The sequence below is a fragment of the Tachypleus tridentatus genome, chromosome 12 (assembly GCF_004210375.1).
Source record: "Tachypleus tridentatus isolate NWPU-2018 chromosome 12, ASM421037v1, whole genome shotgun sequence".
Taxonomy (NCBI): Eukaryota; Metazoa; Arthropoda; class Merostomata; order Xiphosura; family Limulidae; genus Tachypleus; species Tachypleus tridentatus.
In genome coordinates, this window is record NC_134836.1 from 69,641,406 (window position 1) to 69,713,494 (window position 72,089).

Below are 72,089 nucleotides of genomic sequence, written 5' to 3' on the forward strand. Positions count from 1 at the left end.
GACTATATTACGTTTTGTATAGTCACATTAATTACTTCTGTTAATAATATTTGCAGTAATGGTTTCCATCTCTTTTCACGAACCCCTAGCAACTTGCTATATGGGTCGGTTTCACTATCACTCTCTTTCTGTTAGAAGCTGCGTTGCTATAACTACTTATAAAAGTTATAATGAAGCCAAAATATTTTGGGGGGATGTGATGAATAAAAAGGCTTTAGCAAAGTTGTGCATCACTGTCGAAACTGGTGGAAAGAGATCTAATGGAAAATAAAGAGCTGAATGAATGGACAACCTCCTGAGATAGCTTGTTTCACAAGGAAGTGATTATCTGGACAACACCTGGAGGTGAGCCGGCTCACCAAGACAGCTCGAAAGTAAGAGAAAGTGGTGAGTGATTGGACAACATCTAAGGTGAATAAGCAAAGACAGGACAAAAGTAAGACAAAAGGCTGAGTGTTTGGGTGATATATATTTTGAAGAGGTTTACTGCACCAAGACACACAAAGTGTTGGACGTTACAAGACAAAAGGGACTAGGAAATGTTTTAGATCTACAGTACTGTGAATTCCTGGATCAACAGTGACATACCATAATGATGGTTTTGTTTTATAAGTTGTGTTTTAATATTATTTAATTATTAAAAATAATACTTACGACACTTATTATAGCACATAATGTCTTACGCCAATAAATTAGTTTAACGGAGATCACTATTATAATATTGTTGCACAAGCAACCAATCTGATTTTCAATAGTGTCAACAGTATACGTTTCATCATTGTTATAAAGTTAAGCGTTGTCACGTAAAGAACTGTTCTAATTTTCACGACTGGTAACAAATGTAATAGTCGTCAATTGTTAAAATAATGAGCGCTACACTCTAACTTCTGTATTTCTACAGAGAAAGTACATTTTTAACATTATTTTAGTAATGGTATGTTGTAGTCAATTATATATGTTTCTTACATATTCATTGTTGTTAAACTTGGTTTCCACTTTCGGCTCAGTGTTTAAACAAATGACGTTTGTTTCATTGAACCACCTGAAACATTAATTCATATAATTGAATTGGTTTTATAATTCAATATAAAGAGTTATTAGAAAATCTAGGTGAAAGCTATAGAGTTACTGTTTTAGTGTTCGGATAAACTCTGTTTAGTTTCGCAGTCAACTTTAAAATATTGCTTTATCTGTTACTGATTCTACAACACAAAACTAAGTGCATAACTGGAATGTGCCCAGCAAATATAGTCTTTTCTGCTTAACTTCAAACAAACCAAAGCATATCTGGAAGAAGACTGAATTCTAAAGACGAGGTATGTTAAACATAACTTATAATCACGTTTCTGCTGAAATACGTAGATTTCGAGTCACAATTTAAATATCTGTATTTCACCAATAAATTAAAAATTTACGTGTACCAGTTATATTGTAAATACTGTGTTAGGAACAGGAGATAATTTTAGATAGTGAGAGTTAGGCTTAGACAGAAAGGTTACGTTTTCTATACTGAATTAGTGTTAATTAATTTTTAATATTTCTTTACTGTTATTATTGTGTCCACTTTTAAAGTTTCCTCTATTATGCTAATATTAAACTGCATGTTTAACACTGCAGTATATTTTAGCAGTTAAATTATTAGCATTATTTGAAAAGTTAAGCCATTATTCGTTTATTACTGTGTTAATATTAAGAGTTACGTGTTTACAGTAGCATTTGACTGAGAAGTTGCTTGTGTAGTAGCAATAACTTTATGCAATTATTTTATTTATATAGAAGTAGCGTGGTTCGTTATGGACATAAAGGTAGAAACAATTAACTTTGCCTTCGTTGTTTGGTAAGAATCTAAAACTGTCGTAGACCACATGAAACATTTTATTACATCATTAAAAGTACATTATGTTATTAATTGATCTGGGACTAATTTTGCTAACTTATATAATTTTTTTTGAAGTATCGTGTTTTGTTTTTCAAACAAGCTATAATTACACCTTCAACAACATATAGTTTAAACGTTTTTGAAGATTTAGAATCCGTAATAGTAAACCGGAATTTCTAAGAGTCATATTTAAATTTCAGAAATACATTTCACTACCACTCCTTCGCCAACTGCTATACACTCTATGATAAAACTACAGTTGACATTATAAAACACAAATTAAAGTGATTTATAGACTTTTGTATAGGACGTAATTTTGTAAGTTACAATACTGACAAGCATACAGTAGTAAGTTATATCTTATTCCATCAGTGTGTAAAAACTTACACGTCTCGATCGTTACGAAAGGGAATAGACACTACTGTTTTATATAATACCATCATGGAAAAGATAAACATTACCTGAAATAATGTAGATAGATAATTCATATAACTTACTAAATATAACTTATCAGCAACTCCGGAACTTCATTAAAAACAAAATTGTTCAGCACCCAACGATCTATATGAATCACTAAGTTTTAAATCGTTAATAAATACCGCTGATATAATGCTATTTACGTCAGTGAAGATAATTATATATGCCGGGTATATATATATGTAAGAAGTGGAAGACATTCAGATACTCTTCACTCGGCCATCAACAGTTCACACTCTGATACACACTTGAAGTTACTTAGAACTAGTGGTCAACAAAGCAGTTAGCATCATCAACGAGTTAATAAACACCACCATGTGAAACTAAATGAAAACAAATCTTCGACTGTAATGTCCACTGTGGCAGTACGACAAAATCTAGTACTACGTGATGTCTACAACTGCACATCCAATAGACCCGGTGTCACGTATTACGTCAGAGTTACACCTTCATAAAATCCAGAATCACGTGATGTCCATAGTGGCACCCTCACAAAACTCGGGTTCGGATTCAATTACTGCATCTGGTAGTTACAACCTGGTAGACATAGTGTAAGGTGACTTCTACAACTTACCATCTAGCTAACAGGTAAGTCTTCCACGTGGCTTACTTGATACTACCAACGGTGATCACTACTAGATACTTAAGTATAACAATAACAGTGTATTTAACACTTAGTAGTAGATTGGCTACGTAATGTTAGATAACTTAATCAGTAACCTAATGGACTACATGACAAACAAACTTGAAGCAGGTCAGTGACAAACGTTTTTACCACTAGCAACTGACACCATAACAAATATTACGCTCAGGGCATAGACCAATACCTAATAAATACAGCTTGACTATAAACTAATCTACGACTGAGTTAACATCGGAAAAAAAACACACACTCCCACGAAACCGTCTTCAAAATGTATACTAACATCCTGGATGTTGGTTATGATTGGACTGAGAAATATCATTTGTCTAACTTTGATATTATAATATTTTTGTTTCTTCAACTTAAAATACTTCTCTGACCAATCAAGCCAAATGATTTATAGATACCCGAAGATTCAGAAATATATGATGACCTGTCTTTGTGTTCTTTAAGCTTATGGACCATATTTTTCCCCTTCCTCTGCAGGGGGCACGTCAGCGGAAGATTCAGTGTAGTAAGTTTTGGAAACAAGTTACTCACATTACGAAAGACAATAAACGAAAACTCTGTATCAATTCCAAGATTATTAATATTTTAATGTGTTACAGAAACATAACAAAAAGAACAGAGATTAGTTAACACATATGAGGCTTTTTCTCCATATTTGGTAAAATACTGAAAGGTAGAAATTAACCATGTTAAAAATAACACATCTAATTTTATATTGCTACATTTTTGTATGTTACTGTAGGAATAATTAAAATGTTACTTTTTATAATCCACTCTTTAGTAAGTTGATTCTGACCAATTTATTGCCAGTATATTTAGGTTTTATTTGTTACCACGTCTTATTGGTGTTGCGATGAACCAAGTTATGGATATAATGTAGTTGTTCTTAGGTTACTGTTGCTCCCTTAGTGGGAGGCTACGCAAAGGGGCTATCTGCACTTTGCAACTACGAGGAATCGAACCCAGACTCTAGCATTGAAAGTTCGTATATTTATAGCCTTGTGCTCAGGCTTTGCTATGCATGTTTGGTAGTTATCAACAACTGTTTTAAATACTTTAAGATTTTTCACATGTTAAACCAAATAAACTTCGTAGTATTTGTAACATTATGGTGTTTATCTTCTAAGTCTCTGCAATATAGCAGCAATGTAATAATCTTAAAATACCTTTCAGGTTTTATGATTCCAGCGCTGTAATATTAAAGAAACAATAATAACAATAACAAAATAAAATATAAGCACGATAGTTTTTGTTCTTTATATCTATGCTTAAACAAGACGTACTGAGTGGGTAAATCAGTGAGACAGAAAAAAAAATCACTTCGATAACATTTATGCCGATCCTTTGGAACTTAACTTGCGACTCAGTTGAAGGTTTGATTTATTGAAGGTAGGTGACAGCACCATTACAGGTTATTAAAATGTAAAAATTATTTCACGATCAGACTTCTCTTCTGGCGCTTTAAGTTTTTTTCTCCCACAGTACTTCTCCGGTAGACATACGTCGTGTAGTGGCAGCATAATGTTTGTAGATGGCGACATCTTGTGATGAGTAGTGTCAGAAACAGTAGTGTCGTAGTTTGTTAAGTACGTGGCCGATGTATGTGATTGTCCTCGACCACGAATTAAACATCGATTGGGATTTCTCCGCAATACGGCGCGCAAGTAGGCGTTTCGCATGACAGTCTGCACCTGAAAAAAATATCCATTTGACTGTCAAATAAATAAAAAGCAGAGTTAATGCCTTTTGGTCATATGCAGATTCTGAAAACTCTCTCAATAAAAAGAAAAATGAAAAGATTAAAACATTTAGGAAAACATAAGTAAATACACAATATAATGTAAAGTAACTTACAAACAAGTTTAAATCTACACTAATGGACACTAATGGAAACTAGTTTCGACAATTCCCATGTTCCCTTCAATCCATAGCTAAATTATCTGATGTAGATAGCCTTCATGTAACTTTGCATGAAATATAAAACAAAAACTAAGCTTCGTTTTACAAGTGGCTCAATGGTAAGTTTGACGGCTTATAATGCTAAAACTCGCATTTCGATACCCGTGGTGGGCGCAGATATCCCATTGTACACTTTTGTGCTTAATTACAAACGACAACAACCTATTGCAAGTGATTTCTACCGGCGTTTTTTTTTTCTATGAACATATTATCTTCAAAAGTTGTTTTCATTATTTTATTTTTCGTGTATATAAGACACATTATAATGCTAGAAATAAACGAACTGATAACACCAAAATGTTGTGTTTTTCATTGTACGCTCAACGTTTCGCTTTAGAGTTTACTGTTTCGGTTTGTGTTTTAGTGAACTTTGTTGTAATGCGAAACGTTGATTGTCCAATTAAATAAAAACAACATTTCGGTGTTAAAAGGTCGTTTATTTTTGTATTGAAATTTCTTTTACCGAAAGTTAAACAATACCTTTCGCTTTGTCCACTGCGGGAATTGAGTCCCAAATTTTAAAGCAATACGCCCCCAAAACTTATCTATGGGAGCTACATATTAACTAACTATTAATGCATTACTGTGGAAAATCTTGATTTAATTAGAATTTTATAAAAAGTGCAAAACAAGTTGCTAGTGACATACTCTTTTCAAGAAATAATGTTACAATTGGTATTACAAGAAAACTACAGTAATTTGAATAACCTATGAAAAAAATTCTAACTATTTGACGATTTTGCTGTCACTCGAAAATTTTGAGAAGCATAATTCTCTCATCTTGTGCCATTCTATATTTGGAAACTGTGACCTAAGCCTAAGGCATTTAAGCTTATTGATATTATGCAACTTAAAATGACGTAAACTATATTAATTGATTTGGCCCGCCATGGCCAAGCGTGTTAAGGTGTGCGACTCGTAATCTGAGGATCGCGGGTTCCCATCCCCGTCGTGCCAAACATGCTCGCCCCTTTCAGCCGTGGGGGCGTTATAACGTGACGGTCAATCCCACTATTCGTTGGTAAAAGAGTAGCCCAAGAGTTGGCAGTGGGTGGTGATGACTAGTTGTCTTCCCTCAAGTCTTACACTACTAAATTAGGGACGGCTAGCATAGATATCCCTCGAGCAGCTTTGAACGAAATTAAAAAACAAAACTAATTGATTCAGGGTTAGCAACGGTCGCTCTTAGATATTAGAAACATAGGAGCTGAAACTTTGTAAGCGACTTGTAGGAATCTAAGTAACACAAAAGGAAAATAAACAACTAAATATAGAAAAATTTGGAATATTAAAATAATATATATCTAAATAACGTAAAATAACTCTTACCTCTGAATTCATAAAGCAGTAGAGAACTGCAACAAATATTCCCTGAAATTCAGTAAACAATAAAAATGTCACTTAACATTCAAAAAACGTATAATAGGCCTAGAAAAATTTGACAAAAAATATCGAATGAACGCAGAGATGGACCTGCTTATTTATTAAAACTTAACGAAAAATGCCTTAAGAACATTACAAATTACGTTTTTACGGTTTATTTCATCACATTTAATGATTATCCCAGATCTTAAGTAATAGAAAAAATAAAATTAGGCTTACAACTATAACTTACATAACAGCAACAGTACATTACATTCCTTGCGCAATGGTAGTTGATCTACATTTTATCAATAGGAGATAATAAGTTAGGGTAGGATTTCTCAACCTGTAGTTCACGACAGTATTTAATGGGGTGCACAGTAGTACATCAAATTTGTTAAATTACCATTTACTGAGAGAGTAACGAACAAAATAATACGCTACAACATTATAAAACTAATATAGTAATAAATATAAATCCCAAATTAATAATTGTAAATACCATAAATTGAATTATGTACATTTGTTGTGTGTCTTATACCATTGCCTGTGGATCGCCAAAAACAAGACAATTGATTTACAGTTAGATTGACGAATATAAAATGGAAGTATAGAAATAAGATAAATATGGATCCATTCTTCATTTAATAATTTAATAATTGACACAGAAATTCACACGATTGTTTCAATAAAGAAGTATCATACTTCACATTAAAATAAGTTGTAAAATATTTAAAAAATTTTCCATATTTAAATCTCTTTTCATTGCTATTTTCTTAAAAATAGAATGAAGCTGTAAAGGTGATAAAAGACATATATGATATACCAGTTACACATGATATAAACTATTTTCAACGAGAGGTGGCGCTACAATACAGTAAAGAAATTGAAGGGAGTTAGACAGTTTGGAAAGCTAGTTAACCCACGAGTTAGGGGATTAATTTATAACGAGTAGTTTGAAGAATGTAAAAATACAATTAAAATTATTTAAGCGAAGCTCTATTTTAAGTCCAAAGATTCATGTAGGAAACGAACTGTAAACAAATTAAACAAGTAATAAAATTAATCACAACAAAATTAATATTTTCAATTTTTAAACGGAAACAAGAAGTAAAACAACTGTTGTTGTATCTCCAAACCTATAAAGCAGTTCAGTAAACCACATTTATGCTTCCAGCGTCATTTTATGTTTAAAACTATACAACATCAACCAGGTGAAAAAAGGTCCAGGAGTGTGAAAATACATCACTTTGCAAAATGGAATTATTAATATTTGAATAAAATGTTTAGACGATAATGTTCGACATTAAGTTACATAAATCCGTGTTTGATCGTAATTCAGTCAGAGTTCACAGTCTTACGGATCAATAGTTTCTTCTGAGACAGAGAAATGTGAATTATACATTAGTGATTAGAAAGTAGAATGGAAAACATGTGTGTCTTGCTGGAAACTTGTTCAACGAACACATGTTTATAACAGTTGAAATAAACCTTTAACATTCCTGGTCGTCAACTGACATAGTTACTTCACATATTAGTATTATAACAGTTAAAACAAACCTTTAACATTCCTGGTCGTCAACTGACATAGTTATTTCTTGTTAGTGTGATATTTTAAATGCTACAATATAATGTGAAAATTCATTACTGTAACCTTGAAATTCTTGTATGATTGAAAATCATAGAAACAAGAAAAATGAAGAAATGTAAAAACAGAACTTAATTATAGATTAAAGAAAAATGTTAGTTGAACTTGATTACGCTAAATCTAGTTTTAGAAAATCAAATTTGGAGACAGTTTGAATGGGTAATTACATAGGGTTTCTCGAAACGTTGTATATTTGTTCTTTGTGACAATAATTTCTTTCGTTACTTATTCAAGCCGTCTCCCAACTTTACCCTGCTCTACGGTATGTCTTGTTACTGTGACCCCCACCTGGGAAGATTGGAGCACAGCGTTGGTGATCATGTACGCCCTCTCCAGATGAGAATCGTCACGAGGATTGATGCAGAAGAGAAGGTGTGTGATTCCAAGTAGAGGGAAAAGAAGAGCGGTAGCTTTGATGGCTTTCCTGGGAAATGAATGAGTGTGTTACAACAATATATAATTGTGTTACAATAAGGGATGATTGTGTTACAACAATAGATTATTGTGTTATTATAATGGATAATTGTGTTATAACAACAGATGGTTGTGTTACAATATATAATTGTGTTACAACAATAGATGGTTGTGTTACAATATATAATTGTGTTACAACAATGGATGATTGTGTTATAATAATGGATAATTGTGTTATAATAATGGATAATTATGTTACAACAAGGGATGACTGTGTTACAACAATATATGATTGTGTTACAACAATGAATAACCTACTATGTAAGAATATATCAAGTTCAAAAAATAAAGTAGCATAAAAATGGCGACAGTTAAAAACATTTTATGAACTTGTTTGATCAGAAGGTGACATTATCTAACCTATTATTTCTGGAAACTACGTGACGTGTTGAATATATTAGCTTTGACCAGTTCTTTTTTTTTTGTATTAAATTCTTGTAACCTTGTTCGAAAATGTTTACTTGATTTGGTTTTGAAAAAAAATATTAATTCACTTCTTTCGATAAAATGTTGGTGGATAAATATATACTTTCTGTGATATAGCTCTATCTGGATAAACACAAATATACCTAATGAGCTATTAATGTTGTGCCCGCTATTGTGATGTCACATAATAAAAAAATGGTGTATTGCAAGTAAATGAAAAAAACAGTACAATAACATTCGGTTTATTAATTAATTAAAAACAAAAGACTGTTTTTGCAATATTATTGACTGTAATATTTTAAATATATAGACAAATGTCATGTGAAACTGAGTTGTATTTTGATAAGACATCACTACGGGGACCTCATGATTAAAAACAAGACATATCAGCTTGTGTTATGCATACACAAGACACCAGGGGCTCTTTCATTGCACTGGTTAATTATTTTATATGGAACGTCTTTTTGTTTTAACCTCGGGAATATTTAAGATTAAATTTGATCGTGCTAGTTCTGAAAAACCGAAAGAATGACTGACTGTTTACCTGACTTGAGTCGTTTCTATAGAGACACTCATCCGGAGCTTGGTTACTAATATTCGTATAACATTGATCAGAAACACTGTATTGACCTGGATACGACAAACAAAAAAAAAAAAAACTTTTGTAACTAATGGAATAGTATATTCACAGTTTCAATTTAGCATATATATTAAACAAGTGCTTTAATGGAACTCAAAAGTTTCGTTAAAAATCCAGACATAATTATGTGTTAATTACTAATCAATCTCCTGATTTTTGTTCGACGTTCAAAAAACTGCATTGATTTAATATGAAACAACAGGAGATTTAGTTATTCTCTTGAAACTAACTAACGATATAAAAATAAAACTTATCAATTTTAAGGAAATAATATAGTTCATAAGTTTTAAAAATATAATAATATTTTCCAACAAAACTGCCGTTTTATTTGTTTTCGTCAGTTTAATCAAATTAACTTTAATTTGTTTTGTTTTGAATTACGCGCAAAGCTACACGAGAGCTATCTGCGCTAGTCATCCCTGATTTAGCAGTGTAAGACTAGAGGAAAGGCAGCTAGTCATCACCATCCACCGCCAACTCTTGGGCTACTATTTTACCAACGAATAGCAGGATTGACTGTAACATTATAACGTCCCCACGGCTGAAAGGGCAAGCATGTTTGGTGTGACGGGGATTCAAACCCGCGACCCTCAGATTACGAGTCGCACGCCTTAACCACCTGGTCACGCTGGGTTAACTTGAATTTATTCTAGTACTGTCATAGTTCTAAATAACTGCTAAATGCAAGCTTTATGTCAGAGAGAAGACACGGAACATAACAAACAATAATCAATTAATTGGGTGAGTGAAAGGTTACGTATTAAGATTGGGAAGGTAGTTAGCGTGTCGGGCTGCGGGTCTGAGAGTGCAGAGTTGAAGATGCGATGCTGCTTAACACGCACCGTACCTGTTGGTTCATTTTTTAAGCTTATTATTCAGTTCAAATAATTGGACAAGTCCCTTGGTGACAGCGGATGCTGCTGGCTCGCTGCGTTCCTTCTAGCTGCTGCTTTAGTATTAGGGATAGTAACACCTAGAGTTCTCCGACCTGGGTAATTTAGCCTGTACCGGTCGGGTTGAATAATTAAATTTTGAAATTTAATAAGAAAACTAATAATTTAAGCGTTTCTCTGGGAACTAAGTAGATTAAAGCCCTATTCGAATTTTCTATAACCGTATTAAAAGCCGTATTATACACCAGCTTATGGAAATCCGTTGACGATTTTCAAACCGATCGAGTGAATTCACGAACGTTTGTATTTCATAGACCTGTTAAAAAAAATATAATGAAATAAATTAATTATATAATACAGAAGGCTTTCGTTGTCTCAAAATAAAAAGTTGGAAATGCAGTTTTATCCAATAACGACTTTTAGGGAATACTTTAGCTCAATAAATAATATTTATGTTCCACAACACTTAGACCTAAAACCACTAGACAATGAAGTGGCTATTAACATGTATATCATCCATTTTATGCTCAGAAAATGATACGTAAAATCTTTACGAGAAAAATTATTATCTTTAAAGCAATGAAGGCTAACGTTTCTTCAGAAACAAAACGCTGACAAATTATGGGCATAAAGTGCAAGAAATGATCGATATTTTCAGACACAAAAACACTAAATCAGGACTTACCAAGAGCGCAGTTATCATGGGCCCTGTAATTAGCCATATGTATTTTGTATTTCCGTATCCTCTCCAACATGGCGAATCTAGAAACAGAGACATGCTTGCGGCCCAGGAAACTACACAAACTAGAGGAAAACCTAAGAAAAATAAAATTCCAGCTTGAGGGGTTTTGCAAAAACAGCACCACAAGGTGCTTGCATTTATTTGTGACGTGAGATATTATTAAGTACTAGTCCTGTAAATATTATACTGAAGTACTAGTCCTGCAATGATTATATTTACTTACTGGCTTTGTAAATATATCATAATACTATTTCTATAAAGATTATAATGGAGAACTATTCCTTCAAATATTATATTGTAGTACTAGTCCTTATATACTATAATGTAATACTAGTCCTGTAAGCTATTTTTATTAATTTTTTAAATAGGTTATCTTAGATATATCACTGTATTTTAAATATTTTCCAAAACTGCTAGATATGAGTGAAAATTACTTGTTGATAAGAAACATGGTGTTAGTTATTGGAATGTAGCCCTGATAAGAAACATAGTGTTAGTTATTGGAATGTAGCCCCGACGTGAAGAGAGTTAGATAAAACGCCCCCTCGCTCTCGATGTATAAAATGGTGGATGCCTATAAATATATACAAGTTTAACAGTCTTCCTACTGGTTTCTAGATAAGTAAGAATACGTATTACTCATTGACAGTACTCACCCCAACCAATGAAGTAATAGAGTTTAAAAGGAGCATCCTTATTGAATATGGAGATGGTGATCCGGCTGTGTAGAAGAAGTCCTTCCACAAACATCCAGTTAATGCTAGCCATGGCAGCGTACATCTTGAGAGTCAGTATTGACTTACAAAACCAGTCCTGTAAAAATCCACCAGGGATCGTAAAAATTATCAATAGTTATTCTAAAGGTCAGAAACCAATGTTCTTTGTTGTTGAATACAAGGCAGCACAATGAACTATATGTGCTGTATCCAATCAAGGATTCGAACATGACATTTTATGTTTTAAACCTTTAAGGTTATCGCTGAGCCAACGAGGACTCACTAAAACAAAATAAAGGATTTTTTTAAAAATACTGTGGTACATAGCAAGGAATAGAACTGGGATATTATGGTTTTCCTCAAAAGTAACAACTTACTGAGGCAGTTCTATAGCAGGACATGTGGTAGGAAACATTACATGTGCGAACACATTAATCATAACGACCAAGTGATCTATTTTAGACATATTTTTTTGCTTTCCTTAGGAACATTTTCAAAGTAAGATATTCTTTAAAATGTTTACAGATATATGTAACAATCTACTAGAATACGAGAAAGAGTCAAACTGTAGATGAACATTTTGGAAACACCAGTGCTACGTACAGCAGTTGTAGCGACTAAATAAAGAACTGGTTAGAGTAATAAACTTCGTATAAACACAATAAACATAAAACTATTTCGATAAGCTACTAACCTCTCTCCTTATATATAAGAAAATAGTAAACAAGCAGTATGTTTACAGACTTATACTGCTAGAAACCGGGTTTCGATACCCGTGGTGGGCAGAGCACAGATGCCCTTTGTGTAGCTGCATTATTTATACCAACAACAATATATATAATGCATTTGAAGATAAGTAAAAGTTATGTCAGAAAAATATTTCGTTTACTCGGCTCTCTATTGGCACAGCGGTATGTCTGTATACTTACAACGCTAAAAATCGAGTTTCGATACTCGTCGTGAGATGGCCTAGCATGGCCAGGTGGGTTAAGGCGTGCGACTCGTAATCTGAGGGTCGCGGGTTCGAATCTCCGTCACGTCAAACATGCTCGCCCTTCCAGCCGTGGGGGCGTTATAATGTGACGGTCAATCCCACTATTTGTTGGTAAAAGAGTAACCCAAGAGTTGGCGGTGGGTGGTGACGACTAGCTGCCTTCCCTCTAGTCTTACACTGCTAAATTAGGGACGCTAGGCTAGCGTAGACAGCTCTCGAGTAGCTTTGCGCGAAATTCAAAAAAACAAACTCGTCGTGAACAGAGCACAGATAGCCCATTGTGTAGCTCTGTGGTTAGTTACAAAGAAATAATTGTTCTTTATTTTCATAAGTGGGTACGGCAAAAAAAGTTTGGAAAGTTAGGCTAAAAGTAAATTCTAATTTAGGAGTAAAAGCAAACTGGTTATTTTATTAGTTTAATTTGCACGCGTTTAAGATATAATTAAAATAATCTCTTGTCATTCAATGTGGTTCAGCGGTGAGTCATATGGCTTATAACGCTAAACACTAGGTTTCGATGCCCACTTTAAGCAATGCACAGACAGCCAATTCTGTGTCTTTTTGCGATGTAGCAAACAATGCAACTGTTTTAGTTAAGAATTCTAGTTCAGGTTTTTTTTTGAAATATTTTAATTCCATGTCAGATATTCAAAAACAAGTGTAAATAGTTTTAATCTTAGAAGAAGCAGTCTACTTACGACATCGACGTATGATAACTGCTGTGACTGCAGAACTCTTGGGAACGAGATTATGACAAGTAAAATTGAGTGAAGAATGAGAGCTACCACCAGGTTTCGGTGAACCCGAAGTCTTGAACACTGAAGTGACCTGGATGTTTGTAACAACTCTGTTATACACGTAGTTATCGAATGGTTTTATTTCAAGTAATTTCTTGATGCAGAATTTTTAAAAAAACAACAACAACAAATGGAAGACTGGTCAAGATATCAGTTTCACATACTAACACAAATTCAAAAAGAAAAAATGACACTTGAAAATAAAACTTTTTCGATAGTTCCAGGGTTTCCATATTTGTTTCTAATGTGTCTTTTATGAACAGATTATTACTATTTACAGTACTGTTATTTCCTTCCATGGAAAATATCTGGCCAATTGTAAGTTAACTATGTTGAAGATCCCTCTGGTGGCAAAATGTACAAACAAAACTTCCATCTAGTATTTCAGTAAAAGTTAATACCAATTCATTTTCTTTAAATATTGTACCTGAATAACTCTACTGACATGAAAAAAACTCAAATAAAAGTAAACAAACGATAAATAAAATAAATAAATAAACAAACAAGAAGTAAAACAGTTATGCAGTGTTCTATAATACATTAATCAATAAAACATACAAGGAAAGATTAATGGATCCAATTTATTATTTTACTTCATAGTTTGTATTAGATTCAAATACATTTTCGTGTAATGAGTTATTTATTTAAGTTTTTATGGTGGTGAAGGTGACCAACTTTAACCAAAATGTATCCACATGTGTATGTGTGATAGGTGAAAGTGTCAATCCTAAATTCATTGTATCCTCACAAGTCATTCGAAGGTAAAAAGACAGCATTAATAACAATTTATATATATATGTGAAGATACTCCAGATGTCGTGTATTTCTCAAACTTATTCTTCATTGTCGATCGGGTTCTATGATTAGGCCCAACAACACAGTTTATATCAAAGTCAGTTAATGTAAATAAATACGAGGTAAATATCTTTGTAAAGTTCCCAGTATTGTTAAAACAGACCAAATGACACCAGTTTCTTATTTTATTCTTCTCGTGAGAAGTACCACTGCTTTACCAGCTATGAATAGAGGCTTTTGAGGTTTGCCAACGCAAACGTCTTTTTTTAATTAACGTGTAACAGAACTAAGATGCCCAGCTTCACCGTAATGGCTTTTTGGATTAAAGGGTTCTCTTTCGTAATTACAGCTTTCATATTGTTGTTGAGATCATAGCCTTCAATTGGGCTGAGGCATGGTTAGGAATCTCAAGTTTCTTTCTCTTGTACAGAAAACTTCATGCTCTTTTCGCGTCGTTTAACAATCTCGCTATAATAAAAATGGTGGCGCTGTGTAATTATTCAGCCGTAAGCTTATGTTAGTGGTCTTGCACTGTCGAAGAGTTTGAAATTTTCCGTGAAAATAGATACCTACTGTTCATATTACCCATTTTTCCACCGACCTCACGTTCTGCGATACACACACACACACCTTGCATCAGCATGCGCATTGATTCTTAAATATTGATTAAATATCTGTAAAAGTGCAGGTTGACGAGATGCTGAGAAACACGTGAAAAGATAAACACACATTTAATTTGATTGTTCAACGATATTTAAAGTGTCTGATAAGTTATATACACGACTCGACCAAATTCAAATGTATCTCTTTATGTTGTCTTAAGTATAATAAAAGCTACACGAATGTTCTGTGTACCAACTTACTTGAAATAGTAGAATATAAACAAAGCCAGGAAGAGAGACACAAGCGACATCAAGGAGCACGAGAACAGAATGTACGTTACAGCCATTCGGCTGAAGGAGAAATTCTCGTCTTCCTGCAAGAAAACAAATATTTTAATTATTTAAATATATCACATGTGAAACAGCATAATAAAACTGACAAGAGATGGTGCCACTAGCACATTTTAATTGGTGGTTGATAATTCACTGCACAACAAAGTTTTTGCTTCTTGAACATTGTCGGGTGTTCCTTACAGATTTGTGGTTGCTGATCACGAAAATCACATCAAAATTTGCCCATCACGTACCGTTTCATCGAAATCTTCAGTTTCACCAGGACATTGCTACAATGGAAAACGATATTAGGGCAACTGGAATCCGTCAATGCTTGCTGACTACTGTTGGACACTGCAACGTGATGCACCGGACATTAAATACAAACAAAAATCAGGAGCAAAACACTTTTAATTATGTTGAAGTTAATAGCGTATTAGAAACATAAACGCAATTAAATACGTTATTGCCGGTAAACAGTTAACTGTCTATTTCTCAGAGTTCCTACGTGATGAAGCAAAACCAAAACTATATTTGTGCATACCCACAAGGTACCTGTCACAATCAGCAAAAACTTTTCAGGAAGCAACACTTTTCAAAAAAATTGTTGTGCAGTGTTATGGTTGTGTGTTTGCAGGAAGCAAAGCCACATCGGGCTATCTGCTGAGTCCATCGAGAGGATTCGAACCCCTGATTTTAGCGTTGTAAATATGTAGATTTATGGTTGTACCAGAGGGAAACAAATATTTGTGGCAAGAATTGTTAGAAACTGAGAATTAGAAACAGAAGGTTGTTGTCATAGTCACTAACGGTCAGTTAGGTTAGTTGAAACTGACTGGACCCCTTTTTAGGCCAGACTAGGCATTTAGGCTTAAATCCAATCCTGGTCATATAGTATTGAGTGGTTAGCGCATATTTCTGTTGGTTTTTTTTTTAATTTCGTGCAAAGCTACACGAGGGATATCTGCGCTACTAATTTAGTAGCGTAAGACTAAAGAGAAGGCAGCTAGTCATCACCGCTTACTGCCAACTCTTAGATTAATCTTTTACCAACGAATAGTGGGATTGACTATCACATTATAACGCGCCCACAGCTGAAAGGGCGAGCATGTTTGGTGCGACGGGGATTCGAACCCGCGAGCCTCAGATTACGAATCGAACACCTTAACCCATCTGGCTATGCCGGGCTATTTCTGTTGGAGGTGTAAGTTTATAAGTCAAAGAAAGTTCTGTTTTTTGATTGAATTAGAATATACACAAGTTGAGCTACATACACTCTGCCCACCGCGAGGATCAAACCCTAAATTTTGTCATGTAATGTTTTAAAGTTATTGTTAAGTTATCAGGATTACTAATACAACAGAAATTCAACAGTGTAAGTGTGATAATCTGTGCTGATACAAAGATTATTTTAACAAAAAGTTAGACTACTGCGCACTTGTTATAATAAAACAGTTTAGGTTTTGTTTTTGAAGCAAGGTCACATGAATCATCTCATTGTTTTACTTACTCGGTGTAAAGCCACAAATGGGTTTAAAATAGGGCTATAAATTTCTAACCTTCATAATTTTCACCAAAATAAACGTTCGAAAGTTTGATATATCATTTGAATATAAATAATGATAAATGATTTACCTTATTGTTGCCTCTTATGATAGTCAGAACCAACTAGGCACATGGTTGAGAGTGTTTTTATTCGAAATATGAAATAAATCATATCTTCGCTACGTGTAGTTTCCGATTACGTTCTATATGAAGTTGAGCTACATCTACGATTGTTGTTCTTTCTCAAATTACTCTGGAAATTGACAAAAATACTGATACTTCGTTACCACCAGGGGGCATGACGATAATAGTTTCTTTATCTCCTGGGCCCGGCATGATTAGGGCGCTCGAATCGTAATCTAAGGGTCGCAGGTTCGAATTCCTGATGCATCAAACATGCTCGCCCTTTCAGCCGGGGGGTGCGTTATATTGTGACTGTCAGTCCCACTATTCGTTGGTAAAAGTTACCCAAGAGTTGGCGGTGGGTGGTGATGACTAGTTTCCTTCCCTCTAGTCTTACACTGCTAAATTAAGGACGGCTAGCGCAGATAGCCCTCGTGTAGCTTTGCACAAAATTTAAAAACAAACAAATCTATGTCTCCATAGATGCTTTTTATGATCATAAATGAGTGTTTTGTTATTAAACATAAAACTGCACAATATCGAAGACAGAGTTTTAGCCATATAACCCGTGAGACTTTCCGCTGAGCTAACGGGAGAGGGGTGAGGGCATAAGTAAGCAAGAAAAATGAAGTGAGTATAACTAATGTTTTCTGGGGGGGGGAGATAAAAATGGTATAATATGTTTGTTATGACAATTTTAAAGATATTATTTGGCAGCTGGTATTATTACAAATAAAGCATTTTGAAGTTCGTTAATTTTGTTTGTTTGAGATTAATTTGAGTTTCGTAGAAATAATTAATTTTAAAATCTAACTCATTACTCTTTCATATTGAAGCTGAATGAATCAGAATGAACATTCCGAGAGTACTATAGCATTTTAAACACGTAAAATTCATAATTTGAAAGCTCTGAAAGTCTCTTTCGAAGTTAAACTGTGGCCACCAGAGGGGCCACTAATGTATTATCATAATATGATGATTTATTGTTCCTCTAGAAATAATAGACCAGTATTCGTAATGGGTGGAACATTTGCATGTCTATATTTTTTTTAATTACAGTTTTTTTCCACTTGAGGCTGAACCTTGGAATGTTAAACATATAAGAGCATAATGGAAGAGTAAAAAATTACCCACTCTTAATTTTGGAATCCTGATCATAAAGAAACAAAGCTTTATCTGGCTTTGTAACAAAGACCAGGAGTAACTGTTACTCTTATGATGCTCTCACCCCACCCACAGGTGAGAGAGTGAGCGTTTTCTATTGCACAATCCGGTGTGCTAATTTTTTCTCACTCAGGACAAAATGGCGCACAGCTGCATGTGTGAAAATAAAAAATGTCTGCCATACACTCGAATTATTTTCAACAGGGGATCCAAGGACAGAATGTTTGTTTGTTTTTTTAATTTCGCGCAAAGCTACTCGAGGGCTATCTGCGCTAGCCATCCATAATTTAGCAGTGTAAGACAAGAGGAAAGGCATCTAGTCATCACCAATCACCACCAATTCTTGGGCTATTCTTTTACTAACGAATAGTGGGATTGACCGTCACATTATAACGTCCACAAGGTTGAAAGGGCGAGCATGTTTGGTACGACCGGGATTTGAACCCGCGAACTTCAGATTAAAAGTCGAACGCCTTAACCCACCTGGCCAAACCGGGCCGTCCAAGGAAAGAACATTCCTTAGAAATTTCTTTGACACTGATTGAGCCCAATGACATGAAAATTAGTAAATTAATATAAAAATATAAAACATTTGCTTCTTGTAAAATAAACAAGTTCATGTTCAGGCTTTTAAAAATATGTGACTAAGAAAGTTCTATATCATATATAACTTGTTAGAGATTTAAAAAGATAAGAACTTTGAAATATACTTATTTGCTTTTTACTTAGGCATAATATACCAAATAAAGTTGTCAAACGCAGGGAGACATAAACAATATATATTAACCCTTTATAGTGAAATGAAAAGGGAGCTTTTGTAATACTTTCAATTGTTAAAAAAACACCTGATTAATAAGTGTTAAGAGGTTTGCAATTTAGCTTAGTTGGTAGGGCACTTACCTGGTACTTAAAAAGCTCCAGATTCGATTCTGAGATAATAAAGTATATCGTGACAAAATAATAGTGTTCGTCTTACTATGAAGTTAAGACTCGAGGATGGGTCTTGTTTGTGAGAGAGGATGAATGCATTAGTTGATAGAGCAGTAGCCTGGCATGTATCAGGTCCGAGAGGATGAATACATTAGTTGATAGAGCAGTAGCCTGGCATGTATCAGGTCCGAGAGGATGAATACATTAGTTGATAGAGCAGTAGCCTGGCATGTATCAGGTCCGAGATGATGCATACATTAGTTGATAGAGCAGTAGCCTGGCATGTATCAGGTCCGAGAGGATGAATACATTAGTTGATAGAGCAGTAGCCTGGCATGTATCAGGTCCGAGAGGATGAATACATTAGTTGATAGAGCAGTAGCCTGGCATGTACCAGGTCCGAGATGATGAAATAAATTTTGTAAAAAAATAAAATTCTTTCTCATTTGATAAGCAAGGTCTATGTATTCACTTTTCGGTTCCAAGACCGCTGAGGAATGTTTCTGTGACATTGTTCAGATAGCTCAACACAGCACTTGTACATTGATAATTACCGAAGTTCATGTACCTTCCAAGCATATACACCAACAAGAGAAGATGATGTGTACCATCTACATCCTGTTTCACAAAAATGGTTCGAATATTGAAAAACATTTTAATTTCCACCACAAATTTTGTTTATGTTTTCTTTAAAGCTACATAAGAACTCTGTGTGACAGGTGTCCATAATTCCGAAGTCATAATATAGAAGGAAGACAGCTAGTTACTATAATCTAATGCTAGATCTTGGGCTGTTCTTGTCAGATTTAATTGTAAGATTTGAATGTCACTCTTATAATGTACACATGTGTGGAGCACTCTTTGTATTCTGTGATAAACTGATGTGAAACATGGAAAATCAGCTTCACAGTCTTGCACATTAATCATTGGACCAGGGTTAACTGCAAAGGTGCCTTATGTGACACATGGTCTATGCTGCCTGGTTAGAGACCTCAAACATTAAGCATAGTTATTAATTTATGGTTAAGTTTCAATACTACTTCTATAACACACTCTGAAATTTGGATTTCCGAAGTGTGTTGAACATGACACATCTCGAGCTTGATGCTGGGTAGTTAGCTCGCCACTTTGGCTTCTAAAACATGCAGTTAAAAGGTAGAATAATGATTAAGATCAAACAGAATTTTTCCATATAATTGAAAAGAAGTACATAACAGAAGCAATTAGAATGTGCAATCACATCTGTAACAATCATCTCCTGGTGGTCACATTTGCAGTTACCCTCTCAGCTTGTTATCAAGTACAAACTACACAAATGTTTGATGTTTCACATGAAATATTTTGTGATATATTAGATTGCTCATTTGGTGAATTTTAAATTTGGAAATATTTACTTATGTTTGTTTAAATACGGCATAAGCAGTTTCAACATCTTACAAAATAACATTAATTTATCACGAATATAGATTCTGATCAATAATCCAAATATCCCGCTTTCCTGAAAAATAACAAAGATATTTGATTCCTTTATTTCATTCTGTCTTTAATATGAGAAAACAACACAAAATATGAAACCATAGATTCTTCTGTACATACTATTTTTTTCTGATTTTGTTTGCATTACAAAGTAAAAAGTGTTAAATGTACATGTATGTGATAGCTGAAGTAAAGCCATGTTTATTATTTCACTAGTTCAATCACATAAATGTTGTTTTGGTTCCCGTAGCTGACAGTGATATCGAAACAAGACGGGTTCACAACTAAGTAGGAGGAAATAAGATGATAAGTAAACTTCCTGAACAGGAATTGAAAAATAACAATACGGAAATTATTTGGTAGAAACATCACTCAACGCAGCGATCCTCTCGTGTCGGTTATCAACGCCCTATTCCCCGTTGAAAAAGTCTCTTGACTGTTTCTCGGATAGGAAACAGTAGGTGTGAGAGATCCAGTTTCTCCACACAATAATGGATAAGTTGCAGTGACTTAAAGGTTATTAAACATCAGTCTGTTTTTTTTTTCTACGTTATCTTATGTCACGTTAACTCCATGGTAAGGGCATTTCTATGCTTCGAGATTTTTGACGACGTGGAAACATTAGGAGAATGTGAGTAAACTTCAATAACAGCTCATTTGTATTAGGTGAACACAGTTGATTATCACAGAGAAACTAATCTATCAGCCTTAGCTCAGGTAACAAGACCTTGTTACTTTTGTATAGTTAATATTACACTTTTAAGGTTTACTTTATTAGGCTTAACTCATGTACTAAGTTTATTTTGTGTAAGACTAGAGAGAAAGCAGCTAGTCATCACCACCCACCGCCAACCCTTGGACTACTCTTTTACCAACGAATAGTGGGATTTCTCATCACTTTATAACAACTCCACGGCTGAAAGGGCGAGCATGTTCGGTGTGACGGGGATTCGAACCCACGATCCTCAGATTACGAGTCAAGTGCCTTAACCACCTGGCCATGCCAGGCGCATGTAGTAAGACCTTGTTACTTTTGTATGGTTAATATTACACTTCTAAGGTTTACCTTATTAGGCTTAATTCCTGTAGCAAGACCTTGTTACTTTTGCATAGTTATTATTACGCTTTGAAGACGGCCCGGCATGGCCAAGCGTGTTAAGGCGTGAGACTCGTAATCTGAGGGTCGCGGGTTCGCATCCCCGTCGCACCAAACATGCTCGCCCTTTCAGCCGTGGGGGCGTTATAACGTGACGGTCAATCCCACTATTCGTTGGTAAAAGAGTAGTCCAAGGGTTGGCGGTGGGTGGTGATGACTAGCTGCCTTCCATCTAGTCTTACACTGCTAAATTAGGGACGGCTAGCACAGATAGCCCTCGAGTAGCTTTGTACGAAATTAAAAAAACAACAACAAACATAAAGCTTTAAAGAATTAGCTCATTAGGCTTACCTTGTGTAGCAAGAGTTTGTTTCTTTTGTATAATTCAGTAAATAAAGAAACACACATATGATCTTTATGAGGCACAAAACTGAACACAGTTTATATTCTGTGTTACAATAAAAGCTATTCGCCGAATAAAATATTTCTTCGAAGTTAGATGTTTGCTTCAGTTCTTTCACTTTTTAAGTTAAAAATTTTTGAACAAACATGAAAACAAAAGCAACAACAATACACAATTTTAATGTATCTGCTACTTTTTCCTTTTTTTAAATAAAACAAATGACAGACTATAGAAATAATGCATTTTCTGTTTCCTGAAACCACCACTGGTACTATTGATCCATGTAATCACAAGTGATATGTTTTTTTACAACCAATAATGTCAGGAGTTTCTTAGAATGTTTGTTATTGTGCCTTTTTCAGTTAAACTTTATTTTTTCTAATTTAATAATTTCATCGTGTTAGAGTTTAATTTAATGAACTCTAGATGTTTGTTTTCTCTTAATGAAATCTTGTAAACAACCATTCAAGCCTTTTGATTTGTGTTGACTGTTTCTCAATCATTTATTGATCGAGCTTTTGATTTGTTCATCTAGTTTTCTCTGTAACCAATAAGTAAATGCATTTCTTAAAGCATTTTACTCTAGCAACGCGATTTGTAAAAGTAACGGACAACGTTTTATGGTCTGTATTGATCAAAGAAATGTCTTTTGTGTCCTTATAGATTCGTAGGTTATCTATTCTCCACTGAAAGTTAGATATACTTGGTAATACAATAACATAAAGCTGGTATTACAGCAAAACTTCCTGAAAATGTAGGCTTTTATGTGGCTCAGTTATAATGATCTGTTATATACGTATGTAAAGTTACTTACTACGAAATAAAGTATGGATTTCTATTGAATTTACTCTATGTCAAAGAGAACATTTAAGTACGAGAAATGACTACCCCTGACAAACGATTGCAAAGCTATGCAAGTTTATCCACAGTTTTGTAGTTTGTTTTAGTGGTTAACTGTTTGTGATATAAAAACAGGAGAAGTAACATTATTAATACCAACTTTGCATGATCTGGATGAATAAGGATGTATTGATTGTGTTTATTTTAACATATCTAAACAAAAAGTTTGTTTACTTTAGAATAAGCGCTAAATGCTCCATTCAGAAGTGATAAATAGGATTACCGTTCAAACGAGGCCTAGAAATCCCCAAACTGGCAGTTAGGGTTAGCTTTATTCTTCATTTGTGTTTTTCTAAGCACAAAGCACGGAAAACATCGCAGGATCAATTAAAAATACACACACACAAACACCAAGAAACTAATAAAAAGAATTCATAAGTTTTCTGTAAATAAACTTTATTATAATAGGACGTTATTATGACTAGAAAGAAGTGCATAGTTGGTGTACCTAATTGTTTTTGAATTTCGTGCAAAGCTACACGAGAGCTATCTGCGCTAGTCGTCCCTAATTCAGCAGTGTAAGACTAGAGGTAGGGCAGCTAGTCATCACCACCCACCGCCAACTCTTGGGCTACTCTTTTACTAACGAATAGTATGATTGACCGTCACGTTATAACGTCCCCACGGCTGAAAGGGCGAGCATGTTTAGTGCGACGGGGATTCGAACACGCGACTCTCAGATTACTAGTCAAACGCCTTAACCCACCAGACCATTCTGGGCCTGATGTACTTAAAATGTATTTTAACGTCAAACTACCTAAGCTGAACTTTTTGTCAGCAATAGAGAAAATGAAAAAAACAAACAAACAAATAAAAAATAACGTACTTGATATTAAATATCTTAATACTTAAGTTAACAAACCGTATATTGGTAAAAAGTGTTTCAATTTAGTTTTTTTAAAGTGGATTAAACGTGACGTAGTTTAGTAATTTGTGTTCATAGCGAACCAAAGGGACCTGAAAATTGCATCTTGTTGCCACTAGGCGCCACTTCGGTTATGCAAAAAAACAAAAAAAAAAGCTCAATATTATGTGTTTTTATACTATCACAGTAGTACTGTGCAATTTTTTGTAAGGTTAAATGTTAAGTACCATGAAGGATAAAAACGATTTAAACTGAAAAAAAACTTTCTTATAAAACATATTTTTTTATTAAAAACTCTGTAATTATATTTACAAAAAACTTTAAGCTAGCGACAATAAACTGAAAAACAGTGCGGAGAAAATTTTTACCAAGATCGTCCATTAAATAGGATTAATATAAACTGTGACCACCCTTTAAAATTCAAATTAGATAGTAATCCTAGCGTTATCAAATTATCGCTAAAACTAGTAGATAGCCATGGTACTGTCCAGTGTGGCCCGGCATAGTCAGGTGGTTAAGGCACTCGACTCGTAATCTGAAGGTCGCGGATTCGAATCTCCGTCACACCAAACATGCTCGCTCTTTCAGTTTTGGGGGCGTTATAATTTGACGGTCAATCCCACTATTCATTGGTAAAAGAGTAGCCCAACTGTTGGTGGTGGGTGATGATGACTAGCTGCCTTCCCTCAGGTCTTACACTGCTAACTTAGAGACGGCTAGCGCAGATAGCCCTCGTGTAGCTTTGCGCGAAATTCAACACAAATCAAATTAAACCGTCCAGTGTAGTCCGGTGTCTAGCTGTTCGATATCCAACTGCCACCCTTAATTATATCCTACAAGAATTATAACTACGTTTGTATTATAACACACTCAACTGCTACCCATTTATGTCAGTATACCAGCACAATACTCTTGAGCATATTTATGACAACCCTAATTGATGTAGGTTTAGCGTGACTGACATTTAAGGAAGAATTTCGTGAACAGATCCTCGTTACAAATGTTAAGTCTTATATAGATCTTAAATATGTTCACATTACATCACAGGCGTGATGGGAAGTCTGGTTTAAAATTATCTGAATTTAAACTGAGGAAGCCCAAAAACATTTCTTCTCTTTTGTGTATGAAAGATTTTTATTGTAGGATTTTTACAGTACTTGGAAGCGCGGTCTTGATGGAGAGCTCACCAATTTTTGGATTATATAAAGTGTTTATAAGGTCTTTTAACAGATTATACTAAGGTGGCCTGGTGAATATAAGTAATATTAAAATGTTGCAAACTATACAAAATCAGGTGTTAAGGTTGAAGACCAGGCCTCCCATCTCTAATCCTATTAAAATTTTGAGAAAAACAATCTTTCTGTCCACTATTCTTGAAATATTAAAAAATATCACTACTGAATATATAAAAAGATATTTGTTTTGGATTTCGCACAACGCTACATGAGGGCTATCTGCGCTAGCCGTTTTTAATTTAGCAGTGTAAGACTAGAGGGAAGGCAGTTAGTCATCACCATCCACCGCCAACTCTTGGGCTACTATTTTACAAAGGAATAGTGCGATTGACTATGACATTATAACCCCACCACGGCTAAAAGGGCGAGCATGTTTATGATTGATTGATTTGGTGTTGCGTTAATCCTGTTCGTGTCGAGAATATCTTAACTTTTGCCCGGGTTTTCAGTGTTTTTACTTGTCTAAACTTTAGTATTTCTTCCATTCATTCTTTTGTAACATTGTTTGTCAGTGGCTAATTTTCCTAGTTACATAATCTTCCTTGTATCTGTATGCTATTTGATTCTTTGTTGGATAGTTCTACCAGTTTTGTCGATGTGAGCTTGATTTAGAATGTTACTCTCGAGTTAAACTGTTTGCAAATCATCCTGTTTAAATTTGGTACAAACTGAAAAGAAAGAAAGATACTCGTTCGTCCTGTGTTGTCTGAGTTGTGTTTTTTCTTTCAGTTATTCTTAAATGACTTTTTGTGGTAGCTGTTTGCAATCTGTGTGTATTTTCTTATAGCAAAACCAGATCGAGCTATTTACTGTGCCCACCGAGTGGAATCGAACACCTGATTTTAGCGTTGTAAATCCGAAGATTTACCACCGTCCAGTGGGTGACAGCTGTTTGTAAATCATTTATTTGTTTATAAATCTGGTTGTTAAACATGTAAAAACCTACAGTCTTCTGTGTAAAACGAGGAAATGAACAAATAATATTAAATGAGGTAACAAAATTAACAAAAGATATTCTAGTATAAGGAGTAGCGAAACCTAAAGAAGCAGTTGTGTAAACTAAACATTTTAAAACATGACTATTATCGTTAATATACCCCCAAAAACCTTTTTTTGTGTGTCCCATCGTAATTTTTTAAATATTATTAAAGAGAAAATCAAAGTGTTTCGTCAATAGTGTAACTAGTGATTTTATAACAGTTTGTAGAGAACTAGTATGACATCTAAACCAGAAGCTTCAAGATTTTACTTTAATATAAATCCTAAATTTAAGACATATTATTATATTTTATCGACTCATTCATCTTTGACAAAATATTCTTCATTTTGTAGGTTTCACATCTGATACAGTTTTTGTTCATGTTATTTAATGCATCGAATTTTTAAAAATATGTATTTTTTGTGGAAGAGACATTAAAAAATAGACCTTGAAATTAGCAAAACCTTTCCCTCTCGTGTTAGACTTATGATGCTAATAATAGGATTTCGACACCTCTGGCGAACACAGCAGAAATAACCCATAGTGTAATTTTGTGTGTAACAACAAACACATTTCGTGTTGCAGGTCTTATCAGTACGCTCCCTTCTGCAGCAACTATTAGTCGAGGTTTTTAAAGTGTTTTATTTTAGTGTTCAGATCAAGAAAATCATGTTTTTCAAGTGCTGATGTATTGATTTTGCCTAGATTTTACCCTGGTGGGATGTGCAAAACCGTGATCTTAGGATTTCTCTAACTTCAATCTTTTAACATTTAATTATTTGATTTTGAGGTTTGCTGTTACTCCGTTTGTTTTTCGTTTTTAAGATTCTAATTACTCTAGCAAACAAATTATACAGCGAATCTTGCAATGACATAATAATCGAAGATTGGACATAAGGCTAAAAAATATTGATAACAAATGTTAGAAGTAAGTACGGTACATCAGTGTTACGTTTAACGAAATTACTGTAGAGTAATTAATATATATTATTGATACGACATTAGATATGGGAAATATAATGTGGTTGGTACTGAAATTATACACTATTCCATTTCTTGAAAATTCCCAAGGGACTAGATGAGGAAAGTAGTTTAAAAAAATATAATAGGCCTAGCACTAATGTCTTACGACAATTATAACCAGTTACATCATTGGTAGGTACGTTGCACGAGATTTGCACAACAATTAAAGCATGGTATTGTTACATTTTACAATAATGTTATGCCTCATTGTTGATAATTGTTTTTAACCGTATTTCTCATCAATAAGAAACAAAAGACACTAGAATGAAACATTAGCTCTGTGTGAATGCTGGAATTGTTCTTACTTGGCGCAGTAGCTGCAGACATTCAGTGTAGTTGGTCCAGTTTCCCCACAGCCAATCTCCGCTTTCGTTACAAATCCTGTAGGCGTGGGCTGAAAATAAACATTTCATGAGCTAATAACGTAATCCAAATACAGAACATAAAACTTAGCTATCGTCATGTGTAAACTTTAGAATAACTTCCTCTTTGTTTAAACAAGATTTTGAAGGAAAGGTTTCCAAAGACATCATGTAATTTTACTAGAATAAAGAAATGTAATAAAAGAGAAGGCAGACTTCATCCCGAACGTACGCTATGAACATATTAAGAAATTAGCCTCTACACTTCTTACAAAATTCCCGAACATAAAAGTTCGTATTTCTTTTGTTACCGTATGGGATTATGCCAACATCAATAATTCCTCATTATTTAGATGTATTCCAGAGCGACAATAAGAGATTTCTAAACTAAATCAGTTTCTATTTTAATCTTGAAGAAAATACGATGAGACCTTACTAAAATAAATGTGCACTTTCTGACATTTTATAAGTCACTTTGACGTCAATACCAAGTTTGTTTTTAAACGTATAACAATAAAAATAAGTTCTTTATTACTTTTACTATTGTTATTACTCAGAGAGTTATTTAACAATTCATTCATGGTATATTTTAGCTTTAGCCGTTTTTGGGGTCTTAGGAAAATGGGCGAGAGAATGCCACACCTCTACACCCCAATATTCTATTCTTCAGCACGAACCCAATTTCCTGTGAATTTTATATGCAAAAGTTTTGTGTCTTGCTGAAAAATTTGAGGAGAAAAATAAATAATTTATATTTGTGTCGCACTTTTAGGCACGTAAAAAGAAATATATATATATTTAACCGGTCAGGTGACGAATATATAAAAATTAAATAATAGGTTTCGCCCAGTTTCTTTTAGTATTTTTATTTAAAGAAGAATGACGTTTCGGAATAACTAGTTAACAACTGTACGAACAGCGATAACTCGGAATGTCATCCTCTTCAAATAATAATATGAAAAAATGCTTGGTGATTGTTTAACCTATTTTTTTAATTTCGTTATTTTAGACAAAGAAAAAAACGGAGAAAAAATTCAGCACATCTTCGACTGGATCACCTACACTATTTTCGATAGTTTGGGCTACTTATCTTTATCTGGATTTTCCCAGTTCTAGGAATATCCGGAAATGCCGATTATACGTGCATTCAGGTGGCAATATTTAACCCTATTCAAAATGTGCATGTCACAACCTTCTACAGTGTTACGTTCAGCACTTATTAAATAACGTTATTATTGATCTATTCCAGTAAACTCATTTTGCCGATAAACAGAATTCAGTCATCCCCCCAGCTCTAGTGTAGGACCTTCTTGTAGTTAAAGATTGTCTTTCAAGTCGTTCTCTGGATAAGTAAAAAATCAGATTTCGCGCCGTTTATTTGCAAAAGTATCTAAAACACGTTTTTTTCTTCGGAAATTAGAACCAAAGTTCCGTTATTGTATTGTCCAACACTAGAACAGCGGTAAGTCTACGGATTTACACCGCTAAAATTAGGGGTTCGATAGATAGTCCAATGTGGTTTTGCTACGAGGAAACACACATACTCACACCGTTGTTATATCTAGTTTACCAATTTTAGCAGGTTATCGCAGAACATTGGTTTCATTACAAATACGTTTGTTTTATATTAATATCTTATTCTAATTACAGTCGTGGAAACAAATAAAATTATATGACTTTATGGTTATAGAGAAGAGGTTAAACAATACATCACAAATGACATGTTGATTTAAGAAACACAGCAGCGTAAACTAGTTCACCTTCTCTCATAGATTTTGTATCGACTGGAACTTTGTTTTGATCGAAGATTTGAGAACAAGTTCTAGAGATAGTCTGGCCGCCAGACGTCGCTGGCCAACAATAGAAGCTGTCCCAGATTGGTGGGCAGATGGGCCCTGGTGAGAAACAAGAGACACAAGATTATTTTATATTCGTTATTATAAAAAGAACTACGTAAATTCGGACATTCCATTTATTAACCTCTGAAAAAAAAGAGTTGAAAAAGGTTTGATTAACTCGAGGAATTTACCATCACAAAACATTTTAAATATGGTATTACTGAAACAAATATACGGCTTTAAATAACATTTGATGTATATATATTTTTTTTCTTTCAAAAGCCAGAATTCATATTGAAGTGTTGTATTCCAGCAATGACAGAAGATTGGACTTTGAGGAGAGATAATCAAATTATTTAAAAACATTTGTTTTCATATAAAACAATTATTTGCCATTAATGTTAGTTTAAAGTTTGTTAGAAATACCATAAGTTCATTTAGATGAAATCAGGGGTTCTGTGCTGAGCAGATAGTTTGTGGCTTTGGACTCATAGATGAAACTGTGCTATGAAGTTTGTTGGAATAAAAGTCTAAAGTTCGAGGTCGTGAAAACAAAACAAAACCTAGTGTAAAAAACAAACAACAACTTCATCTTTCATTCCTATTTTCGCGACTTCATAATGCTTTTAATTCATGAAATATCAAGAATGTTCAGAGTCAAACGTACCAAGTGGTTTTTAAAACTGGAACGATAGAAATTAATACTTTTATAATACGTGTAGAGTCATTTTTTTTAGTTATGAATCCGACAGTTTTCTGGTGAATTGACAGTAATTGAACAAAAGGACTACAAGAGAAAAGTTAAAAAGGTTTAGTTCTTTAAAAATATATATTAATTCAAATAAATATCCAGAAAGTTTATTTTTAGACCAAAACTAGTTCTAATTGGTTCATCTTGTGGCGTTAAATATTCATCTCGGTTCTGATTGGCTCATTTTGTGATTGCATTTCGGGAATCTACGAACACATATCATACCAAAACACACACAAAAAAAGGATCAGCAAAGGCTAAGTAAGTTGTGAACGACCGGGAGATATCAACGTTTAAACACTTGCAATTAGTGAAAACATATTAGTGTGATTAACAAATACAACTAGTAAAGAATACCTAAGTACAAGACATTAAATTACTAGCTAGAGTACCCGTCCCCTGGACAGAAGTCATGCAATTTCATGATTAACGAAAGGTTATCTCAGGTGACGAAAAGTTGCTTCTCTAATATGTAATTAAAAAAAAAAACCTCCATAAAAACTGCAACACATAAAATGTGAAACCGCAAAGTTGTATGTATCTCTCCACGGCACCAACAAACCTTCACCCCAAATTTAAAGATCCATCTATATCTATCTACGGGGGGGGTGGGGTGAAGTAGTGGTATAAATGCAAAAACGCCCATAAAACTGCAAAAGTGTGAATGTATCTCTCCATGGATTTAACGAACCTTCGTACTAATTTTGGTGAAGATCCATCCACACCCTGCAAAGTAGTTACATGGACGTACAACAAACAGTAGTATTATATCAAGTCACCCCATAAGTAATGTCCGAAAATTTAATACAGAAAGTGCATCATCATTTCTGTCTTTGTAGAAGACTTTAATGACTAAAATATATAGTAGGACGTGTACAAAAATGTTCAGACAAATAACAGAAACTAACCCAACTCCACTTTTTTAAAGATCATTAATCAAATAAACCCTTATGAAGATGGATGTATCCGAGGAGCACATTAGGCATATAATGCTTTACGAGTTTTAAAAAGGCAATAGTGTAGCAGAAATTACATTAAACATTCAAGGTGTTTATGGTGTGGAGTCTCTCAATGAAAGAAAATGTCGAAGGTGGTTTCAGAAGTTCAGGTCAGGTGACTACAGCTTAAGTGATGTGCCACGTTCAGGTCGTCCTGTTGAGTTTAATGATGTGCTGTTGGTTCTACTTGAAGAAGATTGTGCTTTAACAGTTGAAGCACAGAAGTTTAATTCAACCCATTCAACAGTCCACTGTCATTTGCAACAGCTTGGAAAGGTGTCAAAACTTGGAAAATGGGTCCCCTATGATTTGATAGAAGCCAACCTTAGAGAAAGAATGCACATTTGCACTTTTCTGCACTCTCGTGAAAGTAACTCACCTTTTTTGGACAGGTTAGTGACTGAAGATGAAAAATGGATATATTATAAATATATTTAGCGCCGCAGACAATGGTTCAGTGTAGGTAAACTGGCTAAAGCACAGCCCAAAATGGACCTCCATTCTAGCAAAGTCTTGTTAAGCGTTTGGTGGGATACTGTTGGTGTAATCCACTTTGAGTTGCTGCCACTCAACCAGAACCATAACTTGTGTCTACAATTGTGATAAAAATAAACAATGTTGAACGGGTATGAGCCACCAGAACCATAACTTATGTCTACAATTGTGATAAAAATAAACAATGTTGAACGGTATGTACCACCAGAACCATAACTTATATCTACAATGATAAAGAATGGTGAAACTGTGAGATAACAAAATAAGGCCAGATAATGTAAAATAGTAACTTTGCAAAATATTTCTATATTAATCCAAACAAACTATTCTAAATATCTAAAGTTATAGAAAATGTGTAGAGTTAGGGTTTAGACTAAAACGAATGTACAATGAAAACAAAGTAGGCAGCTATTACGTTAGCAGAGTAAAATGGTTTTAGGACTGATTCATCATTTTAGTTTGTTCTACTGAAAACATCACTTTAACTTCAAAGTGGTAATTTCCTCTTTTCTTTTGCCAGAAAAAAGTTAATTTTTTATGTAATATAAAGCGAAACTCTTAAAAGAGGGAACTCATTTCTCTTATCCCTGAGAAACTGGTTTCAAAAGTAATTAGAATACCTGTAATGAAACAACTGAAGGCAATAAAAACTATGTTTTGATTTTATCGTTTAGTATTCTTGTTTACCTAATGAATGTTTACCGGAGTGAAGTCGGGTGTAGCGACAAGACGCAAAACTCTGTGAAGTTGGCGAATTGATCTCCTGCACAGAAAATTCAGACTTGTAGAACATATGCATTCGATTAGACTCAACTTTCATCTGAATAAATACAGCTGAGAAGTTTTTCGTGATTTATATAGAGGTGAAGTGTGTAGTATATTATATCATGTTTTAATAACCATATACATATGCCGTGTTTCTCATAGCCATCGTTTGTTTATTTGTTTTTAATTTTTTGGGCAAAACTACTCAGGCACTTTCTGTGCTAGCTGTCCCTAAGTTTGAGCAGAAGGTAAACCAGGCAACAGCACCAGTTACTAACTAGTGATGACGAGAAAACCCACTTGTAGAGAAAAAATATATGTAAAAACGGCTGGTTTGGGTTGAGAACATTTTTTGTAGAGGAGCGAACAACGTTTCGACTTTCTTCGGTCATCGTCAGGTTCACAAAGAAAGAAAGAGTTAACTGACCGATAGCTGACCACATGCTTGAAGGGGGTTGTGTAACTGAGTGTAGGAATGTAGAGGGCGTGCTTAGATGTTCGATTATATTTATTAATATAGGTACAAAGGTGTTCCTTTGTGTTGGTTTATTTTGGGCTTGAGTTGTTGTATAAGTAAGGCTTCCTTAATTTGGCGTTTGTTTATGTTTGTTTGTTTATTTAGTATTTGGGTGTTTCTATGGTTATGTTGTGTTTATTTGATTTGCAGTGTTCGAAAACGTGTGAAGGTGACTTTTTTGTATTCTTTGAATCTGGTTTCCATTTTCTACTTGTTTCTCCATTATAGAAGTCGTGGGACTTATCACATTGTATTTTATAAATAATGTTGGTGTGGTGTTTGTCAGTGTAATTTTTACATAGTATAGACCTCAGTTTTGTGCCTGGTTTTTGAATAAATTTGGTATTAGCTGGAATGTCATATTTTGTTACTAGTTTTTGCCAAATATTGGTTATTTTTCTGCTGATGTCGAGGATATATGGTATGCAGCAGTGTATGGTTTCGTGATTTTTTAATTCATGGGATATATTTACTTTTGTTAGTTGATTTTGTAGTTATCATCACTCACCGCCAACTCTTGGGTTACTCTTTTACCAACGAATAGTGGAATTGCCCATCACAGTATAACGTCTCCACGGTTGAAAGGGCGAGCATGTTTAGTGTGACGGGATTCGAACCCGCGACCTTCATATTAAGAGTAGAAGGCCCTGGCTATGTCGGGCCGCATAAGAAAAACACTCTTCTTGTTTCAGTTCTTTTTAACCAAAAGTATTCGAAACTGACAAAATGATGACGTAGAATTTTTGCTTACAAATCATATATGTTCGATATAAACTCACTATATTACAAATATAAGATATTTATATTACATGTAGCAAAGAGTTATGTTAATTTGTTCTCAAGAATCGTGATGAATCGTGGAATTTTTCTCAATTTAAGAAACTTCGGCGTGTTTTTCTAAAAGCAAAACCACATCGGGCAATCTGCTGTGTTATCGATAGAAATCGAACCGTTGGTTTTAGCGTTGTAAATCTGTAGACTTCTAGAGGGACTAGAAGCTTCGGAAATATCAAAACTGTCTGCCGCATTTATGTTAAAAATGGCAATTGATCCAGTCCACTTAATAGAGCTATCACTCTTAGGATAAAAGAAAACATCACTAGTTCTAAAAATAAGGGTTAAGATAGTTCATTATATATGGCTTTAACCTCAAACACAAAGAAACAGAACTAAACGACCCAGCTTACGTCAAGAGAAGCCGAGTTCATTAAAGGTCCACTTATTTCCAAGACAACAAGATTATAAACACCAGTCACTGTAACAGATGCACAGCCAAGCTAAGCTCTGCAAAGGACTTCGGGATTGTTGTTTCCACACCAAATGTTAACATTTAGTTTTTATTCATTTGTCACTTGACTTTCTCCAAAAAAAAAATATGAAGGATTGACTGAGCTGAAAGAACGTTCAAGTCTTCAATATCTAATATGTCTTACAGTAGGCTGTAAAATACAGAGCCCAGAGTGACCTCCTGGTGGGATTGGATATATGGGACAGTGGTCCGTGGGTGCACTGTGAAAGTAATGGTTTAATTTATTATACGGTCTGAAGAAAGTGGCTCAAGTGGCCGAATTAAAGACGGCTGGTGCAGTTAGCTCATGTGTACCTTTGTGTGAAATTTAATAAGTAACGAGATATATGACAACGTTAGACATTTATTTGAAACTAACTTTTCAAACAAATGATTCAGTAAGAATATCCCCTTCCAACTGTCAAAGATGAATAACAATTTGGGAAAGTCAAAGTGATAAATTTTTGTAAGGTTTGTAAAGTTTATTTGTTTCTTTTTCAATTTCGCGCAAAGCTACACGAGGGCTATCTGCGCTAGACGTACCACATGTAGCAGTGTTCGACTAGAGAGAAAGCAGCTAATCATCACCACCCACAGCCAACTCTTGGGCTACTATTTTACCCACGAATAGTGGGATTGACCGTCACATTATAACGACCCCACAGCTGAAAGGGCGAGCATGTTTGGTGCGAGGGGATTCAAACCCGTGACTCTCAGGTTTATAAAGACAAGTATGGATCGATATATTTGTAACGTAGCTAGTCGTAGCAATATAGAAAGTTTGAAGGCTACAAAAATTATTGAAACAATAAAGTCAAAACCAGAAAAACAGAGGTACATAAAATAAAAAGTCCCTATTTTGCCCAATCACTGTATATATGTCAGACTAAATTAAAGAAGGGATAAAATTTTAGCCGCTACACGGCGGCTCATAAAAATGCTCTGAGTTTTTTTTTTCCAAGCACAAACTTTTAGCTCAAAGTTCAGTCATCTCTTGATCGATTTGAGATACAATTACAATTTCGAATTCAGGAGGTCAAATCCTTTCGACTGATATATTTGATTAATTTACTCTAATCTTGCACAAATTAATTTCAGTTTGAGGGTAGGTTTGTAGGAATCCTGATGAGTAATAAAATTGGATCAGGTATATGCACGCCTCACTGACATACGCATGTATAATTAGTAATCACGAACAAAATCTTAGACTGATTTATTATAATTCTGCCTAAAAGAATTTAAAGTGTCGCGGTTATTGAAGATTCCCTTCTGTTTAAATTATAAGTAATTCAATTTTGTATTTTTTACCTTCTTGTTTCAGTAGGTTTTGTAGCATTAAAACTTTCTCTATTACTATGACTAGCAAGATTACACATGTAACGATCTTTACTTGTATGGATAAAATTTAATTTTTTTTATTGTACTTGTTTGCTTCCTGTTTATTAGATACATTTTTGTGCGCCAAAAATACCAAACGTGGGGCGCGCATATACCTGACAGGATTTTATTGCTCATTAAGAACTCTACCATCTTACCCTCAAATCTAATTATACGCCCAAAATAGCGCATCGTCTGTTATATATAAATACATACATATACTATTATTCCTTACGGTATATGAAAGGAATGATCTGGACTTCAGACGAAAAAGTTTTGTGAAAGCATCAGGGCGTTAAGATTCGTCATTTTCTACTGTGTGCTTGTCTGGAAAAGTCACTTACTTAAATGAAAATTTGTTGAAATAGTGCAATTTCGCTTCACTCCAAAAACTCGTATATAGTGATTTAAGTGGCTTTATAATTACAGTAAGCTTTAGTTTTGTTCAGTCAACACAGTGAAACAGCCAATAGCAATATTAAGATATTTTAAAGGTGGTATTAAACGTGCGATTACTATGGCCGCCATTTTGGTTCATCACGAACTCCCTACTATTAAGCATTACTATAATTAATGATAGATATATATATGTCTTTAAAATTTCGCTAACAACTTTCCACAAAAAATCCTAATTATTGATAATGTTCTCCGGTTGGTCAGCGGAAAGTTTACAAACTTACAACCCTAAAATCTGTGGTTCGATTCCACGTGGTGAAATTATTGAATATAGCCGAATGTGGCTTTGGTCTAAAATAAAACAAAAGCAATTAATAATCAGTTACACAACGCGTTTAAACTTGGAGTTATTTTATCATATAAACTTATCTTTATTACATACCATTCTATCACAAACCAATCCTTTTTTAGAACTTTCACACTTTTTTTTTATGACAGACTAACCATTTTCCGTACCTTCCACACATTGGCTTGTTCATTATTTTCTTCTGTAATCTTCTCATAATTATTTGTGTGTCTATCTCTAATTTTATCAGGTTTCTCTCTCCATCTATTAAGCATTCCAACTCACTTCTATATCCTGTTTAGTATCTTTTAGGCTATCCAATTTTAATTTCCACCACAAAAGCTAATAATTTTGATATATTACAAAAGTGGGTGATATATCGTTAAAACGTGTTTCATATTAGGTGGAATCCTCTTCAGAAGGCTCATCGCAGATTTCTAGTGTTACAAGCTCTTCTTATCGCTATCCTTTCGGTTTGAGACTTTGGTTGTAGCTAATCACAAAATTACATAATGGGCTATCTGTACTGTGGTCACTACATTAGATTTCAACCTATTAGCAGCACCAACATACATTTTTATATCTAATGTTTACCCCACTAAGTTTACGATTATCCTTTAACTTTTTTCCTTTACGACAGGGGTTCAACATTTTTTTTTATTCACGCTTCATCATAAACATTTTTTGGCACTTGTTATCCCTCCACCTCCACAAAAAAAGAAACACAACTTGTCTCTAATTGGTTCTCTACTTAAAAGCGCGGTTAAAAATTAAAATTTTAATATATTATGTTTATCAAATTAATATTGGCCCCGACATGGCCAGGTGGTTAGGGCACTCAACTCGCAATCTGAAAGTCGCGGGTTCGAATCCCCGTCATACCAAACATGTTCGCCCTTTCAGTCGTGGGGCGGTGGGTAGTGATGACTGGCTGCCTTCCCTCTAGTCTCACACTGCTAAATTAGGGACGTCTAGCACAGATAGGCTCTTTAGAGATTTTCAGCAAGTCAGTTTTTCAGTTAAAGCTGTAAAAAATTAATTTGCATCCTTCCATGTCTCTGTTTGTTACAAGAAACAACCCTTCTAGATCTGTAACATTTTACGTTCTGAGAAAGGAAAACTGATAGCTGAGAAGAGAAATATGACATATGTGGAACATATCATAGAATTCAACTCATTTACAAACTAGAAAGTTGAAGCAACTGACGAAAATTAGACAACAGGTTGAGAAAGTACGGAATAATAACCAAGAGAAATTATCAATGGTACACTAGAAAAAAACATTCAACTGAAATAACAATGGTGCATTAGAGATAAGTAATCGATTGATCATTACCTCTACCTGTCTTGTTATAAAATGACTGAAACACGAAAAAAAAAATCAAGGGGTATTATGAATAAATATATATATATATCACAATCATTAAGACTTGTGTCTCTTATGCATGAGTATAAAAATTGTCTGATTCTATTTTTATTTCCGACTTAAAGTGATTTATAAAGTGTGGAGAAGCTCTGGTCGAACACAACTTATTACAACTTCTACAATACAAGCTTAGCGGGGTCCAAGGTTAGAGTGGTAGGTGAAATGTTCTCAAGGTTATAAAGTACAACAAACTGAAAAAGTAATTTGTTTCTGGTGCTGTAAACAGTATAAACAAAGAAACTGAACTTGTTTCAGAATTCACACGTTATGGTACAACAAAACATTATATAATTAGTGATGACGAGAAATCCCACTGGTAGAGAAAATTATATATTTAAAAACGGCTGGAATGGGTAGATAAAGCACTAGTAGAGGAGAAGCGAACAACGTTTCGACCCTCTTCGGTCATCGTCAGGTTCACAAACTTGATGATCGAAGAAGGTCGAAACGTTGTTCGTTCCTTTACTAGTGCTTTCTCTATCCATACCAGCCGTTTTTAAATATATAAAACATTATATATTTCCATTATTTCATAAAAAACCTGCCCAGACATGTTAGTGTTACTTATCATTATTGACGCTATATGAACATTTTGCTGAGTTGTTAAGCACTAAGATACACAGTGAGATATCTGTGCTACGCCCAACACGGTTATCAAAACAAGCCTTTTAACGCCATAAATTTTCAAATTTGTCATTGAGCCACTGAGGGGACGACCATACGACATTGTAGTCGCAAAACTCCAGTTGCAACAAATATAGGAAAAATAAAATTACAACACTGTGTAAAGCAATTAACAATAAAGATTAAATCCATACCAACGTAATAATAGTAAATTTTAATAGAAACTAATTTCGAAATTTCGCATGTTTTTTTGTTTGTTTGGGATTAAGCACAAAGCTACATAATGGGCCACCAAGGGTGTCGAAACCCGATTTCTAGCAGTGTGAGTCCGCAGACATCCAGCTGTTCCACTGAAGGAAAATTTCGCATGTCACAGTTGTATTGCATAGGACAAGCGAAATGTAGGTCTAGTTTCAACTTAAGTTCGCTATTGTTCCGTCAGTGTGGATATAAACTTTACTGTAAATATAGGAAATAAAAGGAAGTGCTGACAGAGATGACGAGTCAAAATGGCCTACCTTCCATAGACGCATCATTCTCAAAGTTCAGCTGGCAGAGAACTAATGATGTTTGTTCAGAGGAAAGTTCTTTTAAACCGTCCATTCTTCCCGAGTCATTAACATTTAATGTTCTGTAGTCTCCCAAAATCTGAAGAGTTGGGTCTCCTCCGAGTTTTAGAGACATTATTTATGCTGATTGCACATTTATAATTTTGAAGGTTTAAACACCTATATGTTACGAAAATGAAAGGGGGTTAGACCTTCCAATGGTTGTTGTACTCATAGGGAGAAACTTTCAACAACTTCTACAAGCCACAAGTAACAAGTACAGCTTTCGTTCGTTGTCCACGAGAAATACTTTTCGCACGAGTTTATGACGTCATTGCTGAAACAGCCAATCGATTGCAGCTTTCAGGACTGTGGAGCACGTTTTAGATGCTTCATATAAAGTAAAACTCAAAAGATTTGTTGAGTGAGTCAATGAGGCAGATAACAAAACCCATAATTATAATTACAGATCAAAACCCAAAGGATTCATTGGGTGAGTAAATCAGTCAGGTAGGCCCGGCATTATCAAATGGTTAGCGCACTTGACTCGTAATTTGAGGGTCGCGGATTCGAATCCCTGTTACACCAAATATGTTCGCTCTTTCAGTCGTGGGGAGTGTTATAATGTTACAGTCAATCCTGCTATTCGTTGGTAAAATAGTAGCCCAAGAGTTGGCGGTGGATGGTGATGACTAGCTGCCTTTCCTCTAGTCTTACACTGCTAATTAGGGACGACTAACTCAGATATTCTTCGTGTAGCTTTGCGCGAAATTCAAAACAAACAAGTTTGTCTAAATACTGGGCCTCATTTGATGTGGTTGTTGAAACAAACTGTTGCCTTTTTAAGACACAATAAGATTATAACACATTATTATTTACTGGTTCATTACGGATATTCAACAATACTATGTGGTACATCCAACGAACATCAAACCAACTGGGTGGATGTGAAATCAAACATCTTACATGGAATGATGAAATTATAAGGATTCATCAGGTTAGTTTTCTACTTATACCTACGGTCTCAGAAAATCATGGAAGTTTCTGACGTTTAACAGCAGATGTGTGTGTGTGGGTGTTTTTTTTTTCTTGTAGCAAAGCCACATCGGGCTATCTGCTGAGTCCATTGAGGGGAATCGAACCCCTCATTTTAGCGTTGTAAATCCATAAACTTATCACTATACCAGCGTGGAACAACAGCAAAAGTCCATAGTATAGACTAAATAAATTTATATTAATACAATATTAATTTTCAAAAATTACAATCACAAGTTCCGGTATTTAACTTAATAAAAAACATCGTCACTATAGAAACACTGCCCTGTTAGAGAGAAAAGTGGAAGCATAATTTGCTCATAACTTAGTTTGTATACCAGAAAGTTGTTATCGATACCTTATATAAAAGCTAAAAGAGAAGCCGGAGATTTTTTTGGAAATTGAAAAGAATGTTGGATTTTCCTTTTACTCAGAAAGGCCATTCATTTACATACATAGAAAACTAAAATGCTGACAGTCTTAAGCCTATTTCATATGCAAATACCCTAAACAACCAGGTTTTAAGAGAAGGCGTACCGCCCTTTCAACTGAGTAGTATTTGTTATTTATCTGAGATTGCGCGCCCTCTTAGCATTTTGAAAGAATATATCATTTCATGTCACAAACACAGATGGATTTCAAGTCGACGAACGAAAATATAATGCACAGTCCGCCAGAAAGAAGATTTAAAAATCGTATTTTCATACGTATAAGAGTATTTTTATATAAAAATATATACATCGCCATTTTTCTTTCTCTTCACTTCTCTGAAAAACACTATCAATCTTTTTTAACCGAAGAGAAACTTCGGAAATTAGAAGATTGTTTAATGCGTTAGATTCTCAACATTTTTTGTTGTTTTGTACTAATGGTAGCAAAAAAACTTTTAAAAGTGTATACCAACTACCATAAATCACCAACCTGGTGAACAACAAAGAAGTTTTTAAACAATGGGATATTTTGTACTTATGGCAAAACAAGTAACCTTATCCGTAGTCGTCCCTAGTTTTCAACAACTAACCCTAGCTGCAGCTGTTCCTAGTTTTGAACAACTAACCATAGCTGCAGCTGTCCCTAGTTTTGAACAACTAATCTTATCGTCCCTCGGTAGTACAGCGGTAAGTCTACGAAGTTACAACGCTAAAATCAGGGTTCGATTACCCTTGGTGGGCTCAGCAGATAGCCCGATGTGGCTTTGCTATAAGAAAACACAAACACAAACTAATCCTATCTGTAGCTGTCCCTGGTCATGAACAACTAATCCTATCTGTAGCTGTCCATAGTTTTGAACAACTAACCCTATCTTTAGTTGTTCCCCAGACAGAATGCAGAACATTAGTAGCACTCTAACACCCATCATGCTTGCTAAGATATTGGCTGTCACTCCTATAACGTACTGACACTTCTAAATGACTGGAATATTTTGTGAGATTGCACAAATTCGTACTCGGCTATTTAGTTCTGTAGTCCAGAGTCTACCACAGGATCTCTCTCCCTCACGTTTCCTTATAGATATTTAGGTTTAATAACGAAGAACCAGTTTTGAAACAATAAAGTTGAAATAAGGTTTCAATGGAAAATAATATATGCAAAATGTTGCCAAAACTTCTAATAAACTTTTTTAACTGCCAACTAAATCCATCTTCAAACTTAATTATAGACAAAAGTTTGCTTTGTTAACTTATTACATCGATTCAGGGTTAGCGTAATTTCCTAAGTGACGCAATCTTGTTACATTCTATTTATTGGGTTTACGACCAAAAATGCTTTAACAGAGAGGGCACTCGACGTAACGATCACTTCTACTCTTTGAAGGAAAGGGCATAAAAAGTATATTTAATTACTTGTACCTATGAATGGGTAGCCAATTCTGATCGGAAACTGATATTATTAAAATATCAAATAAAATTGAAGAATAATACACAACGTTGTGTAATATAAAATAGTAATGAAAATTACGTCATGTTAATAGTAAACCTTTTGGAGCACTTAATGTTGAATCATTAACAAATTAGATAAATATATATTCATAAATCACGGTTTTGTCACTGTTAATAGTTTTTACCTATTAATACTCTCAAATACAGTAGTAACCTTTACTTTTTAAATGTTTATGACAAATGCATTTTAAGTTTTTTTCATAAATAGATCAGTTGTACGTAGTCTCTCTATTCCTCTTGGTAACAAATAAACCCTTATCAAATGTCAAAATTATTTCAAACATACATCCATGCAGAGTTTAGGGGTGTGTAAAGATGAACGAACGATTTCTATGTATAAGGTTTAACCAGATTATGTCATTCCTAAACAAAAGGACTTTACAGAACTCAGTGGTGAATTAACACCTGGTCTTCAGCAAGCAGCAAAATTATTTCAAACATACATCCATGCAGAGTTTAGGGGTTTGTAATGATGAACGAACGATTTCTATGTATAAGGTTTAACCAGATTATGTCATTCCTAAACAAGAATGTTTTGTAAAGAGAAACGATGCAACAATACACTGTGAATATGGTAGTGTTGTCATGATTACGGTCCAGATATTTGTTATGTACTAAGCGTTTGAATGTTTTTCTGATACTGTAAATACCTAATCATGTCTTTTTTTGTTTATCCAAACCAAAAGATACGTTTTATAGAAACTATGGACAGAGATGGCTAGTGTATCCCTGACCTGGGTATCGAAATCCGTCCTCGAACTTGCTCGCTATTTCAGCCGTGGGTACGTTATAATGTGACGGTCATCTCATGATTCGTTGGTAAAGAATAGCCCAAGATGCGGCAGTACGTGCTCTTTATTAGTTACCTTCATTCCTATCTAGCACTCTTACATTAGAGACGCTAACACAGACAGCCCTCTAGTAGCTTTACTCGAAAGTTCGACAACAAAACAAACATATATTTGAAACTTAAGAATGTGAAGTCCCTGTATGTTTGGAAAATTAAATAATTTACTTGTTACGAAACGTTTTTTAAAATTATTATTATTCGTTTGTGTTTGAATTTCGCACAAAGCTACTCGAGGGCTGTCTGCGCTAGCCGTCCCTAATTTAGCAGTGTAAGACCAGAGAGAAGACAGCTAGTCATCACCACCCACCGCCAGCTCTTGGGCTACTCTTTTACCAACGAATAGTGGGATTGACCGACACATTATAACGCCCCCACGGCTGAAAGGGCGAGCATGTTTGGGGTGACGGGGATTCGAACCCGCGACCCTCAGATTCCGAGTCGAACGATCCACCTGACCATGCCGGGCCTATTATTATTATTCGTATATATATATATTTTCCTCTACATTAAAGTGTATTCGTCTACTTTTTATCGGTAAACAGCAGCAGTAATTAATTCTTATCTTCGCCACCAGCTGTTCTTTTCGGTTTTATGTCTATTTCATTTACTGAGAAGAACTGGACAGATTTACTACGTGCTGGTCGTGGAGCAATAAAAATCTTGAAACAGCGCAGCAAATCTGAAAAAATGGATACGTCGTTGTAAGGAACTGAATGTATTGCTTCATAATTGCTGTCTACCTCAATATTTTATCCTAAGAAAAACGGTCATTATTATCATAGAATAAGTCTTAGTAATAAAAAAAATGTTCTATGTATCTTCGTTGGTATTAACTGAAACTTTCAAGATAAGCTCGAGTTAAGCCTGACTAATGTTAACGTGAATGAAGAAGACAGTTTTTAACTCTATCTCACACGACTATCCACTGATGCTCTGAACGTGTAAAAACCAAGGGTTTGTTGACAACACGACCCATTTATTTTTTATTTTTCCCAGTATGGGGCAAAGTTTACTATCTTAAATCAGGATTATAATGGACAATTTTCTAAAACCGTACACGTAAGTAAATGAATTGAAGGAAGTATAGTTAGGTAAGACATGGGTTGCAAACTTTTTCAGCACAAGCTCCTCCCCCAAATTCGATTAACCTATAGATACTGAATACCTTACTGAATACACTTTCCTGAAGCCACCTGTTGGGAAACCCTTGAACTAATTTTTTTTTTCATTATAAAATACCATATTCAACATATGTTGTACTTTCGTCAACAGGTTAAACTACCATAGATTACCGTTTGTACTTAAACATATCAACAGGTTAAATTACCGTAGATTATCGTTTGTCCTTAAACATATTAAGAGGTTAAACTACCATAGATTATAGTCTGTCCTTAAAAATATTAACAGGTTACTACTACCATAGATTATCGTTTGTACTTAAAAATATTAACAGGTCAAAGATTACAGTTTGTCCTCAAACATATCAACAGGTTAAACTACCAGAAATTATAGTTTGTCCTTAAACATATTAACAGGTTAAACTACTATAGATTACCGTTTGTCCTTAAACATATTAACAGGTTAAACTACCATAGATTATCGTTTGTTTTTCTTATTATGAGGCCATTAGCATTTCCTTAACAGCTAAAGATTTAGAAACTTTATAACGAGTATGCTGTCAAAATATTTTCAAAACTAACTAGATAATTTCAACCTACACAAGTCCTTTCACTGTTGTTGGCCCGGCATGGCCAGGTGGTTAAAGCACTGGAGTCGTAATGGGGATCGCGGATTCGAATCCCTATCGCACCAAACATGCTCACCCTTTCATTCGTAAGGACGTTATAATGTGACGGTCAATCCCATTATTCGTTGGTAAAAGAGTAGCCTAAGAGTTGGCGGTGGGTGGTGATGACTAGCTGCCCTCCCTATAGTCTTACACTGCTAAATGAGGGACGGCTAGCGCAGATAGCCCTCGTGTAGCTTTGCGCGAAATTAAAAAACAATAAACCACTATTGTTATTAGTTAAAGGTAAGATAGAAGATTAAGAAAAGATTGAAAAATAAGATACATAAATCTTTGTATAACGATTCTTAGAATTATGGTTTTAACATTATTTGTTTACTGGTTAATGTAATGATCCTTTAGACAATTCCACATTGGTCTCTTCGTTGAAAGTCAATTTAGTGAACGGTTTGAAGATAATATATTTATTAAATAATATAATGACCCTACAGATGGTGTTAATGTGGTCAGTTTATTTGATGAACATAATGTTTTTCAGGACACTTTCAATTGTAAATTATATCATTATATTAATTTTCAGAGCAACATGTCCCCACACATCACCCTAGATTGAGCTGCCTTTAGCAACACGGGAACTACTATAAGCAGTTCCTTATATTTCTAATCTTCACATGTAACCAAGCATCCACATTTTGAAACTCCTTCCTATATTACTGAGACGTGCGATTATAATTATTGAATGATGTATTTCATATAACAAAAGTCTTTCTTACGATTTCAGTCATACTTCTGTTCAAACAAGATTCAATCTGACAAACTATTTAAAAATGATACTTAACCACGATACATTAGATCACAAGTAAGTTGATATGAAGGTCGAATATAAAATATTTTGAAAATAAAAGGCTGCCACTAAAAAAATTATCCATAATAAGCCATTACCTGAACAGTACCTCTCACAGTTACATCTCGTAATATTAAACTATAAGATGATATGCCCTCTTTTAATGTATTTTGTATAGAGCAAGTTATGTTTATTGTATTTACTGCTCTGTTACTGTTTTACTTTGTTCTCGGTAGTTTCAGTAAAGCTGCACACTCGCTAAAACAGCTACCAAAACTAAATGAATAGTTTCAACTCACAACCAACCTCGTTTCGGTACTTGCGAAATTAAAATTAAAAAACACCCATTACCACTACCATTTAAGGCTTAATCGGCTGTCAATAATTATTCTTATTTAAAAATTAAAGAAATTTCATGAAATATTTTAGTTATATTAATAAAGATTTAAAGTGCTTACCTTATTTCAAAGATTTTCAAAAAAGGGAAAATTATGCGGTGATCTAATCATTCATATTCGTATTTATCTACTGGTATGTTGATGCATCAGATCGTGCGAAATATAGTTACATATAACTCTTCTAGATGGCAGCACGACAAAAGTATTAATATAAAGTATGCAAATACGATGATTGAATATCAGTTATTGACACAGGTCACCGATAAATATCACTAACTTTACTTATTAACCAGTTACTTTTGTAACTAGGTGATCTTTTCCAACTGGATTTTATTATCATATTCAAATGATAATACGCTACTGTTTTCAGGAAAGTCATGAAAAGGACTATATTATTTGTCGTTAACAGCCTTGGGTTGATCCTAGGTTTTCTTTGTTGTAAAATTGGTGCTTTATGCACTCAACAAACCACGATATCATACGTTTCGGGAAAAAGACTTCACTGGAACAGTTGTTTTGAATTAAGCATAAAGCTACACAATGGGCTATCTGTGCTCTGCCCACCACAGATATCGAGACCCGGATTTTAGCGTTCTAATTCCACAGACTGGATTACTGGGTGGATTACTGGAACAGAATTTCATCCAAACGTTCGAAACAACTACACCTTAAGGATCTGAACTTTTCTAATTATAGCTTATTTGAACTTTCGAAACTTACATTCACAAACTTGAAATTATATACGTTTATGTTACACGAGTTTGGAAAATTTATGAAATAGAGCATTTATGGGTAATGTTTCACTGAAACCTTTAAAAATTTTCACGTGTTGATAATTCTTTCCTAAAATGAACATTAAGCTCAAACAATACAATTTTTCTGATGACTCATAACTGAAAGAAAACAACATGGTTTAGAGATCTCCAAGCTAGCCGTTGTCAGATGAACTGTATAAATTGCTACCTAGCGGTAATCGTATAAAGTAAAAATATGAGTAAATACAGAAGACTCAAAACTTTAGTTACTTACGACCGAATGAAGGATTTCAACATGTTTCTATTAAACATTTGAAATTAATATAATAATAGATTATTATTATACTGTAATATAATATGGTGTTGTGTATTATTAATGCTAGCATCGCTATTTTCTTCTTTTATAACGCAGAATTTGTTTGTTTGTTTTGGAATTTCGCACAAAGCTACTCGAGGGCTATCTGTGCTAGACGTCCCTAATTTAGCAGTGTAAGAGGGAAGGCAGCTAGTCCACCCACCGCCAACTCTTGGGCTACTCTTTTACCAACGAATAGTGGGATTGACCGTTACATTATAACGACCCCACGGCTGGGAGGGGCGAGCATGTTTGGCGCGACGCGGGCGAGAACCCGCGACCCTCGGATTACGAGTCGCTCGCCTTACGCGCTAGGCCATGCCAGGCCCCTAACGCGGGAAAATTGAACATCAATGTAGCCTTGTATATCTGTTTTCCAACCTTAGTAGAATTGTTTCAATTTACTTCAAGTAGGTTAGGTAACCTATCAGGAAACTTCAGTGATTATCCTGTTCTGATCTTAGTTTTGTAACTCCTGTTGACTCTTCTTTCTGATAACTTTGCCTCTTTTGATTTAATGGAACTCTTTGTATCAGAGGTTCAAAATTCATTTTTTGAAACTCCAGTAAATAATTTTATTAACATAATTTCGGAGCAGCCACAATTATTTGATTTTGTTTTGATTTACGAGCCATCTGCAATTGCTGTCTCTAATGTCGAAATGGTAAATTACCTCCCGGCCATTTTAATTTACCAAAGGGATTGATCGTGGCATTATAAAACCCTCTATGTGTAAAAGGGGAGGAATATTCAGCAACAGGGAGTCAAGTGCCTTAAACATTACGCCATGCAGAGCCTTACCAGTATTACTAAAGAGGGGATTTTATTCTTTGAACCTGGTAACATTATAAATGTGGCTAAAGTAAATAATCCCTTTAAACATCACCTTTGTTTCATAATCATCACAAACTACAGATTTGAATGATCGTCGGTATCGATAACTTATAACTAATGTTAGCTCACATTCGAGGGAATTTCCTCAGTGTCTTTTATACAATTTATAATTCCACTATCAGGAGAGCAGTACAGTGTTTTCCAACATCTTATCGTATTTAACAGCTTAAGTTATCCAATTAAATCTTAAACGTACTGAACAAACGTCAGAACACTTGTCATAAACATACGATGTAGATGTAGAATCGTTCTACACTCAGAGGCCAAGCTTCAAGAATAGTTATAAGTGAGGGGCGTGGGTCGCCTCTTCCACTACTTTGAGCTGTTCCAAACGAAACGTCCGTCGCAGAAGTTGCTTTGATAATCAAAACATTAAAACGTCCCCTTTGTTTGATATTGGATACGATTTTGTGGTCAAATTGATAGAGCTGCCAGATTCAGACCATTTGTTCGATAAGTTATTCGATGGACACGATGACACCGGATAGAAAGTTGAACTTGTATATACATAAATGACGAAATATTTATTATGATTGTATTAATATACGAGCAAGTGAGGTCTAGAAATGAATAAATTATACAAAAAATCTTGGTTGAAAATAAAAACAATAAACATAGATATTTGATATAAAATGCTAAGTGAAATTATATAGGTTTAGAAGCATACATTACCTACATTTTGATAGATAACACGTTTAATGCTCGTGTTACCCTGAAATCCAAAGAGTATATTAACACTTTAATGTGTTAGAAATGAGATCAAAGTCATCCAGTTTTGGTAAATGTTTTATTTTTTTTTTTTTCAAATTATTATTCGTGAAGTCTGTGTGTGTGTGTTTTCTTATAGCAAAGTCACATCAGATTATTTGCTGAGTTCACCGAGGGTAACCGAACCCCTTATTTATTTGTGAGGTACAAAGTTCAAGTAACCAAAACCTCAGTGACTGCACATGACAATCGATACTTATAAAGATAAACGTAATGGTATTATTCTAGATTAGCTAATGAATCAGTTTATTAATTCAGAAAACTGAGATTTACTTTATTCCTTGAATTCAGCTAGGTATTGAATATAGGTTTAAAGTCAACCTATTAGGCTTACCTTGTGTATCAAGGTTTTGCTACTGCTTTCATTTCATTATTTTTTTCTGGTTCTTTATTACATATTTTCGTTTCGCTCCCAAAAACTCGAACTCCGTCAGGTTGCATTTAAACTGAATAAATGTGAGACATTACACTTTACTTTCAAACATCTAGAGAATCAAAATGCCAATGTTCATCAAATTGAGAATATTGCCACAAAAGGAAAAGCTTAAAATTTAAACCATTTTCAATTTGATTTCACTGTCTAATTGTTTGATGCTCTCCCAGGAACAAGAAAGTTATATTAATTCATTAAGCCTTTTACAAACACGTGGATTCTATCACAGTCGATTTCTTTCATTTGGAGGATTTCCCAGTGGTGAAAGGTTTAACTAATATGTTTATTTCTTTGTTAACTCTTCTATCTATCTATCATTTAAACTAAACTTTACAATATTTAAACAATAAAAATGGTTATTATAGAACATAGAAGACTTCGTTTAGTATGAATAACCATTAAAAACTAGAATATAATTTTAAATATACGAGTTAAAGGAATTTAAAAAAAACTTTGTTCACAATATACTGTAATATAATTTCCAAACACTTGTATTTGATTTTTATGTGAAAAGTAACTTTTACAAAATGTGTACAAGTAATAGATCCAACTTAACAGACTGTTTGTTTCAGAAGTTTAGGACCACAACTATATGCACTAAAACAAGGACTATCTGGGATAGCTGACTTCAAATTTCATATGACAAAGACTACAACCCTGGTCAAAAGTTTCAATCACCTCAAAATTTTAGAAATGAGGCATAATACAAAAGTATGTACATAAATATATGATAATAAGTTAAATATTTTATTTAATGTACTTTAGTCAAATAAAATGATATCGTAAGTGTCTACTGGAAGCCATAATGGAATTATTCAGTATTTGTAATACGTTCTATGGTTTTTCAAGGAATAGAATCAACATGATACCAAGGGTCAAGGTATCTTTCAGATTCCTCTGTGGACTTAGTGAGATGCCGAGGGGTTGAAACAGCCTTTAAAAGTGACACTATTCAGTAGGTTACATCCAACTTTATAAGTCACAACAGATAATTCCAAGGTAAGACAAAACATATGGACATAACTGTAGACAGGAAAGAATCAGTTGTCAACATTCACTGCTAACTCGTGAACTACTGTAATACAATAGCGGGATGTGAATGTCACTCTTATAACACACCCATTTCCCCAAACGGGACTCAAACCATGGCCCCTCAGACTTACAGTCTCGTGCACTATGACAGCAGATATAAGATACAGTATGTTGTCACTACAAAAAACAACACATCCACTCCTACCGTGGCTCACAGTTAAGTCAGAAAGGTTATAGCAATGACATTATGATAACTATGAAAAGCAGAACAAAGACAGCTCTTAATGTAGTTTCAAGCTTAACTATAAACCAGCAAAACTATAAAACAGGTACTTTAAGTGTACAGAGTGTGGTCCAGTGGCAGACAACAACAAATCCTAAGTGCACACAGAGTGACCAAAAACAGGCCTGTGATGGCCAGGTGGTAAATGCTCTTGATTCACAATGTGAGAGTTGTGGGTTCGAATCCCTGCCACACCAAACATGCTTTCCCTTTCAGCTGTTGGTAAATGAATAACCCAAGAGCTGGTGGTTGGTGGCAATGACTAGCTGCCTTCCCTCTAATCTTATCCTACTAAATTAGGGATGGCTAGCACAGATAGCTCTCGTGTAGCTTTGCATAAAATTCAAAACAAACGAGACTGAAAGCAAACTACAAATGTTGGTTATAAAAAAGCTATATTATAATTTTGAGATAAAGTTCATGTTATTACTTTAAAATATATAATTACAAGCAAATTTAAGACTGTTTTAATCAACTCGATGGGTATTCCAGTTTGTATTCTATAAACATGAAGCCTAAACAGTTATGATGTTACATGAAAACTGTAACTTATTTGATTTTTCTCTCAAAGATTTCTTTCTTGTCACATTATTTTAAGTTATGGCCAGTAGAGCAGACAGCATCATTCTAAGCATTTCAAAATTGAACATTCCAATAAATAAAATGAGGATAAAGATCAAGTTAAAATCAGCAATACAATAATTTGCAAAAAAAAAAATAATAAAAAAGTCAACTTGGAAAAGTAATAACCCATAAACTTAATGTTTCATGTGTGAACAGTCTAGTGTATCGGCTGTGAAAAAAAAAAAAAAAAGGAAAACGGGCAAAAAAACTTCTAACAAATTGTTGAGATAAAAACCTAGGTTTTAAAAATTCTACATTCTACGTGTGCATTGAAATGTAACCACAAGAAGTTTAACCATCAGTATGTGAAATATGGTGATGGACCTACAATGTTAAATTTTTTTTCTGTTCCATAAATGATAAATGTTGACAAAAACTGGTTGGCATTATGAAGAAAAAACAGTCACAATATCCTGGTTTATCTAATAATACCCAGTGGTTAACACTAAGATACCCCTGGCCTTTAGTTTCACAGGGATAATGTACCAAGCAACAATGGTCTACTGCATGAGATGCATTTATAAAAGATGAAAAACTTTAGTAGTAAAAACACTATAAATGAGTAGACCACAGTCTTACAACATCCCTTACTGAGTGACACTGTCATATGGACTAGGATGAAACGTACTGAAAATCGACTAATGAATTCCTAGTGTTCTAAAATTAACTTTCTTGTGCCAATTACCATAATATCAAGGCTGATTTTAATGAACAGTTCCAAAAAAAGAACACATTTATTTTCAATAAAATGTGTGTCAATATCTCAGACTTATATTTCATTATCATTGTACAAACCTGAAGTAATTAGTGCTTTTGGCTACCCTGTCAAAAATACTTAATTGCTTTGTGTGTTTAAGTTCACTTGTTGAACTTATCAAGTATTACAATAGAGTGGAACCCCTCTAAAGCAGCCACCTTTGAGACTGAGACAAACTGGCCTGATTAGAGGGGTTCCACTGTACATAATTAGGGATTATGTAAACAAAAGAAGGGACTGTGATTGAATGACCACTTTCAAGGGGTGACCGAATCTGAGGGGTAGCCACTTGGAGGGGTTCCACAGTACTTGTCAAATTATACCTTGTTAAACATCTTGGTTTGATACGACTTTTCTTACGTCATCGCTAAGACTATTGTTACTTTGTTGAAGCTTTTGACTCCTTTTAAACTTTTGACATTTTTCTCAATTTTGCAGTCAGTCTTATCAATGTTGTCACAACTTAGTTTTATAGTAAAATCTTTAGAATTGTATTTAATTGTCATGAGTTGTTGCTTAACACAATAAAAGACATGTTGGCCAACTCTGAATGGGACATACATACACTTCAACATTTAACAAATATATAACATTAAACATACAACAGTATATGTTTCAAAACAAAAACTATATACACAACAATAAGAAGAGCAATCAGAGATTCTCTTCTGTCACCCATGGTTTTTTGTTTTTTTTTCTAAGAATGCATGAATTTATATTAGATAACAAACATAAAATTTAACCTTTGAAAACCTAGAGAATCCTTCTTAGATCAACAATGGCCAATGATCAGACCCTTTCTGTAGTGTGATGACAAGTCTCAACTTTAAATGCGAACAAAATTTGGTACAAATTCTGTCACACTGATAATCAGTAAAAAACTCTGCAAAAAATGTTCTATTTCCCCATTGAAAAAACAACTCTTCAAAGTGATTCAGAATCCAGGTCAAATTTAAGACAGGACTCTCCCACAGACTTCCCATCTTGTGCAAAAATTTTATATACATCAGTCTATTAGTTTTTGAGATACGTGCACACAAAAACAAACGTGGACCTGACTGCAATATCCTCGCAGGGTGAGGATAATCACATACTACTGCAAAATAATGATAAATTCAGTTTGAACTTATTAAATGTTTATTAATTTTTACATAAAATGTAAAGCCTTCAAAACATACATACAAAATAACTGATATAAGAAAAACTTTATTTCAATTAAAACAAACTTTTTTGGCTTAAAATTAGAGTAATTGATGAAGAGTTACCATAAAACACCTTTACTGTGTAGCTCAACATTTCAATCAAGTTTCAGTGAAACTGAATGACAGTTTGTGAGGAGAGACAAGAAAAATCAGCTCTCAGTTCACAGGAACTGATCCAAAGAACCAAACCAAGTTTATAATCCGAGTCCCATATACAAGCATTGTATTCAATACTGTACGATGAAACAAACAGTAGTTGAATTGACAATTCAGCAAGAAAAAAATAAAGTTTCTGTCCTTGAAAAACGTTTTCTTAAAAAGAAAGTCTGGACATAAATACTCACTATGACTTCTTTGTAGTTGCTTTTCCAAAAGGACAAAAATTTGCATTTAAACAAGAAGAACACTTAGGTCCCACAGGAAGACAAACAGTTTGACCAAATCCAACTAAGAGCAAATTAATTTCTTCCCAGTATTCCCTGCAAAGAACCAAAACTACTATTAAAAAAATTACAAACAATAAAATCTTATGTTAGAAGATTTCAAACACTTGATGTATCTAAGACTGAAATAAATTAAATTACACCTTGTAACTAAATTATTATTTCTGTTATGCACAGTTTCCAATTTTGATACTATCCAACAACTCAATCAGTTTTTCACTCTAAAACATAGATAAACTTTACATAAATAATTATCTATCAAGGTTGTTTGAAAAATAATTGTAGATTTTTATATCAAAATGTTTGTCATTAATAAGAATAATAACCCTGTCTTTTTTACAAACTCAACAAGCTGGGCTATAAAAGATTGCCTTATCCTCCTTACCCCCAGACTTCTTCAAGCACTTGGACAACTTCCTACAGGACAAAATATTCAACAATAAAGCAGCAACAGAGAATGGCTTTAAAGAATTTTTAAGTCCTAGGATTTCAGGGTTTTATTGTTATGGTATAATCTTGTTTCTTGTTGGCAAAAGTGTATAGATTCACTGTGTTCCTATTTTGATTAATAAAGTAGCTTTTGTTTGTTTTTAAATTTCATATTAAATTTAAATTTTACCATTATTTTTTTCACAACCTGATATTATGTACCTCATTCCAAACCTTATCTTTAATACAAGTTGCCAGTCAAATACATTCGACACAAAATAACATACCGTACATAAATCAATATTACACAGAACAAGAAGGAAAGTCAGACAAATACAACAATTTAGTTTTGAGTAAGATTCAAAATACATTTCATTAACTAAGGTTTTATTAACCTTCAAATTACCAAGTTGTTCATATGCAGCACACGACCAGCAATTTTGATGTTTGTACTTGTTATAAAACTCAGTGTAAAAAGTTGTTCAAAACAGGTTGGTTAAAATCATTGATTTTCTTTGTAAAACATGTAATTAACAAAATTAATTATAATACTGAAAGTGTTTGTTGTTATACTCTTGTATGACTCATACATTATTGTGAACTCTGTAACTAACTGAAGGACCCACAAACTTCCATCAAAATAGCAAAAAACTCAGAATTAGATTCAGATAACAAACTATTTTCAAACTTATTATACTCATTGACAAAGTCCTCTTGAAGTACCTTTAAACCAAAAAATCTCTAAGCATCACACTTTGTATGAAATCAAAAACAATTCCATATAATTGTACATCAAGATGGAAAACATTCTAAGAAAGTTTGTATGAAATCAAAAACAATTCCATATAATTGTACATCAAGATGGAAAACATTCTAAGAAAGTTTGTATGAAATAGAACCACATTACTCCATAAGGATATTAACATTTCTTGAAAACTTGGTTTAAATTTTAAATAATAAAAACTTACCTGATAAATACAGCTTGATAAATAGTTTTTGAATTATTAAATGCATGTTTTAATTAAAAATAAAATAATAGGAACATTTACAGTAGATAAATTTTTATTTTAATAATCACAATGTTTCAACCAATAGTATTCAGTCATCATTAGATTAAGTTTGAATTCAAAAAGATACTTGAATTTGAAAGAATATTACATACTGGTAATTGCTGAGACAAGTTTACAGTTGGTGTTAAATTAGCTTATATAATAAAACTGGGTGTAAAAATGTTAAAATAAATAAAGGTGGTTCCTAGATGTTTATTTCGTTTGGGTTCTAATACTTTATTAACAGTGCTTTGATTATATTTCTTCTGTTAATTTTAACATTGTTTACAATGATGTGTTTTGGTTCTTTGAGGTATCCCAAAGTACACAAGGCCCCCTCTAAGATGTTCCTTAAATCTGGGGTTCATTTCTATTCTAGTTTCTCCAGTACATTTGATTTTGTAGATGACCCGTTTTTTTTTTCCAATTACTGTTAGTAACAAATTCCTTAGTTTTAATACCTGACGTTTGTATAATAACACTATTTATGTCAATGTTGTCTTTCTTTGTGATTCACTTCCACAACCCAATTAGGTTTTCTTAAAAAAACTGTGCACTGTTTGTTGTAGGAGACTCAAAATCATAACCTACAAACACTTGATTAAATTTTCCCCATGTTTTAATATTATCCAAAAAACCTATTCTTTATTAGTTCTATTAAACATGTATTTTATCTGTATGTTTCACATTATATGGGAAAACTAGGTTAAACATTTTTATTAACCTATTGCAAAACACAATTCTTATAACTCATAAGTATATTCCTTTATATATACCTCAAATGCATTATATCAAAACTAGTAAAAGAAAAGTTGGTGATTAATTTATTGTGAGAAACAATCCCATAAAAACTTATCTTCATATACTCTATTTAAGAAACACCGATTACTTCTGTTCCAGTTAGACACATACAACATCTCCATCCTTTACCTCACCTTGGCAGCCAACCTTCCAATGCCTTCCTTGTGTCTTCTGGATGTTTTGTTGTTTTCTTCACCCATCCAAGACGATTGGCTATCCGGTGAACATGAGTGTCAACGGCAATGCCCACAGTTTGCTTCCATGCTATGGCCATTGCCAGATAGGCCATTTTTGGACCAACTCCAGGTAGTTTACATAATTCGTCAACACTAGTTGGAATATCTCCTGAAAATTGGTCTTTCAGAATTTGAGCAGTTTTCTTCAGATATTCAACTTTTTTCTATAAAATACACAAACATTTCAATAACTGAATTACCCAAGATTAGTGATAGTACATTTCACAGAAATTTAATTGCAAAAAAGGAAAAACTGAAAATGTAATTTTTTATATTAAAAGCTTAATTAAAGCTGTAACTGTTAATAGAGAGACACCTATACACAAGTCTTACCAACAAATACTTTAGTAAAAATTTGTTCTTAAACCTTGATCCATTTTTCAAACTCTCAAAAATAAATCAATGATACACATACATACCCTAAATAAACATCATTCTATACATATCACAAATTTCAAAGTACTAATACACTGTGAACATTAAAACTAACCAAAAGAGTTGACATTAATAAATGTTATTTAATCCAAATTTTGAATAACTGAAAGGTCGACATATTGGCATATGTTAAACCAAATTTATAAGGAACAACATATTGAAATATTTACATCTTAAAATGAATAAAGCAGGATGTCTCACATTCAGGAGCAGACTGACCATACCAGTGGTCAGTGCTATCACCAGCCTGGTCTGACAGTTTTAACCAAGAGCCAGTCCACCAGGCTATTAATATAAATTGAAAACAAAATCTTTAGTTACCAAGTTTCTCCAATCCTCTCCCCTGCTTGTACTGAACCTATATAAACTTCTACTTCTGAACAACAAAAAGTGATCTGTTGTGTGGCCATAGAAGCAAGTTTTATTTTAAAAAAAAGCAAACACACTGAAAACATTTCTTATATCATGATGTAGTAAGCCCTTAAAATTAAGCCATTTTTTCTAAGTTTTTTAGCTTTTGTGTGTATTTGAATATTTTCCACTTTCTTAAGATATCTTGTTTTGTTTATTTTACCCATATCTGACCACTGCAAATATTGACACTGAATGAAACTCATAATGACATCTTTTGATCAAAACATACTGTTGTGCCACTAAAACAACCTGCAGAACACACTGTGATTTAACAGGAGTGATAGTTTAACAATTTTCAACTTTTATAGCTCAGACTGAGGTAATGCAAGCTGATATATTTTTATTGGATGTGCTCTAGTGGACTCTTATTTCACATACAAAGTTTAAAGGTCATCCATTAAGAAATATAAAATATCCAATTTTATTCACTCATTTTCCTTTTTTTTTATTGCACCAAAGGTACAAGAACTTTATTTGATAGAAAAACATACTTAGAGGTTCAATTCCCCTTGGTGGACTCGGCGGATAGCCCGATGTGGCTTTGCTATAAGAAAACACACACACTTACCTTTTATGGATATTTTTAAAATTTGGTGCACTGACAGATCTTTACAACCTAAAACTAAGTGTGAAATTTAATTTAAGTATAAGCCTCATGTGCAAGGTTACTCAACAAAAAACCTCTCAGATATGATCATAATTTGTTAGCATGCCATGTTTGCTATTCATCTCAGATTTGCCTAAAAGCAAATGTGAATAATTTTTAGTTTCTGTTATTCAGATTAAAGACAAAACTATAGTGTGAAAGAACATGCAGATGTACAAGTATTGGTTAAGCCAAGTAAACTAGGTTAGCTGTTTCTAAATGAAGGTTTTCAACTAATCACATTTCAGGAAATGTGGCAAATTGGAGGCTTTAGCATCACGATATTAACTTTAGCAGATAGTACAAATAACAACATTTGATATGGCTGTACTAAGTGTATGTGATTGATGACAAGGAACAGTTAATCTAAATTCCATGGTATCACTTCAAGTTATTAATAGTGTTTTATAGAAGAACAACTACCCCCATATGTTTTAAAGAATCTTATTGATTCTGTAAAGTACAAGTCTGCTCTGAATAACAGGGTTGTGATCATAAAGTTAATGTTGGTTACTATTGACTGTCACTTTCTTACTTGCTGTAATTTGTTATGTATTGGCAAAAGTCATTATATCTAATCGAAAACAATTTAAGTGTGGATAAAAAAAAAAAAAGGATTCAACGTGGAACTTATAGGGAATATAATGAAAACTGCTAGCTAAACTTATAGCATTGATAAGAATATTACAGCAAATATACATTTATTAATAAGCCAAGCTGTATTTTTGTTCAATTTGAGGTATGATAGGGGGTAAAAGAAAACGTTAGGCTTAGTAAACCAACAAATGAATATCTACTATACAATTCTTACCAATACCATAAGTGTAGATACCAGTTTGGCTGCCAATTTTAGTTTCATTCCTTTAAATAACATGCTCAATTCTATTTTTGGCAACATCTTTTTTTCACACTGAAGCTGTTTTTAATTAAATTTCATACACAGGGACACAAATAACTTTTCTAAATAAAATCAACTACTTATTTCTGAAGTTCTGGCTTGTACAGTTTCTAATTAATTTAAACTTTAGTATTACTACTAGGAAAACTTGATATGCTAGAACCAATTCAATGTAATATCCCAGTCATACTCTCCAAAACCCCACGGGATATATCAGTCTCCCAAGTTCATCATCTGAAGTTTCCAGTATATTATCAATAGTAAGACCACGTGCCCGTAACCTCTCCATAGCTGCATGGGTAACCTCGTCTTTAGTCTGGCTGGACAGCATCAATGAAACCAGAGTATGAAAATGGGAAACCTAAAAGATAAAAACACAATAAGAGTACCTTTGTCTCTCTCAAATTTCAATCTATGCATAAGACATATTTTTTAAAGTAATTCAGTAATACTTTTTCATAAATTTGTGATGATGAGACAGCAATTTTATTTAAATTGTGCCATAAAAAAACTTTATTTAGTGTCTTTAAATAAATCAAAAAAAATTAAAGAACACTACATGTACGTAGAATATTTTCTTGTTAGTACAAATATATAAAAATATCTAATATTTAAATACTGCATGAAAACTTCTATTACACTATGTAACACAAATTTTGTTCCTGGATAGTATGTGTTATTTCTTAATTACTTATGTTGCAAAAGTATAGAAAATGACCATTATTCCCTTTAAACTTTGCTTTTGTGACCTGGATAATGAAATTTAGAAATTAACCTATTTTCTATATAAAAATGGGCAAATTTTCATTTACATAAGGTTTGAATAAAACAACATATGAATCAATATTCACATGTATTTATACTAAAATTATACAAAAATGTTTAGAAGTGAGTAGTTTTTCAAGATTTGCAACAATAATGTAAATCACTTTCATGTATGAACCCCCAAATATACTCTCCCATCATGTTTTCGTTATATGCTCCCAGGTCACAAAAGCGAAGTTTGAAGAGAAAAATAGGTCTTTTCCATTTACTTTAGGCAATTGGAAAATAATACTTCTGCCCAGGAACAAGAAAAAGTAAACATTTTGTTACAAAGTGTTATACAGAAATGTTAAGATCCAATAGCTTGATGTCCTTGGAACTATTTGTTCACTGGATAATTTGGCCAGATTTAACGTTTTCATAGATGCCAAACGAAATATTTTTAGTACATCGGTACTACTAGTCTATCATATCAATTTTGCAGTTATGTCACATATGCTGTAATAAATCCTATTACTTCCCTTTTGTAATATTCATGAAGTAATTACACTGTATATCAAGAGATTTGCATTGAAAATGTCTACCAATAAGTACAATGAAAAAACACACCATTGGGCTAATAAAGTTACAGTTTGAATGTGTACATTTCTTACATACTAGTTCATAAAAAAGTGGTTATAATAAATTTTACATTTAATATCCTAGTCTATGAACCAATTATTTTCTTATTCATGTTTAATTAAGACTTTAGCACTATTTCATTAAATTAGTATTTAAAAAAACAATTATACAACATTTCAACTAATACACAGTTGGGTAAGCACTAAGCACAAGAAATTGAAATACATGGTTTTAAGGTTAATACATTACAATCAATCTTATTTACTTCAGGAGGGCTGTCCATATCTGTACATTTTTCTGCTCCCATGGTATCAACTGGTGCATTCTTCACTTTTCTCATTTCTTTAATATTTTTTAAAACATCTTTCCAAAATAGTGGCTCCCATGATAATACTGTTTCTTTGCCATTGGGGTCAGTTTTTGACATAATTTTCCTTCCTTTCTCAGCTACATCTTTTGATGTATTTCCTCTTATGTTTTGTAAACCATACTCAATGCTTAAGTGTTGTCTTTTTCTACAATACTGTTTATCCTTGTCATACTTACTAAGCATTCCCTTTCTGGTGCCACTTTCTTTTATAATTTTTTCTGCAGTACCACAAGAGGCTTTCTTACTGTTCTTTGTACCTGTACCTTCAACAGACTTTGAAAGTTCTGTTAACATCACAGAATCTTTACAATCTACATCACTGAAAATCTCTTTTTTACTCCTTGTCTTCATTTCAAGAGCCTTCAAGAAATCATCAAATATCCCAAAAGGAAAATATATATACTTGTAAAATAATGTTACTGAGGTTTCCCATTTACTCACAATTCCTGCAAAATAAGAAAAAATTTTTTTATTATAAACTTATGATACTAAACATTGGTGTGACTTTATTATCAAACTGATGGCTGGATAAGTTGATTATATGCTTACATATTTATCCTGATGGTACACTAAGAGCTTTCTTCTTAGAAAGTATATGTACAATACAACTCACATCTTTAATGGTTTGGTATGAATTTTGTGCAAAGCTAAACAAGAGCTATCTGCACTAGTCTTCCCTAATTTAGCAGTGTGAGACTAGAGGAAAGGCAGCTAGTCATCACCACCAACCATCAACTCTTGGGCTACTCCTTTACCAACAAACAGTGGGATTGACTGTCACATTATATCATCCCAACAGCTTAAAGATCAAGCCTGTTTGGTGTGACAGGGATTTGAACTCGCAACCCTTGAATTACAAGTCGAGTGCCTTAACCACCTGGCCATACTGGGCTGCATCTTTAATGTCCAACCTTTGCATATTCTCAACTCTCATATCCTATCTTCTTAAATACCCTTTTAACTTTGCAAATCTTTTTACAATTTCCTGGCTTGATCCTGTTGGAATTTCAGTTAACTGTATCACTTTCTTTCCTTTAACCTATGTATTTTAAAAAACAAAGGTCTTTTCAGTTTTACCTTTTAATCCATTCTTATCTTAAAAACTTGATTCACATTCTGTTTCTTTCTGTCTTATGCATCATTTTGTTATTTAAAGAATTATACTTTATTACGTGCTGCCTTTTTCTTTAAAGAAGTTAAATAAATACAGAAACAACAGGATTGTCACCTATTATCAGAATTATGAAACTCTCCCTTATTCAGTAGTAAACTGTAGCTTTCTCTTACAGATAAGCTTGGAAAAAGATTTGTTCTTTGTTTTGCTTTTGTGTATGTAAATCATTGTTTTATTAAAATTAGTTTCTGACTGGATGAAAACATTCCTTAACTTCAGCTATTCAGGTGGCAGCCCTACTGAAGGCTTGAAAAAAAAAAAAATTAAACCCACCCTTCATTTTTAAGAAAGCCATTAATGGAGTTAATTGCTTTCTTAAAAATGAAGGGTGGGTTCAAATTTTTGTGTGTAAACCTCGACTAAAAGTAACATCTTTCATAAGCCAATCATTCTGTTAACTGGAGTCTAAACTGTCTTTAACAAGTCTTAAATGTTTGTCCACTCATTCTGCTGACTTTGGAATATAGCATAAAGAAACCAGAGGCCTTCACCTCAACAATACCCTCCTTTCCCAATAATCTTGCAAGATTCAATGAGATCCCCTCTTGCTTTTATTTTCTCATGTGAAAAGGATAAACTCATATTTTCAACCCAAGTATTATCACACATATACCTTACCCTGGGCCATTTCCAATAAATTGACAATTTACTTATGTTTTTAATAAGCCAATTAGGTTTGGTCCTCCCTAATAACTTTATTTTCATGAATTAAAAGTAATTCAATTTTCAACATTTCTTTTAGCTCATTATTATTATATTAATTCACTAATAAATCTTGCTTCCTTACTAATGACATTCTCAATAACACAAAATCAAATTTCTTTTTATAATACTTTTCAATGATGAATATGATATTAATACGTATAATAATACTGAAAATTAGGTCTTATTTGGTATATATTGTAATGTCTTGGCAGATTTACTTAAACTGTAATACGTAACTAGGACATTATGACATTGCCTTTACAATTTACACGAACATCCAAACCTTCTAAAAACTACAAACATGCAAACCATGCCACTTCAGCGTAGAAGTTAAAAGTTAGGCACCCAAAACTCAAGAGAGTGCCGCTACAAAGCCAGTTTGATAGATATGATAACTATTAATCACTATTAGTATTGCTATTACTAATTTAAGTAAATTATAGTGATATTCCTACTAAATATTACATACTAATCATAATAGTATAATAGTACAAATACTACGTATTAGTTACTAGAACTTGTAATTCCTACTAATTACATCACTTATTGTTGTAGAATTAGTACCGTTCTAACTAACCCATATTTAGATAGTTAATAAAACACTACCTAGAAAATAAATACAAGATAATTTTTTTAAATACAGCAAAATATAATTTAAAATGTGAGAGTGTGTTACAGAAGTTTTAGTTCTCTCCTCAATGTTTTCTTTTCTTGAGTAGCTTTGCGCGAAATTCAAAATCAAACAAACCTTCATCGGTAAAAATTCATTCCTTTTCCGAATGAAATTAAACACAACTTTAAAGTTTTTAATATGTTATTTCATATTATCATACCAATTTTCTGAGTGATTTCTACAGAAAAACAAACAACAAACGATGGATGGATTGTGAATTTTCAAACATATTCCACAAGTAGCGTGATCGTTCAGCATATCGTATGAGTAATATACATAAACATAACAATACAGTCTCTTGTACGTCCACGTAATTACTTCGCTTTGTTTGTTTGTTTGTTTTGTAATTTCGCACAAAGCTACTCGAGGGCTATCTGTGCTAACCGTCCCTAATTTAGCAGTGTAAGACTAGAGGGAAGGCAGCTAGTCATCACCACCCACCGCCAACTCTTGGGATACTCTTGTACCAACGAATAGTGGGATTGATCGTGAAATTATAACGCCCCCACGGCTGGGAGGGCGAGCATGTTTGGCGCGACTCGGCGACCCTCAGATTACGAAGCGCACGCCATAACGCGCTAGGCCATGCCGGGCCAATTACTTCGCAGAGTATAAATGGATCTTCAGCAAAACTTTTATGGAAGTTCATTGGGTCCTTGCGGAAGTACACACAAATTTGTAGTTTCCGATTTTGAGTTTTGCAATTTTTATTGGCGTTTTCTCCTTTTTTTGCTCCCTATAAATAAATTCTCAACAAATTCAGTAAGTATTTTCAGTTTTGCATTTTGCGGTTTTTATGAGCGGTTTTTACAATTACCATTGGGGGTTGTTGTTATTTTGAATTGAGCACAAAGATACTTAATGGGCTATCTGTGCTCTGCCCACCACGGGTATCAAAACCCGGTTTTAGCATGTCCGCAGACATGCCGCTGAGCCACTGGGGGAAACACCATTAAGGAAAGCAACTTTTCATGTCGTAGGATAACTTTTCATTAATTATGCTAGTATACTCCAGCCAGTATACACATATATATATGTATTCTGGCTGGAGTATATATATATACACACATCAAAAGCTTCGCTATATGCTTTAGGGCTCGCGTTCGTAGAAACAGGAATTTTCAAAGTTTCACTCTGACACCAACTGGGATTTCGGGCAACTATCAAATAAACTCGCGGCAGGGATTCCCTATTCCAGCACCTAGCGACTCCTCTAATATACGTTAATTAAGCATAACTTTATAAAATATTTTACACAAAAAATCAAAATTATTCTAAATTAAGAAATGTATATGACTTCATGATTTAAAATTTGGTATGTTATACGGGAAATTTACAAGCTTAAACGTTTCGGGTTTTACGTAAAGCTAAGAATTTTATGTTCATTTTTTGAAATAACTTGTGTATGAACTAATTGATAAATTCTCGTTAATATCCTTGTATATATACAGCATCATTGTGCCAGTATATATCTATTTTGTTACTGAATTATCTTACTGATTAGGCGTTTACTGTAAGTTTTGAGGCGATAAATTCCTTTGAATTTTAACATTCTCAAAAATGATTCAGACTAAATAGTCTGGGCCCGGCATGGCCAGGTGGATAAAGCATTCGACTCGTAATATGAAGGTTGCCGGTTCGAATCTCTACCACACCAAACATGTTTGCTCTTTCAGTCGTGGGGTCGTTATAATGTAACGATCAATCGTTGGTAAAAGATCAGCCCAAGAGTTGGCAGGGGTAGTGATGAGTAGCTGCCTTTCCTCTATTTCTACACTGCTAAATTAAGGACGCTTAACGCAGATAGCCCTCAACTAGCTTTACGGGAAATTCAAAAACACAACAGGTTACGAGTGCGTAAAATTTTTCCTAATTTTATACTAACAGACAATATAGTTTTTGTGTTTGGAATTAAGCACAAAGCTATACAATGAGCTCTCTGTGCTCTGTCCATCATGGGTATCGAAACCCTGATACTAGCAGTGTGAGTCCACAGACAAGATGGAAGACAGCTTACCAACTGTACTCACCACGATCCCTTGTCTAATTTAACAGTAGAATTCAAACCAAGTAGTCCAAAGTTCAAGAACAAGAGATAATAATGACATTGTGGCTAACCGTCATCACTAAGAATTATTTAGTTTTTTTTATTTCGCGCAAAACTACACCAGAGCTATCTGCACTAACCGTCCCTAATTTTGCAGTGTAAAACTACAGGGAAGGCAGCTAGGCATCACAACTCACCGCCAACTCTTGGGCTGCTCTTTTACCAACAAATAGTAATATTGACCGTAACATTATAATGTCCTCATGGCTGAAAGGGAGAGTATGTTTGGTGTGATGGGGATTCGAACCCGCGACCATTGGACTCTTGTTTTTGAAGACTCATTAAGTTAAAAAAAACTTTCTTTATCATATCCACGAATTACAGGAAATCTTTTAACCATGTCTCCACATTCGTGTGTGTGTGTATATATATATTTACATATACATATAATGATTTTGCAGTTTAATTCTTCAATTTTTGGAAAAAACTTTGTTGCGCATCCTTTTAGCTTTAAATATTATCAGTGTCTTTTCGTAATGTTGGATACTATATTAATTGTGTCAGTAATTCTACATGAGTTACAATATAGAAACTTACAAGAATGATCACATGATTTCTTTATTAAACATTTCGAACTATTTGCCTAATTACTTTAGAAAAATGTGTTTGCCAGTGCTCGAGATTCACCTCCCACAAAAAAAACAACAAAAAAACGCGAAATAACAGAACGCACTATAACATTTCAACAAAAATTAAAAATTAACCAATTATAACATCCTTCTACCAGTCGTTTATACTTAATTAAAACTAAAAATAAAACGGCCAAAACGGAAAATTAAAACAATTATTTAATTAACAAGCAATTAAACAAAACTATGCTGAAAAACTAGTTACATTTAAAAGTTATTGTATCTGTTCGGTAGACATTTGTAATATTTTATCCACTATCACAAAACTAATTAACGATCACACTGTTCTGTAGCTGTTGTTACAAAAGTAAAATAATATTAATCAAGTGCACTTCACATGTAACAAAAGCAAAAAGTGTGCATCATTTGATTAAAAAAAAGTTTATTTATATAGTTTCTACTTCCACAACCAATATTTTTCGAACCTAAATACGAAATATAAGTCGACCAAGATTCCTGATGTTTCATTTCGTTTTAAGCGCTAGAATATTTTGAAAGCAATTGCTTAACGGTGTCCAGTATGGCAGATATTATCACAATGTTATATGTTTTCTGGTTTTTAAAGTCAGTGTTGCCTAAATTCATTCTATGCTCTTACACACCACACTTAAAAAATTACTTATATATTATCATATTTAATCAGAACTTTTTCCTACTACGTTTGCCAAGAATGTACCAAATATAGCGAAATTTTTGTGTACTATCTGAATCTGAAGAATATATATAGCACAGTTGGATCTATGATACTATTAACTTTAGTTGTTGTTGTTTTGGAGAAGGGGATTGAACCATAATGCTTTCAAACCTTTGTGTGTCATCAAATTAGAACATTATTTGTTGTAAAACAGTTTATGTTATTGTTGAATGAGTTCCATATAGCTTCAAAACGCTGTTCTAGCTACCAATTAAAAGTGCCAAAATGGTATTTCCGTGCGTTCCGTTATGACTAGATAAATATTAATTTCGAATACGGACAACAAGAGAAAGCGAATGACACAAGTTACGCAAAAACTTATTTTTTTCTCCACAGTATAATCAAACTGATGGGGCTTCTACTTATTAACAACTAGGCTTAGCTAGTGAGAAAAGGATATGGTAGTATTCAGTATACATACTTCCTGCAGAGTAAGTTCATTAAACGAAGAGTCTATTATTACACAAAAATGCAAAATCACTAGATATTTTTCCATCAAGATGTTTTTCTGTCAACCAATTGTCTTGAAATTCTGTCTTAGTCCTCACACAACTTTTTTTATTCGACCAGAAGCTTTAGGTGTATCCATAGTGAGTAGTAGGATCCACATACTGGTTGTTTTTATTAAACATAGAGGATGATATAACTTCTAGATATCACCTATTCCACCAATTAAAAACACTGCTCTTCTCTATTTTCACGTATGCTCTTTGAGGACGAAGCAGGCATTATCTGTGAAAAATAATAAGGAAAAATTGCAGTTACAATTGAGTTAATTTTCTGGACTTTTTATTTTGTAAAAACTGTAAAGATTTGGAATAAACGAACGTTTTTCAAATTTGTCCATTAAAATGAAAAGCCATAGTAAGCCTGCGTACCATAACAGCATGTTCTTAAACATTGTCGACATTGTTTTTGGTGTGTTTTTTTTCCTTTTAGGTAATGAAATGATTAATTGCAAATAAATTCGACTTCATGCTTCATCGTTTATTCTATTCTTTAAAGAAATAATAATACTTGTTTGTGGAATCATATAGTGTAATCTCTACAGACTTCCAGAACATCCTCAGTAGGTGGTAACTGAGAACAATAGTATAAGAAGAAGATGCAAAGAGGGGATGCTTGGCTAGACATACAGATTTTACAATAGGAAACTGAAATTTTAGGGAGATCTAAAATCAATTCCTGTTCTGCCAAAGGCATCTCAGTCTAGGGCTTCTGGGAATAAGCCTCCAGAAAATTAATATAACAGTATAACTCACTGTTGCTGTGTAAGTTACATATGTAAATGTAGAGATGCTACAGTAATCTCAGTTCTGACGCTTCTGCCTAAGAGTAAAATCATACATTTTATGAGCGAGTTGTCAAAATAAAGATGAGTAACGTATATCTTTATCGGTTTGACCTGAAAAATGTGTCTCTGTTGTGGATCAAAATGTCGTTTATAAAAATTAATAATATAATTTAATAAATAAACCGGTTTCACGACCTTAAGTCTGTGAGGTTCTAATATTTGCTATAGTAATTTTTATTCTTTATCTGTAATTTTCAGTATTGGTTTAAGCATGCCGCTAGTAACAGTCATACTTTTAAACTGTACCTATCTTGGTATACAGAATTTGAAGTATATCGGGAAAAGGGGTGTATGTAAGTATTGGTGTATATCTTCGCTAACTGATTAGAGATGTAGTGTAGTTGTTTAAATTTAATTGTTCAAATTAACCATGAGTTTATATAAGTTTTTGTATTTTTGATGTTCCATTTATTAATATAAATGTACAAAATAAAAAAAAAACAATGTCGAAAGTAAATCTGAAATTTTAAGAGAAAACTAAAGCTGTCTCTTGCATCGAAATTCAATATATCATTTATCGAAACCTAAATGAAACAAATCCATTATCACATTAATAATAACACATTCGTAAAAGAGAAACGTTGACCTTGAAAGTATAGAAGATATTTAAAGCAAAGTGTCGAGGGTAATTAATCTTAAAAGCGTTAGAAGTATCAAATCTGCTAGACATAATGAAAATAAACGTATATTAACAACAAGACAGCTACTACTATAAGGCTAGGCTGACTAGCAAATAAGGTCAAATACAGGTTAGGTTCTTTGGTCGCTTCACCTACAACGTTTTAAAACGTGTTAGTAGTAGTATAGCACACTCTGCATCATGTTGTTGGTATGATAGTTGCCTACAAAAACTATTAAAAATATGTTAAAAGCAGCATTATGGTAGAAATTATTTGGTTATAAAAATGATTCTAAATTTTTATGTTTGTCAAGTACCCAACCTATACCTACTGAACTTAGTATAATTGTAGAAATTTTTTGTTATTAAAAAACCATTCTTACTACGATTTTGAACTATCCAACTTTTACCAGTTGACCACTAATACAATATAACAAGAACTACACAACTGTTGTAGATATTAATAAGACCATTGTGAATAATGCTTGTACATTACTCTAATTTTGTAATTACTATTAGTGAATTCTAGTCCTAAGTAAATGCGTTTTTGTATTGATACAGCATAATTACAAATTGTAGAAAGACTGATATCATAGTATTGAGACAAGATAAAATAGTTATGTACAAATAACAAATATTAAAAATAGTTATTTAAAGAAGTTTGGAAAATATAGTGACATTTTCATTATGAAGTTGTCTGTTGACCAGTGCTATGTCTTAGGATTGTCCATCCTATGTAAGCTGTTATTTTTATAGTATGTTTTGATTGTGTATAATAAAAATAACCATATTTTCACTCTGTTCTACATTTTGAGAAATGCTTTTAAAAGTATTTCTTGGTTGAATGTATATGATAAAAATAGTCAGTTATCTGATGATGAATGGTAGAATACTTGAAATGTTGCCCTCTACACTTGTGTTTCTATAACAGCCAGTTGCCATCCATTCAAGTGAGTTTCATCATAAACAATCTAATTTCTTGAGTTTTTCAAGATTTGTTTTATTTGATTTTTAAGCCAATAATTTATATTATTTCTTTCTAAAAAATCACTGGCATATAGTTTCTGAAAAAAAAAGACAACTTCCCCAAAAGAAAAAATACTGTTTTCTCCACAATTATCAAAAGGCTGTACACAGCTGTGATGGCCCTGATAAACTATTATACTGTTGCCAACAAAATAATGTGTATTTCTATGTGTATATAATGTGTATTTCTACACACAGACTTTTTAATTTACTAACTAAATGTGTGTGTAAAATACTTCACTGTGCACTTTCCAAAAAATTTCTTTAGTATAGGCCCAATAAAATCTTTGATGATTATGGTAACTGATATTGTGGACCATTTTACTGATTGCCATTCTTTTCATTCTTTGACAGATTATTTAGGCAGAGTATTCATGATGAAACTTTGTAGAATGGATGGCAACTGCCTGTTGTGGAGACCCAAGTTTAGAGCATGACATTTTGAAAGCCTTCCACCATGAACCTGAAGACTTTTGAAATGTCATCCTTTACATTTGTGTCTCCACAACAGCAGTTGCTGTCCATTCTAGAAAGTGTCACCATTCTCTTTGTTTTGTAATTCTAAACATTTTAATATTTTATGTATACTTTGTTATTTTTTAAGTGAACTCTGTGAACCCTCAACATTTTTAAAAAAAGGAATGTATAAATAATCAATTTTACACAACATGATGGTAAATAAATTCGTGGGTAAAAGTGTATTGAGGCCACCTTACAGGTTGCTGCTTATGGAGGTAATCTCTTATTTTGGCAGAACTGAGACTTGTTAGAGTTTTTTATGTAAAACATTACATCTACCTTTACTACAAAGAAAATGGAAAATTGTCTGCTCTTAATAGTATGTGTAATAAATTCATCTAGTTGTTGAATTATTTGCTAATTTATATAACTGATGCTTTGTTATTTAGTCTTTTCTTTTGCTTATGTTCTTAAGTATGTTTTCATAAGGTCTAAGATGGATCCTGTGAATATAAAAGTAGAGCTTGGACCCAAAGAACTATTCAGTATCACAAAACTATTGGAAGAGGTAAGGATGTACGAGTCACTATTTTGTAAAATAATTTGCATTTTTAACTTTAATAGCAGAAGAGATGTTTTCATTTCTTGTGTATATGTAGTTTTATAATGTTTGTTAAGTCAGTATATTGTATGACTTATTTGTAAAAAAAGAAAAGAAAAAGAGACCTCACCCAAAGAAAAACAACAACAAAAAACATTTTGCTTTGATGTAACTACATTTTATCAGCTAGTGGTAAAGATGCAAGTATTTACTTACTGCTGGTATTTTAAGTTTTCTTTATCACTGGTGTTGTGATTGTTAAGTTTACTTACTGCTATAAGTAAAAGGTGACTTAACTGCTAAATTAACCGAGAACTGATTTGGGTGACTTAGTTGTTAGTGGGAGAGACTGCTATATTTGGTTGATTGTTGGACTTGTTATAAATTATTTAATTATGCTAGATGTATGTAGAAGGACACGCACACAATGTTTAGATTGGAGTTTGAATTTAATCAGCAGGTAGGTATGTGTATCTGTGATAAGATTCAGGTGTTAAAAATATAATAATACAGGAGGTCACTGAACACATCAAACCATCTTCTACCCCAAAAATTAGTCAACTGAAGCAACCATTCCCTCTAAATTTAACCTTTGGCATCTGTATATATTGCTATATAATAAAAGGAGGAACAACTTTACACTAGAATATTCAACAAGTTTATTACTTCAAAGTAGTCGTTCCTATCATAAACGGCTGTGATATATATCTATATAACACTTGCGGAGTACGTTGGGCCTCCTGTTGGTTTGTTGAGACTTTACCGTTCAGTAAACTAAACACTTAAAGCTGGATCTTATATGTTGTCAAGCTTTCTTTTGAACTCCCTTAATTTTACTGCATCTGTCACATTTGAATGCAACCCATCACAGAGGCCACCCACCCTCTTAAAGAAAAATAAAGCTGTCTTAGCTCAAAACAGTTCCTATTCTGCCAAGTTTTGTATTTGTGTCCTATATTTCTAAACAATTTAAATTTTCATTATTTTAAATACCTCAATCAGATCCTCTCTATTAGCCCAGTACGGCTAGGTGGTGAAGACTCTCGACTCGTAATCTGAGGGCTGTAGGTTTGAACCCGCACCACACCAGATGTGCTCGTTCTTCCAGCCATGTGTGTGGGGGCAGTATAATGTTACAGTCAATCCCACTAATCATTGGTAAAAGAGTAGCCCAAGAATGATGGTGGGTGGTGATGACTAGCTGTCTTTCCTCTAGTGTTACACTGCTAAATTAGGGATAACTAGTGCAAATAACGGTTATGTGGCTTTGCAGAAAATTAAAAGACAAACACACAAATAGAACCTCTCTTACTTTTCTTATTTCAAGAGATCTTAACCTGTCTTCATATGACAACTTTTCTATCTCAGTTATTATTGTAATAACCTTCCTATAAACCTTTATGAACAATTCAGTGTCTGTCCTAAAGTAAAGGAACCCAAAATTGCAGGAAATACTCCAATTATGGCATAAGATGTAACTTGTACAATGAAATTATGACTGTTTTAAACTTACATGTAGTGTTTCTGCAAATGCAACCTGAAATCCTATTTGCTTTACTGATAGCAACAGCACACTGATTGGATGGCTTCAAAGATTGCTAAATCAGAATTAAATTAAAATCATACTAATAATTCTAACTGTGATATTTCAACTTATTTACCTTTTATTTATTACAGTTAAAATCCACCTGTCATTTATTTGCCTAACTTCCCAAATAATCTAAATATGTTTTGCAAAATGGCAGCATTCTACTCACAGTTAAGGGTTACTAGTGATATTTGCTAATAAATTAATAAATGGCCAAATTAATCCGTTATGTTCGAATATTTGAGTATCACAGTCTTCTTTAAATAATGATATGTACGAGCAAGAAAACATATCATGATAATTGCACCCAGCTTGTTTGTTGCCTTTTATCTGATTAGCAGTTAAAGAACAGAAAAGAAATTGGTTATGGGTGCTGCCACCTAGTTACCTTTTCTGTATTTATCAGTTCAAGAAATAAAGAAAGTTAGTTAGTGGTGGGTGCTTACAAACAATTTCCTTCCTTCTACTCAGCACTTCATTATTCATTACAGTGACACACAGCCTTTGATAACTTTGCCGTAAACAAAGACAAGACGAGGAAGTTTGGACCTTGAGAACCACTTCTCAAGTCAACAGA

At 33.6% G+C, this 72,089-nt stretch overlaps 3 protein-coding genes and 1 long non-coding RNA gene across 7 annotated transcripts in view; 2 read left to right on the plus strand and 2 right to left on the minus strand.

Moving 5' to 3' along the window:
• Positions 1-1,920: 1,920 nt before the first annotated feature.
• Positions 1,921-39,117, minus strand: LOC143233519 (corticotropin-releasing factor receptor 2-like). Its single transcript, XM_076469819.1, has 11 exons — positions 38,830-39,117; positions 29,251-29,385; positions 27,434-27,522; positions 15,318-15,430; positions 13,561-13,690; positions 11,809-11,965; positions 11,096-11,226; positions 9,422-9,507; positions 8,266-8,401; positions 6,297-6,338; positions 1,921-4,699 (listed from the first exon to the last, which is right to left on the minus strand). Exons 1-11 carry the CDS (start codon positions 38,993-38,995, stop codon positions 4,424-4,426), a joined length of 1,461 nt encoding a protein of 486 aa, XP_076325934.1. The 5' UTR covers positions 38,996-39,117; the 3' UTR covers positions 1,921-4,423.
• LOC143233520 (uncharacterized) lies at positions 20,960-28,562 on the plus strand. The gene is made up of 3 exons (XR_013018200.1): positions 20,960-21,344; positions 25,914-26,020; positions 28,500-28,562. It is a non-coding gene; the product is annotated as an uncharacterized LOC143233520 (long non-coding RNA).
• A 13,576-nt stretch (positions 39,118-52,693) lies between the features above and the next one.
• On the minus strand, positions 52,694-62,615 carry Nthl1 (Nth-like DNA glycosylase 1). Of its 4 annotated transcripts, none has more exons than XM_076469823.1 (5): positions 62,596-62,615; positions 59,779-60,329; positions 58,318-58,488; positions 55,633-55,898; positions 52,694-53,255 (listed from the first exon to the last, which is right to left on the minus strand). In XM_076469823.1, the coding sequence occupies exons 2-5, from the start codon at positions 60,232-60,234 to the stop codon at positions 53,120-53,122; spliced, it is 1,029 nt and encodes a 342-aa protein (XP_076325938.1). In that variant the 5' UTR covers positions 60,235-60,329; positions 62,596-62,615; the 3' UTR covers positions 52,694-53,119. The 4 variants fall into 4 exon arrangements, with proteins under 4 accessions (XP_076325938.1, XP_076325937.1, XP_076325935.1 ...); XM_076469822.1 differs by lacking the exon at positions 62,596-62,615 and adding an exon at positions 62,301-62,341; XM_076469820.1 differs by lacking the exon at positions 62,596-62,615 and adding an exon at positions 62,232-62,333.
• A 5,401-nt stretch (positions 62,616-68,016) lies between these two features.
• LOC143233523 (transmembrane protein 18-like) overlaps positions 68,017-72,089 on the plus strand; it is a 10,583-nt gene continuing 6,510 nt past the window's right edge. Inside the window, exons 1-2 of the mRNA XM_076469824.1 lie at positions 68,017-68,048; positions 69,813-69,891. Coding sequence (XP_076325939.1) covers positions 69,820-69,891 — 72 coding nt within the window. The 5' untranslated portion in view covers positions 68,017-68,048; positions 69,813-69,819. The remainder of the gene's footprint in view (positions 68,049-69,812; positions 69,892-72,089) is intronic.

Bases quoted from the DNA above. Each gene is read 5' to 3' on its own strand.
- Nthl1 (XM_076469820.1), bottom strand. The intron at 58,489-59,778 runs GTAAATAAGATT...TTTATCTTTTAG, and splicing joins ATATGGACAGCCCTCCTGAA to GTTTCCCATTTTCATACTCT. The intron at 53,256-55,632 runs GTGAGGTAAAGG...GGTTCTTTGCAG, and splicing joins TTGGAAGGTTGGCTGCCAAG to GGAATACTGGGAAGAAATTA.
- LOC143233519 (XM_076469819.1), bottom strand. From the start codon at position 38,995: ATGTCTCTAAAACTCGGAGGAGACCCAACTCTTCAGATTTTGGGAGAC. The intron at 29,386-38,829 runs GTAGGCCATTTT...GTTTCTCACCAG, and splicing joins GAATGATGCGTCTATGGAAG to GGCCCATCTGCCCACCAATC. The intron at 11,227-11,808 runs GTGAGTACTGTC...TATTTTTCTTAG, and splicing joins CTATTACTTCATTGGTTGGG to GTTTTCCTCTAGTTTGTGTA.